This window comes from Anoplopoma fimbria, chromosome 14 (genome assembly GCF_027596085.1).
Source record: "Anoplopoma fimbria isolate UVic2021 breed Golden Eagle Sablefish chromosome 14, Afim_UVic_2022, whole genome shotgun sequence".
In the NCBI taxonomy this organism is placed as follows: domain Eukaryota; kingdom Metazoa; phylum Chordata; class Actinopteri; order Perciformes; family Anoplopomatidae; genus Anoplopoma; species Anoplopoma fimbria.
Window position 1 is genome coordinate 11,701,981 of NC_072462.1, and position 72,089 is coordinate 11,774,069.

Consider the following 72,089-nt stretch of genomic DNA (forward strand, 5'->3'; position numbering starts at 1 on the left):
CAGAATAACAAAAATGTAAGTATTATATGTCTCCTTTGTTAAGAAACTGGTTGAGTACCAGCAAGAAAGGATTTGTACTTAGGTTCTCATCCTCACTTTGTCATCTCACAATGTTTTGTATCATATCATACGACAGCCCTTCTATTCCCAGAAGACGTGAGAACAGTACTGAGATTTTTTCAATAACCAAAAACATTATTTTGGGATTGGTCTAAATTCTGGCTAAAGTAAGTTTCTGTCAACCCGTTTGAGTCCACCATTGGGTCACTTTTGTGTGTTTTGTGGTATGAAGGTTTTTCTCGTCCATCAAGTATGTGATTAGTAGTTGATTATAATTAATATTTTGAAATGCTCAATGATACTAGGTCCTGTGGGTTTTTACTGTACGATGGAACTGATACATGTTTCTGTTGCTACAACTGAGCGCACACCATTTTACTTGTGACACTCAGACACGTGGTTTTCAGGCGTATCAAATGCGAATTATCATATCTGACATGTGCTTTCTTTGACATATATTTACATATTTGCTGCCATGTGTTAATTTGACAACAAAAACAAGAGAAACAGGGACTATTTTTTGTGATCTGCAGCTGAACTTCAGCTGTTTCACCTCTTCATTGTTGTTTTCTTAGTCTCTGAAATGAGACGTCTATGACTTGAAACGTGACATTTTCAGGACTTTGACAAAAAGATTGTTGGCATGAAGGTTAAATTCACTATTTAATAATACGAGTGATAATGTTATTTTTTAACGTGAGCACATGACTTACTTAACCTAAAGTTATAAGTATGTAAATGCTTTTAATTTTGTCCTCTTTTGTCATCTTTTATTTTTTGTAATATAGAATATCAGTTGGTATCAGGTAACATTTTTCCAGAATGTACTTTTGCATTTTGAATGATATTAATGAGGCTGGCTCCATCCATATCAACATGTCTGTAGAGGTTACTCTATGAAGGGTAATATATACTAAAACCACATTGAGATATCATACGAAATATGCTGTAGTTTGACAAATGTTTTATTCATCCAATACTTGAAAGATATATATACTCTGTATTTATTTAATCATTTAGTCATTAAATTGAATGAAATTATCCATTTGACGAAGTGAATCCTGTCTTGTTTTGAGTGGATGTTAACTGTAGAATGCTGTCCTTTTATGAAAGTATATTTATGTGCTCATTACGGAATTAAGAGCATATCTATTGCCTCCAAACCTCTCACAAAATCTGTGGCTAGAAGCTAACAGTGCTAACAGCGTTAGTAGTGCAACCTACGTTAACAGTGCTGAAAGAGCAAACAGTGCTAACCTGAGGGTTAGTCCTTGTTGGGACAGCGTCATCGGTAGTAACCGTCATAAGAGCGCAGTGCAGAGGGGGGCACGCTCACATGCACTTACTAGCACTAAAAGCATGCGCAGCACGCATAAAGGCAGGAGAAGCTAGGATTACAACACAGCGAGAGGGTAAACATTACTCCTCTACATCTTTACATAGCAAATAGTTCTTTGATAATGTTCTGAATATCCAATAAAGTACATTCGAAGTTTGTTCCTTTTTAGTATTTTCATATCTACTTTCTTGTGAAGCTTCAGCCATTGTGGACTGGCCATTGTTCCAGAGGCCCATTTTTTTTCGGAAACCGCAGCAGTACGGAAAATGGCCCATTGGCCTAAAAGCCAGAAAAATAAAGGGCCACTGTTCTGAAGCCCACAGCTCCGAAAATACACCCTCAAACGCAGGCACGTGGCTAATTATTATGCAGAATGCACAACGTCGCCTTTATGGGCCGGGTTGGTTAGGATTAGGCACTGAGGACTGAGATTGTTATGGGTTCGGTTAAGAATATCTGGGTACGTACCTGTCAGGCCATATTAATTCTTATTTACTTCTCAACTTTTTGTTTGTAACAGGTCAGTGACTATGTTAACATGCACAAAATATGCTGTTATATACCAAAAAAAAAATACATCCTACTAAATTGTTGACATGGCTAACTGAAATGAATATTACAGTAATATGCCTGTTTACATGCAGCCTTGCATACTCCGATTAACGTAACCGGTGACGAACTGTTGCACCGTGCAAACATTGTCCTTGTTCTTTCTTACTTCAACGACCTTTATTAAAGGTCGGAGTTGCTCATATCCAAAATTCAGTTGATATCCAAGTCCTTCTTAAGGTTTAAAAGTAGGTGTGTTTCTCCTTCCGACCAAATATGTGGGCTTTTCTTATGGGCTTGCATCTTTACAAACTGTTGGTAGTTGGTTTGCGTATAACTACTGTACAACGCACATAGCTGACCGTAAACAGGCAAGAGGGCGTGTGTCGCAAACTGAGGTAAAAATGCTTAGTGAGACACAAATTGTGAATGTACTGTATACATGTCCAAAGATAATATCAGCATACACCACATGATCGGAATTGGAAATTCCATTCGGAATAAGACCAAAACGGAACATCCAAACGTAAAACCCATATAACCGTGACTATATAAAATTCGGAATATTCTGAATAATAGTGGAATAATATTGTACATGTAAACGTAGTCAGTGTTAAAAGGACTGGACTAAAAGGCAACAGTGTATCAATGTTTCCCTTTGTCTGGACCAAACCAGTGTGTGTGTTGTGTGTGTGTGTGTGTGTGTGTGTGTGTGTGTGTGTGTGTGTGTGTGTGTGTGTGTGTGTGTGTGTGTGTGTGTGTGTGTGTGTGTGTGTGTTCATATCTTTTGAGTACAGAGACAGATAGTGCTCTGTCTTTTTTTTTTCTTTCAACAACATTAAAGATAAGATTGTCAGTGAAAAACTTTGATCTGACAACATGAGAAAGACACACACACACACACACACACACACACACACACACACACACACACACACACACACACACACACACACACACACACACACACACACACACTATTTAGAATGTCCGCATATTACCAAAAAGTCCTTATTTCCCAAAATACTATTTTTTAAAAATACACAAATTCACTTACTTTATAAAAATGTCCTTGTTTTAAACTTAAACACCAAAGATAGAAGTACAAGAGTGTGTACACACACACACTTTTTTTCTGAAATGCAAACAGAGATGATGTCAGGTAGGAGCAGCCTGCAGGTCGATACTGTGCTGCTGTTTTTTTTAGGAGTGTGGTCAGAGGTCAGGGGTCAGGGAGCATCTTCTGAACCGTGTGGGGGTTCTGAGAGGAGGACTAGTCAAAGGGAATTTGTCAGAAATTATAAAACTAAACAAACAGTATTTTTTCAGTATTTTTTAGTTGTTTCATGGAGTTAATAAATACGTACTATATTTATGATAAGAATAAATACATACAATGCAAAATAAATAAAAGAAATATAATGCACTCAAAAAAATATATCTCTTAATCTGTTGATGATAGTGCAACAATTTATTTGAATAAAGGTAAAATACAGCATCTTGATTTTAAACTGAGAATAATGGCTTGTTAATAAATATGTGAGTGCATGTGTGTGTGTGTGTGTGTGTGTGTGTGTGTGTGTGTGTGTGTGTGTGTGTGTGTGTGTGTGTGTGTGTGTGTTTGTAATTAGCCTCTACTCACTTGCACATAAACCAATCATTCTCCTGCCCTCACAGTCCTAATCAATTACTATCTCCTACTGTTCAATCCCATAATTTCTACACCAGTAGATCTGAAATATCAATAATGATCAAAATAACATTTCAATGATCAACCAAAATTACCATACCAAGAAATATGTTGAGAAATACAATTTTAAATACTCTTATTAACATCTTAGTTTCGATAGCAATTATAGAAAATATTTTGATATTGAAATTTAAACGTGAGCATATTTTAGGAACAGAAACAACCGTCACAAGGATGTAGGTCAGCGTGTATGTAAATGAGAGAGGTCAGATGGCGTGCGCCGGGGTTGGCTGACCTCTGACCCTTTTAGCTGCTTCATGTCATCATCTGGGAACAAAAGAAAACCTGCAGGAGTCAAAGATTGGATTTGAACGGGCCTTGGTAATCTCACAGAATGGGATTATCCTTCATTTGAACAAAGCAATTTGTAAACGTTCATATATTTGATATTTTACAAGTTAGTGTTTGGTATCAGAGAGAATAATTAGAAAAAAATGTCAAATGAAAGTAAGATTTAAAAATGATATATATATATAAAAAAAATCCCCCTGTAATTAAATGAATGTGTACTAAATGTGTTAACCATTATAACCTGTCATTTTTTTTATGTAAAAAAGGGATTGTTAGATTCCAGCAGCAAATGTTTAACGATGAAACTTTATTGATCTGTGTGGGACTATAATGTCACTGCTGAAACATGAGAATTAAAGAGCACTTGAAAAAGAGTGAGAAATACTAACAGTATAAATATATATAAATTGAAATGAGATGCAACAACAAACAATTAAGAAATAAAGTTAAAAAAAATAATAAGAAAGAATGGAAGTAAATAGGTCAGTAAATATGCAAATAGGTAGAAGGTTGATATAAAAGCAAATCTGTAAGGAAATAGGAAAATCATTTTAAATTGCGTATGAATGTGAATGTTGTTGTTTCTTTTGGCTTTGTAAAGAAATACTTATTAATATACAATAAGTATGTTATGAAAAAACTGTGTACATCCAAGGCGACATACGAATGAGCTTCAATCCAAAACGCTGACCTGGGATCAGCCAGGTGGGACTTTATGAAATAAAAATAAGGGATGAAAGCCATAATACTCGCTATGAGTCTCACAGTTCTTTCTTTTTGATTAAAAACAACAAAATAAAAATATATAAAAAATGTAATGTTGTCGTCCTCTGAATAAAGATTTGGATTCAAAGTCATAGAGCAACTTATTGGGTCTAAACCCACAAAGAAGAAAAAGAGTCAAAGAAACGAGCTGAGCTCATCGTCTGAAATCACATGGTGGAGAAACATCAATATGGTGCATCTCTAACTTCACCGTGTGAATGTGTTCTGGCACATGAAACCCGCTCTGCTAATCTGCTTTCGACTCCCATTCGACAGCACGGAGACCTGAAATATTAATGCGGCTCCTCTTCTTCTTCTTCTTCTTCTTCTTCTTCTTCTTCTTCTTCTTCTTCTTCTTCTTCTTCTTCTTCTTCTCTTTGATCAGAAGTGTGAAAACTCAGAAAAAAAAACAGGCCTCGGTCTGCAGCCGTTGTGCTGATTGTCGGTGCCGTCTTAGGAAATTCAATAAATCAAATGTTATGATTAAAAGAGCAACATGCCAGAGGACATTAAATAATCATGTCGGGAGGAGGACGAGCAGCAGGAGGAAGAACCCCCCCCCCCCCCCCTCCTTTGGTCCTGTGATTAATAAGTGATGACTCTGTGCTGTGATTTGGGGAATCACTTTGTCAACAAAGACGTATATGATAAACCGCTGCTCTTTGTGGCGTTTGTCTGTGGCATAAATTTGACGTAAGAAATAATGTTGACTGAGCAAATATATATATTTTTTTATTATGGGAAAATGGCTTAATGTGTACCAGGACCGTACAAGTGCCTACTAAAGCAGAGGGGGGTGGGTCATTTTGCAGGTTAAGTTTAGGAGGTTTTTTTAAGTATTTCTTTTTTAATAATGCTGTCAGTCGGATGTGTCCTTGTGTATATTTACGCACCACTGTTTGTAATTAACAGTTTAATTTGATGTATTTTGTATTTTTTTAGGGCCTGAAATCCATAACTTCATCTGTCCCCAATGGCGACATTCTAGGTATGCTTTAAATAAATAAAAAGTTCCAGGATCAGATCTAGTGTTCTTTTGTTGTGGTGATGGAAACACTATAAATTACCAAAAGTTTTATATTGAATTTTACTTCTATTTATAGTCATATCAGATTCATTTTAAGTTCAGACCTTCATTTAACATGTATTTTTTCCTTAAAACAGAAAAAATCCAAAACAGAACATATCCCGAAAAATACCACACAGTGAAACTGAAGCTGACTTTTTTCCACCTTTAAAGCATCCAGAACTTTACAACTCCAAACTTTACAGTCACAAAGCAGGACACTCACAAAATCATCGACAGATATGAATTATAAACAATGATTTACGATGCTTTAAGCGGTAAACGCACAAAACTAAAATTTTCTATTTGTCATACTTCTTAAACTTTTTGACTCCTTCTTAGTTCATAAGGTCAAAAACAACTGAAGCTTGTGTCTGTAATTTAATTTCAGTATTATTATTTAATTATTTTGTTTTTCTTTTGCCCAAAATTCATCTTACTAAATCTTAGGATTTTTATATTTTTTGTGTGTGTTTGACATTTTCAGATTTATAAATTGCAGCAGTGAAAATTATGCTGGAAGTCCTGTATATTGTAGTTGTATGTGTTTGGTTTATTTAAGTATAAAACTAGATATTGGTATCTGCCTTTAAATGATAAAACGTAAGCTTCAGGTCAGAGGACATGATCTCTACAGCATGGACTGTCCACAATCACTAATACTGCATGCACACACACACACACACACACACACATACACACTCACACACAGTGGTCAGTGCTGTTAATGAATGTGCGCAGAGGAGAAGTAAAGCTGCCCTCAGATCAGCGAGCTGCTTCTCGGAGAGGAAAACTGAGCTCACATGGAAATGTATCACTAATATTGATCTGAATTAGCATGAGCTGCCGCTGCCTGTGGCCATGTTCTCTCTGATGTTTGCTACAACGAACACCAGTGTGTGTGTGTGTGCGCTCAAACTGTCGGCTGCTGTGTGACTGAAGTGATTTTAATGAGGGAAGACGAATAGCCCCTCTTTTATGGTGTGAATTGTAAAAAACTAAATTCTCTAATTATAAATATAATTTCAGAATATGTTCTCTTACCTCCACCTTGTCTAATTTGAAAATTACAAAAATAAAAGCTGTTGATCTCGGATGTTCAGGGGAGAAATTGATTCATAGTTATATTTGTTAATTGTTTAAACTGTGGCCTGTTAGTATCTTCTGTTTGTATCTTTCTTGCTGTTTATTTTTTTAAATTAAGAAAATAGAGGGATACCATTATAAACATTTAAATACAAGAAGTTCTAGCATTTTAAATTAATTATTCGTAGCTGCAAATTATTTATTTGAATTAAGGCCATGTCCTGTGTCATTTTTAACAATTTGGGGTCAGTTAATGTTCTACAATTTTAACTCTCAAATCGTGGGTATTGTACGCAACACATAATTGTGAGTCATTTAAAGCCAATTTTGTTTTGTGCCAAGATTCAACTATTTTACAGAAAATAAAGCTGAACAGTTGACTTCATTTACAAATTTCATTAATTTAGTTTAGTGTTAATGTCCCAAATTGTACAAAAACACAAAACTAATTTGAGCTAAGTGTTTGTTGGAAATGTATGAGCATTTATCAGTAGTATTGGTATTTCTGCAATGACTTATGGCTTAATGCTGCATGGCTTACCATCTGTATTGTGTGATTTTTTATTTTTATTTCTATCAACTATTTCTATGAGCATCTTGACAAAATGAATACTACTGGTTAATAACATTGTAGCATCATTTATATTTATGTCTTATTGCTCTGAATGGCTCGTGTGGCAACAGTAGGTGAATGGTGGATGTGGTTATTGTATTATTTTAGTCTCTTACTTTTTTAGGTTTGTGCTTCTCGACTTGTAGAACATCTTACTGAAGACTGCAGGTAAAGATTACACCGGCACATTCACAGAAATGTCACTTTGTCCTTATAGATATAGATATAATCCCTTTTTTTCTTGTTTTCTTTTTGGTATAATATCCAAGAGTAATAATGAATCCTTTAAAAGAGTCGACCCTAGATGGAACTCTTCACATTGTGAGGCATTCTGGTTGTATCACTAGTGATTTAACAATTGAATCTCATGTTCAAAAACCAACAAAAGTCAGAATTTGGAAAAGGCTGTTTTTATGCAATAAGCTGGAGTAGTGCGACAGTTGAAGAATGCACAGAGACTAAAATGACTACCTCCATAAAGGGGCCAGATGAAGGGCTGTCAGACGGTGTTCGTTTAGAGGTGGATGGACGCAGTGAGGATGGCGTGCGGCCGCATTTGAATACAGCGGGTCGACTCCGCACGCGGCCATTGTGCTCCCATTAAAAGCCGGTTTCACGGCCAACAGGAGCGCAACAATAGAGGCAGCAGGTCTGAAAGAAAAGTTTGAAAAGGCTTGAAGAGAATAAAGGAGGAAGAGAGGGAGGAGGAGAAGGAGGAGGAGGGAGGATAAGAGGGAAGTGTGCTTTTCTTTTCCCAGTTTTGTGTCAAATGGCTAAGAATAGATACAGCAGTATCATTATTATCATATTGTTACATTTGCCCAATTTACATAAGTGTGTGTGTCTCTCTCTCTCTCTCTCTCTCTCTCTCTCTCTCTCTCTCTATATATATATATATATATATATATATAGAGAGAGAGAGAGAGACACAGAGACACACTTATGTAAATTGGGCAATTGATAGATGTATATGGTTATTATATATATATATATATATATATATATATATATATATATATATATATATATATATATATATATATATATAACCATATACATCTATCAATCTCTAGACTTTCTGCTTATATCTTTACACATCTCTATATCACCTCAATAATTATATCTAAATATATACATGTTCAGGTATAACTACACATTAGTTTATGATTTAATATGACAATCTAAAAATACATATATGTGTAATCTCTTTTTATTCCATGTTATCGTCCACTAGTCCCTCCATCTTTAATAAGGTATATTTTTTATCTCTGTGTTTGTATCTCTACTGGGTTTTATCTGTATACATGTGCATTTACAAAGCTCTTATTTTATTTTGATATAATTAAATGAAATCATCTCAGTCTATATAAATCTTCTGAAAAGCTGTATCATCTTCACCTACAGTATTTCCAATAAAACCCAAATTATTATCTATCTATCTATATATATATATATATATATAAAAGATATAATAGTATTTATATTTATTTATAGTTTGTGTATTTTATGTCTATAATTCTCCATACTATTCCTATATTTCGCTGTATTATTTCAATTTAAGTTACTCCCTCAACTATATATAAGATAAGATAAGATAAGATAATCCTTTATTAGTCCCGCAGCGGGGAAATTTGTCCATATGTTTTAACATATGGACAAACATATACACATATATATGTATGTATGTGTGTGTGTGTGTGTGTGTGTATATATATATATATATATATATATATATATATATATATATATATATATATATATGAAACACCCACATGTCTTTTTTATATTTCTGTTCCATATATTTAAATGTATTATATTTAAATGTGTTTTATCACTATATATTTATGTAACTCCATAAATTAAGTAAGTTTACCAGAAGTATAAATCTTCATAACAGCTGTTTTATATTCACATACAATATCTCCAGTAGACTCCAGATTATTTCACTTCATATTTCTCTCATATTTCTTTTTTTCATTTTTCTGTATTATTTTAAATGTATTATCATACATTTCTGTAAATATAATTTTCCCAACATGTTTATACAAATCAGTTCTATTTACTGCATTCATTCCAATGCCTGTACCATCTCTGCTAATAATTCATTAATCTATTTTAGGTATATCTCTATGAAATCTCATCATGTCATTTTTTTATCTTAAAATATGTATCTCTCTGAATCTTGAATGTATATCATCTTTATATATCTATGTCCATAAATCCATATTTTACCAAAAGGTTCTAATAAATCTCTAGATGTTTTCCAAAAATTATGGATTGAACTAAACATTATATTATTACAGTATTACAGTATGATAGATTGACCTCCATTTACTGCACACATTTCTGTAAATCTGTATATGACGTGTGTATATAAGTCTCTCTCAATAGGAGCTGTTATTATAAATATAAATCTTAGAATATCACCTTAATATATCTCCATCAAACTCTAAAAGATCTCTACATCTTTATATAAATCTAGCTGTATAATTATATTTACATTGTCTACATATATCGCAATAAAACCCATTTATTCTCTCTATTTCTGCATATCTCCTCCTCTCAGCTCATCAACGTGTCATTTTTATGAAACACCAACTGTGCTGCCTTTAAACACCAAAACACTCTGAGCCGGACTCACCGGCAACCGACCACTGCAGGAGGAGGAGGAGGAGGAGGAGGAGGAAGAGTTTACAGCCGCACAGATGGACCCCCGTTCAAAAACTGCTGGGTCACTGACAGAGACAGAGAGAGAAAGAGAGAGAGAGGGAGGATGACACCGGCTATACTGAGAGAGAGAGAGAGAGAGAGAGAGAGAGAGAGAGAGAGAGAGAGAGAGAGAGAGAGTCAGTGGGACAGATGCGAGGCAAAGCGGAGCAGTGTTTGTCACTAACGCTATAGATTAGCATGTGGTCTCCAACACAAAGCTGCAGATCAATACTGCTGCTCTGTACACAGCAGATGGCCCGGGACCGAGAGAGAGAGAGAGAGAGAGAGAGAGAGAGAGAGAGAGAGAGAGAGAGAGAGAGAGAGGAAACGTCCTGATCAACCTGCAGCCCTGCAGCTTTATTCCGCTTTCAGTTTTTCTCTGTTAACGAAAAACACTTCTGCGTATTTTAAACTGTCTCACATTTTAGTTTCTCAGTGTGTCTTTAAAAAAATGTAATGAGAGAAAATCTAAATAAATTAAGCCCTCATAATAACTAATACAAATAAAAGTATTGATAATTATTAATACAACTAAATATAAAGGACAACTTTAACAATTTTGATGACAATTTTACAACTTAATTATTAGTTGCTTAAATACATTTGAAAATACTTTTTAATGGAAATTGTAACACGCTTTGTTAATTATGGTTGGGCCTTTTTAACTTGTTCTAACACAATCTAAAAGGAATTTGGCAAAAAGAAAATACAAAACATAATAATATTAGTAGTTTGTATAAAATAATACAAATAATAATGCTGCAGGTTGAAGAAGATAAATAATTAAACAATGTTACAAATGTATATAGTGCTGACAGCTGCATTATTATTTAAGATTCATAAAATGTAAAATAAAAAGTTTTAAAATGCGTCTGAAACATATATAACTATATATATATATATATATATATATATATATATAAAAAAAAAGAAGAAATACAGCAAACACAACCTGAGAAATGTCATTTGTCAGCGTTTGACACAACAGCGTGGCCTTAGCTCCCAGAGCAGATAAACAGGCTAATGATTATCTCAGCAGACAGACAGTCAGTGTGCTACTGTGACGCCACTAAGGTATGCAAACAACTCATGCCCAAACTATCCTACTACCTTCTTCAAACGTTAAAATTAAAGTGTTAATCAGGTCCAGACAGTATTCTCTCTTCAGATATATTTACTCAGTATTTTTCATGTGGTTGTGGTAAAAGCATTTCAACAAGCCAACAACACTGCAGTCTGGGCCTGCAAAACATAAAAAAACACACTAATTACATTATGCTTAGATTGCACAATGTAACACACAATATATGTGTGTTGTACTGGGTGACATGTTCCTTCCTTACACTGAACACACACACTGAATTTTTGTTTTCAATCAGTCCTGCTGACGAATATTCTGGCTCAATGTAATTAAAAAGTAATGTTTTTTCCACTTGAAATACCTTTCTCCCCCTCTTCTTGTGTGTGTGTGTGTGTGTGTGTGTGTGTGTGTGTGTGTGTGTGTGTGTGTGTGTGTGTGTGTGTGTGTGTGTGTGTGTGTGTGTGTGTGTGTGTGTGTGTGTGTAATGATTTGTGATTCACCTCAGTCGACCTGTACTAACATTGAGGACAGTTTCAGTGACTTCATGTGGAAAAGTGTTGATCGCAAGCTTGTGGCTAAGACTCATGGGAGATGTAGTTGTTAGACACTTATAAGCATTACTTTAGTTTAATCCTTGTTAAAATGACTTAAAGTTGACATTTAAGTTTAGTCCAAAAAAATATGGAACATGTTTCTGCTTTTTCTGAAGTTCTTAAACAAACCTTCCGTGTGGGGGTGGAGCTTTTAGCCGCTGACCGGCTGTGATGTCAACGTTTCGCTTACACCTCCGTATTGACCACAAACTCTAACACTTCCTTCTTCTCCGCCTCCTCTCCTCCCCCCCCCCGGCATCTGCTCCTTTACAGTCTCCCTCCCCCCAACCCCACCTCCCATGTCGGCCATTTCTTCATCCCTCCTTTCCTTCTCCTCCTCCTCCACCTCCTACAGTTCATTTCTCTGTCACCCGGATCTTCACCTACATCTTCACTCTCCAACTCCTCGTTGTTCATCCCCCCCTCCCATTTCCTCATCGTTCTTTATCTCTTCCTCATCGTCTTCTTCTCCAGGCCCTCATCCTTCTCTCACCTCTAGTCCTCATCTCCTCTGACTTCTTCTTTTCTCGTATTTGGTCCTCCCACCTCCTCTCTGTGTATTGTGGGATGTCAGGTGCAATAAGACAGACTGTCAGCAAGACGGCAACAAGTTTTAGGAGGAGACAGACACTCATACAGACGGACGGAGAGACAGACAGAGGGACAGACTGTCCATCAGCAGACCCCCTGCCCGTCTCCCTGACAGCTGATCAAAAGGAGAAAATGGGTCAAGCTTCTGTTCTTCAGTCCTTAATTACACAACAGTCTTTAAACAAAGCAACATCTGCCCAACTACCCATCCTGCTCCTCCTGCTCCTCCTCCTCCCCATCTCTTCCTTTTGCATCCCCTCCACCTTCTTTTCTGCGCTTTACATCCCCTCATCCTTCCGCTCATCACTCGGGCTCAGTGAGTTTGGTAACACTCTATTATACAGGTCCATGATTTTATAAGGATTTCCAAGTTGAAAAGAAAATGTTCTTAGAACAACTGTAAACTTTGGTTCAAAGACAGTGTTCAGTTGGTTCAATTCACATGTTGGTTCACAAGTTTTTAAGTCCGTGCACAGCAGGTCAGCTGAACATGCTGATTTTTTTATTTTACTACAGGCAAGCTAACAGTTCAATATATGTCGAGATTCCGGTAATAATTTGATATTAAAATGTATTTGGGGTTTAAAGAAGAATTTCTCCCTTTAATGACATAGTTTAATTCCTGGAAATTCTGATTATTGGAAAAATAGCAGGCCCATAAAATAAAGCATTGATTTGTAACATTCATAGAAGATTTTGCGGATGTCCATAGAATTTCAAAGAACGTTCATGTTATGTTTTTCTAACAGTGTAACATTCCGGCTGTAAAACTCTAAAAAACATCGTAACTGAAGCACTGCCAGAACATTTCATATCTACTGAGAGAGTCAAAGATTACAGATAAAGAGATTCCAAACCCGGACACCAGAGAAATGAAATGATGTCATTGTACATTTCTGAAAACTACGGTTGAATGACGATGTTTCTAAATCAAAAATACATTTTGGAAATACATTTCAAATCAGCCTCTTATCACGCTTGCAGAAACGCACAATGCATTACATTACATTACAGTCATTTAGCAGACGCTTTTATCCAAAGCGACTTACAGTCAGTAGTATATTACATATCATTCACCCTGATGAAAGGGTGCCACCATCAGACTCTAACTAACATTCATGCAACATCCAGTCCACACCGATGGCAAGCCTTCAGGAGCAACTTGGGGTTAAGTGTCTTGCCCAAGGACACATCGACTGCTGAAGCCGGGTATCGAACCACCGACCCTCTGATTGGAGAACTACCTTGCTCTCCACTACGCCACAGCCGCACCAATGCCACGTGGTTAACATTGATTAGGTTTAAGGAAACAAAACTACTTGGTCAAGGTTAGAAAAAAAAACAATGTTTTTTTTAAATAATAACATAACAAAAGGAAAAACTAACTTCATTAGTGTGAATAAAAAACAACCGCCCTCAGTAGACTTACGTAACATTACATAACCAGCGTAGGGTCAACGTGTAATTTTGGTGTCACACGAGACACAAAAAAACAGTGGTCTGCTGGGTGAAAGTCCTGTGTTTGTTTGGCCAATCCACCATCCCTCCCATTTACATGTAGTTGACTTTCTTCTTTGACTTCTTATTAAATCAGTTTACCTTTCAATAATGACTGCTCGATATATTTGCTCTGACCAAATTCAAAAATAACCCAAAACGTTAACACAGAGACAATGCCAAAAAAACTTCCTGCCGACGGGGATGGAGATTCTGTCTTTTCTGCAAAAAAATTGTCAAAATATCTTTATATTCTCTGAATGGCTGCCCACATCTCAAATGTGTTTTATTGATTCTAATATGTTTGGTGTTATGCTTATTAACAGCTGTTTCCTCATTTGGAGACGCATTCTACTGGTCAGTGTTTTTATGACGGGATTAAGGATGGGGACGCCAACCACAAAAAAAAGAGTTAAAAAAGAAAGTTAACCAAAGCCATACTGAGAGAAATACATCACAGAACACCTATCTTTTGTAACTGAAAACATAGTTTTGATTGAAAAGAATACTAAAAATAGTGGTTGATCTAGTTGTATTGTTTTATGGAAGTACTATCAACCCTGGTGTCATTGTTGTGTTTGTTTTAGTGTTTTATCATAATTTTCTATGATAGAGGAGGCAGAATTATTAGTAATTTAATGTGAAATAGGTGTCTGTGGGATTGTTTTTGTTGGTGTCTCTACACTTGTTACTTTATGATGATGGATCGGAGCCAGATAGAGAGAGACACAGACAGGGAGAGAGAGGCAGGCAGAGTTATTTAGCAGTCATTTGTCCTTGGAAGTGTAATGAATTGTAAAGTGAACCAGCTACAGGCCATAATGCTCTTTGGAGGCAGCTCCCACGCTCATCACTCCAGCCAGAGACTGTCGATAACGTCCCAACACACACCAACACATCATTTACACTCCAGCAGTCTGCACTCAACGCTGTGAGCTACACAGCTGCAAACATCTGTCCTACACCACACAGCACACCAAACTGTACTAATTTAATCTTTGTTTTTTTGTTCATATATATATGGAATTTAATGCCATGGTAGTTTACAGAAACCCTGACATGGTCATGGTCTCACATCTCCATTCTAAAAAAAAAAGGGCTCATAAACATCTGATGATGCATAATTGTTTATGGCATGTCATGTCTGTGATTTTGTTATCATGTTATATCATGTTTTATTGTTGTTGTCATGTGATGTCAGTTATGTTTTTGTCATGTCATATATGTTATGTAATGTCCCATGATGTCATCATGTCATGTTATTTTATATCAAGTCACATCACATTATGACATTTTGTTTCATGTTACACCATACATCATAAGATATCAGGTTATGTTTTATTATTTTGACTATTTGATCTCATAAGATGTATATGCAAAGGATGTTCATGTCATTTCACATCACGCTCTCTTGTCACATCATTTTGTTGTTTCATATCATGCCAGGAAATAGCTGTTATAGTCACAATGTGACTATAACAGCACATCCAGCAGACTATATATCCAGCAACACATATAGCAGCAGATTGACTCACTACTCTCTTCATCCTCATCAATGCATTCTCATAAACTGAGAAATTATGAATGTCATAAAAAAAAAGGATCAAATCATGAAATTCCCTGCAGCACAGTCTTTTTTAAAATAAATTATGCTGTCATGTCATCTTACATCATTTGCTTCCTGTCATATTGCATCATGGCAGGTTCTCTTGTTTTACTCTTATGTGAAATTCTGGGTTTTTGTTTTGGGGGGAAAGTCAAATAATTATGACTTTCAAGATCAACCAGGGTTGCAATTAGGTTTAGTTTTTTTAATGTTGTCGATATTTGGGGGAGAATCTAAACTTAAAGACAAGATGATTGACAGACATAAACATTTAGGTTTGGAGCTTTGCAAGGTATAATAAAAGGATCATTTTTCCTTTAAAAGGAAAGGTTTCATCATGTGTTTATCATGTGTTATTCCTGGTCACCTTACTCTATCTCAACAGTCAGAGGCAGCAGGTGATGAGATGAGAGCTGAGATGAGATCAAATTTTAATGATCCCTGTGGGCAAATTGCTTCTTTTCAGCAGCAGAAGAGAAAAAAATGGGATCCTCTGTTTGAATCGTGCTTCACATGTAGAATACAGTGAAGGCGACTCTCCACACAGACACTGTTTGATGTTTTATTTTATTTTTAAGATTGTCTTTACGTTCTTTAACTTTTCTTGTCTTTTTCATTCATAAGTAAACATAAATGATTTATATATTTTTTAAATAAGCAGCTTAAAATACGGTAGGATAACTTTGATATATTTTAAAGAGGACATCTTGAACTGGTTGGAGTAAATGTCTATATAAAATGTTAAGGAAAGAGTTGAGAAAACACCCTCACCTGTTCTGGAGCTCACATGAACTTCCTTTTTTGATGAGCACTTTAAGGACTAGTCATCCATGTTTTTTTGTCTTATTTTCTAAACAACTGGACATCTTGAGATGAAGATAATGTGATATGATCGAAAGCTCCAGAACAGCTACTAAATGGACCTTGTGGTGAAAATGTGAATGTGTCTTTTCTTTGTTTGAAATAAGATAAAGTTCGGTAAGCAGTATTCGGTTCTACATCAACACTATATTGTAATTTGATTTTTAATTTTACCACTATGAGATTATTCAATAGGGAGAAAAATACAAACCGTGCAGAACAGTGTACAGGATATGACACCTTGCACGCACAATAAGAGAGAAGTGGCATTAATAGCCCATTAACATCGTTCAGACTGTACAATAATGATGTTTCGTTCCAATCCTTCCCGGAGCAGCACCCCCGTCCACCCCGCCGCACACACCACCAAAGACGCCGATTGGCCAGCTGGCCCCTGGCACCACTCCCTCTTCATCTACCGGACCCTCCGATTGGTCAGCTTCTCCGTCAGTCACATGGGTGACGCCCCTCCATCCTCAGGTTGGGTTGAGCGGTCGGCTGGGGGACCGTGGACAGCTCCCGTCTGAAGAGCAGAGTAACGCAGGAGGAGGAGAGGGCTGGACATGGGGGAGCCACCGCACAGGCCCGTACGATCGAGATAAAACAATAATACACAAAGACACGGAGCTGGAGAGGCCTTAGGAGGACGGGGAAACAACCGAGGAAGTAAAGGAAAAGGGGGGAATACGGCTACTGACCCATCCCGGAGCATCAGGGAGGAGAGGAAGGAGGAGAGGAAGGAGGAGAGGAAGGAGACATCATTCCGCTCGACCCGATGGACTGAGAGGACAGATGAATGAAGACTGCCTACACTAACGCCTATCGATGCCTGGCCAAGGACCTGGACGCGTATGCCATGAACACGGACATGACGATGGACGGGCTCGGCAGCCTGCATGGCGGGGTGTCCGTGGGCTCCATGGTCCCTGACGTGGAGCTGATGAGCGGCCACAGCCCGCACCACGGCCGCGGGAGCTCGTCGGGGGCCACGGGGCGGCGGCGGCAGCCCTGCGGATCCACCAGGACCTGGCCGCCGCCGCCGCCGCCGCGTCGTCCCGCTCCGCCATGGTGTCCGGCATGGCCACCATACTGGACGGCAGCGGGGAGTACCGGCCGGAGCTGTCGCTGCCGCTGCACCACGCCATGAGCGTGCCCTGCGACACGTCCTCTCCCGGGATGGGGATGAGCGGCACCTACACCACGCTGACCCCGCTGCAGCCGCTGCCCCCCATCTCCACCGTGTCGGACAAGTTCCACCACCACCACCACCACCACCACCACCAGCGGCTCTCCGGGAACGTGAGCGGGAGCTTCACCCTGATGCGGGACGAGCGGGGGCTGCCGGGCATGAACAACCTGTACAGCCCCTACCACAAGGACCACATGTCCGGGATGGGTCAGAGCCTCTCCCCGGTGCTGGGCAACGGCCTGGGCTCCATACACAACACCCAGCAGGGTCTCCACAATTACGGCACGGCGACGCACGGGGGCCACGACAAGATGCTGAACTTCGACGCGCACCACACCGCCTCCATGCTGGCCAGAGGAGACCACCACCAGCACCGGGGCCTCGGTGGCCCGGCGGCCGGGATGATGCAGCACCTGAACGGGATGCACCACCCGGGGCACCCGGCCGTGTCCTCGGCGGGCCACCACCCCCACCCCCACCCCCACGCACACCTCCAGTCTCCATCCCACGGGCCCGTGTTGGCTTCCACCAGGGACAGACCGCCCTCCTCCTCGGGGACGCAGGGGGTGAACAGCTCGGGGCAGCTGGAGGAAATCAACACCAAGGAGGTAGCGCAGCGGATCACGGCGGAGCTGAAGAGGTACAGCATCCCCCAGGCCATCTTCGCCCAGAGGGTGCTGTGTCGCTCGCAGGGGACCCTGTCGGACCTCCTGAGGAACCCCAAACCCTGGAGTAAACTTAAGTCAGGCCGGGAGACCTTCAGGAGGATGTGGAAGTGGCTGCAGGAGCCCGAGTTCCAGAGGATGTCGGCCCTCAGACTGGCAGGTAAGAGCCCAACAAACATGCCGCCACGCTGGAGGCTTTCTGTTTGTTGTCTTTCTTTGCTTCGTGCGTCAGGACGAGAAGAGGAATTTAAATCTCCCCCATTTCAAAAACAACCCCACAAAAAAAATCCTCAATTATTTCCCACGGTGACTTTTGTTTCTCCAAATATTTCTGCTGGCTTTGTTTTGGTGTTTCCTCGCGGCTCCATTCCGATTCGGATGAAGGAAATGTGTTTAGAATCACCGGCGTTATGATTACCATTATTGATCAATAACAAAGAGGGGTCGATGGGAAATGACAAGGTCACGGGATTCCCTCCAACAGTCCCCTCTCTCTCTCTCTCTCTTTCTCTCTCTCTGACCCAGATTCTATGTTCCTGTCCCTGCATGTTAAGAGGGGAAAACACTGCACTTTTACCAAATATTCATTCAAGTATTATAGACCATACATTGTTCCCAAATGAAGGATTACAAATAAAATAGCACATCAAGAAAAACAAAGGAGATGACGGGGGGGAGAAATCATTTTAAATACATTTTTGCACAGAATGTAGGAAATAAATCATCCATTAAAGTCAACTCCAGGCTTAATTACACACGTTTGCTCTCAGTGTTATTCGGTTGCAGTAGTTATTATTTTAGGGTACAGGTGATCCTGTCATTAGACCCGCTGAAGGCTTCTTTTATTCTCTTGCGGTATTTTGCGGAGGGAGAGGTGTGAGAGAGAGAGCACTCACAGCGGGCAGAGAGAGAGAGAGAGAGAGAGAGTGTGACATAAAACATGACGGTCTGCAGCATCAGTGGGTCTGGTGCCCCCTCTAGTGAGGAACCTGCTCATCTGTCCCCCCCAACCAGCCTCTATTGTCTGCGGGGGACGGCAGCAGTAAAAGAAAAAAAAGAATCATATGGCTTTTCACGATAGGGATGAGAATGGTTTACTATTCGTCGTTCTTAGAATATTGAACATATGTTTCATGTGGGGGTTTTAGTTTCACTGCGAGATCTCATTTAATGGTATTTCACAGAGGTGTTTTTATGGCAATTTGGAAATTTTGTAAGCTGGACGTTTAGATTTCACTTTAGTTCAAGACACAAATGAGAAATAACTAGTGGTAACATTCACCTGGTTTTGGGGGGATTTCTTTATCTCATTACAGCCGATACACCGATTACTCAAAATCAGTGTGAAGAAAAGTTCAGTTACAAAATTGAATGGGTCCGTTTTCCTAATCCAGGCATTTTTCTACTGTAGCTGACTTCATCAGATTTTATTTTTTTTTCAGATATAAACGCAAATTCAAAATAAACCATATCAATTCGGTATCACATGGTAATAAAAAGGAAAGGCACATTTTGAATAAAACAGCAGGAGGGCAAAACATTTGTGTGCTGGTGTGAGTGTTTAAAAGAAAGGATTGATGGTCATTTTGCACCGGACTTAAACTGATCGTAAATAAGAGCTTTTGGAATCCAACTGGGTGTTGTTGCTTTCATGTGAAAATCTTGAAAATGTGAACTTTTTATGAGCCAAGAAGAATATTTAGGTTTGTGACATTTATTTTAAAAAGAAACCGTTTGTTTTTAAGAAGCAGGATAAGTTTTTCAACCTATAAAGAAACAGCTTTAACCTTTTAGTTTATCTATGAAAAAAAAAGAATCAATAAATTGAGACACATGGTATTCACCTTCAGTCAGCATATGTTATCTGATCCTTCTCATGAAGTTCCAAAACATCTGAATCCATAAATTGTGTGAGGCCATGTTCCAAAACAACTAATTGTACTACTCTTTAAAAGGTCGTCAACAGTAAGATTAGTAACAAAAATGCTGGAAAGACACTAATGGAAGAGCTGGATCATACTTTGAAATACCTTTACAGGCAATACAATGATTTCCCCATTTTTTTTATTGCCTCACTATCACTATTTCACTTCAGTAATTTTTCTGGTTAGTGCACTTAAGAAAAAGACAAAAAACACTTTTTAAAAGACTTATAAAGAAGTATTTAAGAACTGCATTGGCTTTTATAAAACACAGTGTTAATTCGGCCACTCTCCATATTCCTACGTTTGGCAACATTGCAAACAACATGAAGCAATCTGCATAAATATTGTGCCATTTATGAGAGCATCACAACATTCTATATGCGTCCGCAGAGTCTATTTGACTGTTGTTGTCACAGGAAACAAATATTGATACATAACCTAACAAAGTCAATCAAGCTGAACAAACATATAACTATTAAATCAAATTTAAAATGATGCAGAATGAGAAAACTGTATTATATTCACTGCTGTCCAATAAAAAAACAAAAACTTTTCATCCAAACTCAAAAATGTTGATGGGTTGAGAAAATTCCTTAAGACCTAAACCCAATTATTTATATAACAAATAAAAAAGTGTTTTTCATTTGCTGGTGTTTTACTCTAAATATATATAATGCAGTGTGGAAGTTGAATTTATTTTCAATAAGGTTATAGTATCTGAAGTGTGTTTCTGCTGTTATCACTAATGAATCCAACAATAATAAAAAAAAATATTCCAGAACTCTCTGGACTGAGTTGATACTCAGTGAATTATTATGATGAAAGCAAGTCAATTCTCATAGATTTTTATAACAGCGGAACAAAGATGTGTTATTTCTTATTTCTTATCGGGACCCGTGTGTCTGCTTTGGAATAAAAAAAACACATGGCAAAATAAAAACAAATACAAATGACAAATCTACATGATATGAAAAAATATAAAAAATTGTTATTGTTCATTTAAGGAACACAACCTAGTGGAGTTTCCTAAAATAGCCCTAAATGCCCTTACTATGCCTTAGTTCACTTGACTGAAATGATTCCTTAATAATCTTACAATGACCTCATTACTGGTGTAGTATCAGCCATTTTGCTGTAACAAGATAAAACTTTTAGCACTACAAAAGCACTAGAAACAGACCGGGGGTCAAAAAGAAAAGAAGACATCAATTTTTTTTAAATAAGTGAGACTAGATGCAGTATGTTTGAAATGTTTATAGTTGTATAAAGTTTGGTTAATAAAGTAGATATATTAAGTATTCTACTTAACATTGAATACTACATTTATTCCTTTATTACTTTTATGCAGGGACATTTCAAATATTACCCAAATTATATGTATGGTACACTTAATGAACTCATTGTACTATTAGTAATAAACATTACTAATAAACATTATCCAATAAGTGTCTGCTTTATTTTCTAATGTGAATATAAACTTTATTGAATTATGCAATTCTTATTGCATTATATAATATTCCTAAATTATTCCTTAAACAACATAAAAAAAAATCTGACAGGATCTGCATGATAACTTTTATAAACTCCTTTTGTTTCCTATCATATCTCTATTCTTACTTTATACATTGTATGTGTTTTGTGTTTTCATAGTGACCTTTATGGAGATTGTATCTTATTCTAAAGTCACATATCTGCCCTGGTTTCATCTGACGTCCTGGTGTAGTTTCTAATATTTGATGGCTGCATCATATTCCAATGTTTACTCGTAATATCTGTTATGGCTTCTTTTAAATTTGTTGTGGTTTTATATGTGGTTTGAATGTAACATGGTTTCAAGTGGCCGAACATTCTTTGCTGAATAGACTCTTGTAAAAGAATAAACACTGCTAAATGTGGTGTTTCCCACCCCCCTTTTTAGCCAATTTTTTCCCAATTAGTGGAGATCCAAACATCCCGGAATGGGCAGCTGATTCTCCAAAAATCTATTGGAAATGTGCATTTAATTAGCCTAGATTTGGTCAGTGGATTTGGTCCAGCTCTTATCCTCAATTTTTTCTGTTACCCTAAAATTTTAAATGGGTCCACATGTGGATGAAATTATATTTGCAGGATTTGTCTGTTCTTTTATTCAGGGCTCTTAGATTTTTGGGGGCTGGTATTTGATGATGTGTGTTAATGTGAAAATGACATGAGTGTTGGTGGATGGAGGGTGGAGCTGGAGGAGAGTTTCCGTGTTGCCTTGTGTGTTAGAGAACAGCCTGCTCAAACTGCTGCCTGACGGAGCTGCACTCTTCTGCTTTCCCTCTGATAATGTAAAACACTCGCTGGCTGCTGTGTGTACGATGCTGGTTTCTTTTTTCAAAAGGCCCAGCACCCACAAATCGAACCTTAAATCCTTATTAGGGTTGGGTATTGACTGACTGTTTTTAATACTGGTGCCAAAAGTTGCAGTGGGCTACCTGAGATTTGGTTGGTCAATACCAAAATGACACTTCTGTCAGTTCCTTGCATTGAGGAATAAACTTTTGTTTTTATTACAAACCCCTTTTTTTTCTTTTTAATTTAGGAAACTAGAGAATTAAAAAGCTACCTGATTGACAAGCTGTGTCTCCTTAAAAAGTTAGTCACCAACCGGGAGTCAGTGTTGTTAAGGAAAGCCTGAAGCTACAACCTAGAAGCTAACTGTGTTTAGACCAGCTTAGCTCTACGACTGGGAAATGGGGGGGGGGGGGGGGGGGGGGTAAGCTTTTTTAAGTTTTAACAAAAAATTCCAACAACTTTTGTGTATTCTGGCTGATTATCGTGATGTACCTTTGAAGTTGAAATATAAATATAAAAATAAGACATTGCGGATGGTAAGAAGCTTGTTTACTGGTAAGATACAGAAACATCCAATCAACAGCCCAGTTGCCAGGAAATAATGCTATCGTTGTACGTTTCTGCAAACCGTGGATACGTTGAATGTCAATGTCTTTTTACATTTGGCCATAGCAAGTCCACTTAGGGTGGGTGGAAATCTTGACGGATGGGTCAAACAGGACTTTCACCCAGGAGAACGCTGTTCGTGTACCATGTGAAACCAAAAGTCAACATTGATTTTATGCTTGTGACGCACGGTTGTTGCGCTTGTTACCAAACGTTAAGTAAGAAAGTCAGCTATGGGCAGTTATTGTTAATTTACGCTGGTTACTTTATCATGGTTGTTATTATTCGAACACAAACAGCCATCTTTTTTCTAACCTTAACCAACTAGTTTTGTTACATAAACCTAAGCAATTGTGTCCCAAATGTTTACCATGTGGCATTGGGATTTTTGCAAGGGTGATATCAGGCTGAGATGATTCAGGAAACAGATTTTGTGTTAAGAAAACGTTGACATTCAATGATGACTAGCTTGTTAGCTTACAAAAAAACAACATGTTCATCAGACATTTGTTTTTCCTAATTTGATTGAGCAAAGCAAGCAGTTTCCAATGCTTCCAGCCTTTGTGCTTAGCTAGGCTAAACATGTATCATGCAAACCATAAAGCTTTGGAGTTGTTGGACATCTCCATGTTTAAGATATTGCTAGTTTCTTTCTATCAGCTTGACTCTGAAACTGTAATTGGCGTCCTGTGGTTTCACAAAGAATGAGTCAATATCGTCCAGGTTTTTACTCCAGAAACACGCTAACAAATCTGGTTGTTGTGAAGATACTCCATGCAGTATCTTTCAACACATTTTAGTGGCCTTATTTTCATTTTTTTAGCCAGGTGTTACATTTTGCTCATTTCATCACACTTTAAAACGACTGTATGAACAGAGGGAGCCTCAAATCCGAGGCTCCCCTCTGTTCATACAGACCTAGATCAACAACACTACAAGCAACCAATAGAGCTGAGGTCAAAGGTCAGAGCTGCAACACTCAGACAATAGATGGAGCAAATATTCCCCTGACCCTGAGACGAGCAGAGAGGAGAGGGAGGAGCAGCATGTAGGGCGGAGAAAGAAATGAGAGAGCTGGGAGACAGGGTTATTTATGTGTTTTCTCCTGCTGTTACATTAGCCACATTCATGTTCTCTCACAACAATGAAAATATGAATGATTAGTCTTCCTCTTTTGGTTCTCTCTTTCAGTTCACTTCCTCTCCACTCCTCCCCGTCAATGTATTGTTTTTCCTCTCTAAATTAATCGCTTGGAGTAGTCCTGCTAAGAACTAAAACAATTATTTGATTAATTGATTAGCCTATTGCCAGAAAGTTGAAAGTCATTTTTAAAGTCAAAAATAAAAAACATTCTCTAGATCCAGCTTATTGAACTTAAGAAGTATTTGCTATTTGTCTTTCTATCATATGATTGTAAATTTGATTTTTTGCAACTTTAGACAATGGTCAGACAAAACAAAACAATTGAAGATGACAGATTGAGCTTTAGGAAACTGTGATTCTATTGACCAAACCATTAATCAATAATGAAAATAATCAGTAGTTGCAGGCATACCCACTCGTGATCTGTAGAATTTTTTTAAAAACACACTAAGATTTATTTCTATAGTACTTTTTAAAAGAAATATTAAGAGATGCACCGATCAGACTTTTTCAGTCCTGATATCAATACCGATACCTTTGGGAATGGGCGGATGCCGAGTACTGATCTGATACCAGTGTTTAATTAATAAGCTGTATGTCTGTATGCCTGTGTGGAAGTGACTGGGATCATTCTTTAATGTTGAGGGAAACATCAGGCTTGACTTAAACATTGCTATCCTAACTTTGTAAAACAAAATGTAAAAAAGAAATACATAAAATAATGTAAATTTTACATAACACAATTGTTGTTTATTATTTAATAAATACATTTTCCAGCAACTTTGTAAAATATGTTTAAAATGAACAAAAATTACCATTCATGTGTAAACCTTTAAAATGCAGCAACTAATTGGTCAAAACTTAAACACCAACTAAAATTCCAGAATATAATGTATATAGCATATACACATAGAACTGCTTTGAGTAGATCTGCCCCTATACCCTATCCAGCTTCATGATAAAAGTATTTAGCACAAAAGAGGAGCAGCAGGATAACTGTTAATGTGTTCCTTTAGTTAGAAGGCTGTAGCAGTGTAAAGAACTGCAGTAACATAGGCATTAAGACCAAAAATATAAACTGATTAATTTCTCAGCACTTTGAATGATATAACATGTTGGATTTCATGCTTTTTTTGTCTGAATGATATCCAAAATAAGTTTTATAGAAAGAACTACGCAAGTTGGTACTAATTATATCGAAAATAGAGAATGTTCAACTGGAACACTCCCAGTTAGTTAATCCCAAATAACTGTCGGTTTTGGAAATCCAATCCGTCATAGTATCCAGGCATTCATTAAAATTTGTTAGATTTCTGAGCTCCTAACATTTGACAGACAAGTACAGGATGGCATCGTCTGCATAAAAGCGAGGGATGAATTACTAAGTGGTGATCTGGAGTCAGCTAGGATTCTTTTTTGTGTAGAATATTATTCATGTAATTTGCATGCAAAATAGGTATACCCAACAAAGCTGGACAAAAAATGTAACTTGTGGCATCACTTTAAAAGCAGCCCAATTCTATGGGAAAAACGCAGACCTGGCAACACTGGTTTGCTAGCCGCACACGTTTGACATACATTGAATAAAACTTTTGTCAAACAATGAACCGTACAGAGATATTCTGTTGTTTATGGGACTGCGGACTGTTTTTGTCCTGTGTTTCCTTTTGTTATCCTTCTCTTTATAGAAAAAAGAGGCATATGTGCTTAATTGTTGTATCTGTTGATTACATTTACATTACATTACAGTCATTTAGCAGACGCTTTTATCCAAAGCAACTTACAATAAGTGTATTCAACATAGGTATTCAAGAGAACTACTAGTCACCAGAAGTCATAAGTGCATCTCCTTTCTTAAACAAGCATCCAAAAGTTGATAGATCGATAAAGGAAATTTTGTTCAATATGATTTTTTTCCTTTCAAATTTAGTATTAAAATGTCCTTTATTTACATAACCACAAATAATATATGTCCAAATGTATGTGGAAACTACTTTCTATATATTTTTGTGTAACTAGTCTGGGGATTCTTTTCATTGTTTGGGCTATTAACCCCTTTAGCCTGGTACCCTCTGAATAGGCTTCTGCCTCACTAATTTATTTAGTGATTGAAAAAGGTCTGTTATTGTGCGCATTGAAGGCCGTTTCCCCAACTGGAGAAACAATAAACCAATCAGAGCTTTATAGGTGGGTTTAAGAATGGTCCTCTTCCTACAAATGTTAACCAGCAACAATAGGTGCCACAAAGGACGTCAACAAGCTTCTATAAAATCCACATAACCGCACAGGTAGTTGTCGACATAGAGAAATAATGTTACATCAACATTTTTCAATCATCGTAAAAAAAACCATCAAATTAACTACTCCCAGAAATCACTTTCACAGCTACTGTGTCCACTTAAATTGTCGATGGTGAGACAAATCCATCAGCCACTGCTGATTGGTAGCGCAAAGCAAAACAATCCCTGCAGCCAGATTCCAAACTGATTAATGACACCTTCAGCTCTATCACATATTGGTGTAATGTTTGGGTGATTTCAGCCTCCTACACTTTTGAACGCTTCCTTTCAACATTTCTATGTTTTTAACTTTGAAAAGAACAACATTTCCTGCCCTAACTGGATTTTAATCGGGTACATAAGTATGTATTTTGGTGTCCCATGTTGTCAAAGTACAGTATTGCCAGAGCAGGTTTTACAAGGTTTACAATACGTATGTAAGAATTCAGAATTTTGAAGAAAAATAAATATTCTATGATGAAAGAAACACAAATCTGTCTGTCCAAATGTTTCTCCGGAGCTTTTTCTCTTTGCCTCCTTTTCCTCTTCCTCTTCATTTCGAATCTTTTTCTGTCTCTCACCATCCCTCTCCTTCCTTGGACCTGTCTCTCTCTCTATCTCTCTCTCTTTTGGGGGAAGGTATTATGTGATCGTCGGGGGAATTGAACACAAGAGCAGAGGCAGCAGCGGCCCGATGAATTATTGATGGGAATCTCGGCGTGACCCGCCTCGGTCTGCTCACTTCACTTCTTCTTCACCTCGCAGCCGGGTTAACCAGGCAAAATGGAGGGAGGGAAGGGCAGAGAGAGAGAGAGAGTGAGCGAGAGAGAGAGAGAGAGAGAGGAGGAGTCCATTGTTTGGTTGGACGATGCTGCCTGCCTGCGACTCCGAGTGAATTATGGATGACAAGACATCGATGCTCAAATCAGTGTTAGAATAGAATAGCTCATATAAAAGCTGGAGTACAAATAGGAGCCATGGTCAGCACAAACGAGAAAACATAGGGGGAAGTGCTCTAATAGTTTACATGGTAATTCAGTATAATGTACAATCCCATAGCACTTATTCCATCAGTACGTCAACAGAGTCGTGTCATACCAGCCATGTCTCCTAAAAGTTATGGTTCTATACGACAAAACTGCATTGTGAATTTGAGGAAAACCTTTTTTGTTGTGGTATAAGTTTGCTTTTGACCTATCAAAATGAGTTTCAAATGAGTCCGCCAAAGTCCACGAAGGAACCAAGCCGGGGTGGTCAAAAGACACAGAGCTTTCAGCCAGCAGACCGCTGTTAGTGTCTTGTGTGAACCGAGTACTTTTGTTACCTAAACATAACCGAGTAGTTTTGTTGCCTAACCCAAACCTTAACCTTGCATTTTTTGTTTGGGTTGGTTCAATGTCGTAGTCATTTTAAGCACAATGTTTTTTTACTGACATAACCAACAAGTTTTGTTACCATAACCTAACCAAGTAGTTTTGTAACATTAACAAAACAAAGTAGTTTTGTAACCTTAACAAAACCAAGTAGTAGTGTCCCCTGAACATATCCAAGTAGTTTTCTCACCTTAACCTTAAGTATGTTTGTAGTGTTTTTTTGTTTTGTTTCAATTTACGCTGATCAAACTGTTTAGAACCCTAATCATGGAGAAGGTATGTTTCCCTCGAAACATAATTAAGAGTGTAGTTTAGTTGTATGGGAACATGATTTTGTAGGAGACAGGGTTGGTCATGATACCCATACCTCTGCTCTCAGTGTCTCTTTTTAACACTAATACTGTTCTCATCTCCATTAATTCAAAACGCTTCTCCACTACTGTTTTTCGATCACTGTTAAGTTTCTGTAAATGGAAATCAACACTTACTACAAATAGCCCACTACAGAGGGATTGTTTACTTTGAGTAGCTTTTTGTGGTAAGAAGGAACATGTTTGTAATAGCTTTTGGACAACAGTGGGGAAATAAGATATATCAGGCTTTGGATAAACACACAATGCTAAATGAGTGATCACTTCATTGCCAGAAAACAATTTGAATATCACCAGACGTATCCTATAATGTCTTTTATGTTGCCGAGCAGAAAGAGATGAGTCCACTTAGAGTCAAATGGAGCTGAAAATCTGAATGACTGAACCTAAATATTTTCCATTTTACGCATCCTGCTGCAGGCAGACACAGTGCATTATTTATGAGCCGGACCCTACTTTATGACACAGATTACCAGCAGTTACTGCGTGTGTGTGTGTGTGTGTGTGTGTGTGTGTGTGTGTGTGTGTGTGTGTGTGTGTGTATGTGTGTGTTTGGCTTTACGGTTCCAGACTGTGGGAATACAGTTTGTGTCCGTTTTCAGGGGTTTTGTTCTGACCTCCTACATATTCACAGGCTGCTATTGATCTGTAGTAATGGATTTCAGGCTGCTGAGAGGAGACTTTTGATGTTTGTTTGTGTGTCAGCGTGAGAAGATTTGACAGATCCGGTTATTTCTGTCCTCTCCTGTCGATAGCAGTGTTAGAGGCTGGAAACAGAGACATTATAATGTGTGTTTACAGGTGCTGGGGAGTATTACTGAATATGTGGGAAAAAAACGAAAAAAACAAACTTTTGTCTCAAGTGGTGTCACTTGAGACAGTGTCAGTTGGGGCTGATGAAGAAATAAGAATTAAAATGAAAAGGAATTTTACCAGACAGACTGACAATTATCCTGTTTTATGGTTTAGGTGTTTGGAAATGTTGCTACTTTGTTTGACAATGAACGACAACATAAACGGCTCAATTTCCACCATATTAACATCTGATCTGATTGATATTTTATCTGGATCAGGTTGAAGGCATGTGTATGTCGGTGTAGATGCAGTCAGAATGTTTTATTTATTCATGTATTTGCGATCAGTATGCAATCAACTAGGTGTACATCAGCTGCCCTCTGGTGGGCCTCAGAGCGCCATCTGTTATAATGCAGAAGTACTGCCAAATGGTTTGATTAAATTCAAAATTCTATTTTTTGGGACTATACAAATACATCTTAATGTGCTCAAAAAGTCACATGCAAAAAGGACGGCAGATTACTGTACATAATGTCAATGACCGGTTATGTTTGAATATGAGATCATTGGGTAGAGACAAACGTGTTTTACCATTGTTTGCTAGCTAACGTTTCCTAGGACTCAGTGACATGAAATGGATCTGTTTTTGAAGAGAAATGCTATGTGGGAGACAACCGTGCAACAGTTAAAGCCCCAAAGAGTGTGGTGATGAAATATGACCCCGATTACATAACATTTGAATTCATAATGGCAGGCGGAGTTGGGTGAGGGTACGCAGAATATTTATTTTGGTTTTATACAGCTGAACTTGGCATAACATATTTACAGCCCAGTCTGTCTTTTCTCCTTTTTTTTGCCAGGTTATGTTTTTTTGTTTTCTTATTTATTTGGAAAAATGTTAATCTGACATTTTATTTGAACAATCAGAAGTGGGTTTTGCGTTACAAGGATGAGAAACCCCTGGTGAAGAATTACATTTATACAGTTTGCTCATCTAAGATCATCTCCTTCTGCCACCTAAAGCTTTGCGCCGAAACGATACAAGCTCTTCTTTAGCAAAGTAAAAAAAATAAAAGAGCAGAGCCCACGCAGCAGCATTACTCTGGGAGACTCTGAGGGGAATGCTACCACATGCAAGATAAGGTTAGCTGAGCTAGCATAATGCTAGCGAGCTTCTCCTCCGGCTCTGATTGCCTTTTTTTTTTTTTTTTTTACAGTATATGTAACGTTAGAAGAGTTAGCAAGTCTCAGTAAAAGCAGCCTTTTGAAGCCTTAGGCTGTCTCTGTCAGCCACATGACCCTAGCCTTGCAACTTGTACTGGTCCCTCGAGAGCAGGCTGTTTGTAGTCTCTAAACTTGGCATATTGAGATCTGAACCCCATGCAGGCAGAATCAAGAGAACTTACGTTTGAATACCAGTTGTAAATGCAAAGCCTGAAATCAGATGTCACTATCCAGATAACATATGCAGAAACAGATCGCAGGTTAATACCAGGAGGACACTAGAGGTACAAGGTTTTGACGTTGCTGGCCCGGCAACATATTGCAAGTTTTTCCATTCAGCAAAGCACCAAGCTCGAATCTGTTAACGGCAAACATCAGCCTTGTGCACTCAGACTCTTTACAAACCTTCGCTGCAGCTCCCAATAAGAAATTCAGAGGCATAGCGTAGTGATTTTTTTGTTAAGTCTGTCCAAAGCGATTAGGGTGCCCCGGCGGTGTTGGAGCAGTGGAAGTGTTGCCGGGGCAAACTGAGCGTCTCGGGGTTCAGAGGAGAAAATGGTCCTGTCGCCGCTTTATTACGGCGTTCAAATCAAACGTGACACCTGGACTCTGAGCTCGACGAGGCGGAGCTCACCGAGAATACACAACGGAACAATCGGTCAGAACTAAAACACACACACACACACACACACACACACACACACACACACACACACACACACACACACACACACACACAAGAGCAGGTATAAGAGGCAACAGGGAGGACAGGATCACAACTTTGATTCACGCTCAAAGGACCATATCAGTTTTTCACATCGTTTAGCCAAAGCATTTTGAAAGCAGTGCATTAGTGGTAATATCTCTCCATAGTGGTAATGTTAAAGACCTGTCTTTCTCTAATTAAAGACTACATTTCCCATCAGTCGTGATGTTTTGTGTTCTGCCCATGCTCCCCCCACCCTCGAAGTGAATTGCATATCAAGTAATCTTTTTCTCCCTTAAGTCTTTCTCTTCTTTAACCCAGAGCCATCATCAGACACTGTGCATGGTCAAGTTGTTGTTTTCTTATTTAAATTATTACGTTAATCTTGTGTGTAACTGTCAACTGTGTATCAATCCGCCGCTGAATATAGTAACCAAACAAATACATTTTGTAATGTTTGCTAAAAGGCTATAGTGCCCAGCTGTTTCAGGAAATTAATTGGGATAAAATGATGGCATTTTGGGCTTCAACTTTTAAACAGAGCAAGTGAGGATATCTGACTTTTCACTGGGATATTTCTTTAAATGGTGCGTTCTAAACATCAGTGTGTGTTTGCCTCAATCTAAGTTATTTAAAAAAGACCTGTGGTAAAGTGTCGGGAGGCGTTAACAAAGGAGCTAACATGGAACAGACACTAGCTGTCACGGAAAGAAAGACAATCAGTAATTGGTTGCATGTTGATTGGCTGACGAAATCCAAATTCATCATGATCATTAAACAACAACCACAGTTAAACCAGGATGTTATTGTCTCTTATGTGTACTTAAATTATTTACAATAAAGCACATAATTCATCTGTTTCACCTGCAATGAATTCACAGAGACACACACACAAAAAAAATTATATATATATACAGTTATGTATGCATTTGTATGATACTTTTTCCAGGACCATACTTGATTTGACGATGATGCCTTTCATGGCATCCTGTAAACAAAACAACATGTTCAACGATCCACTATATATTTACTCGTGGTGTCAGAGTCTCGGGTCCAATCAATATTGGAGACTCGTGGCAATTTAGGTCAGACGTGACCTAGAATGTAAGTGAACAAGAAAGTCCGGCTCTGACTTGTTTGGGTCGTGTAGAGCAGACGCTGATCATTGTTTTTACAACATGTCTCAAACATTACGTCGGATTCATTTATTGGTGTTTACGTGAGGCTTGTAGAGCCCCTTTAAACAGACTGAGCCAACCTCCCTAATCCCATTAATTCTTCTCTGTCGCTGTTTGTTTGTTTTCTCTGTTTTTAGGTCTTCTTTTTTTTTTTAGGTATGCTCTCACTCTTTCTATCTTTGCTCTCTTTGTTTCCTTCCTCTTTTTGTGCCTCCCTCCCTCGGGTTGATTGGTATTGGTGTCGCAGCGCTGCTGAAATAACTCTGTCCTGAGGCGTAATGAATGACGACAGGCGGGACGGAGCCTTCAGGCAGCGTGGCAGGGTTTACGGCGGAAGACAAACTGTGTTTTTAAAAGAAAAGGACAATAAACACAAGCTCCGGTTTGACCTTGTGCCTCACCTGAATCCTGTACTTCCATCTGAAGATGACAAACAAACAAACACATGAATAAATAATTACGTTTAATTATACTGTAGTGATTACTATACTATTATTATTACATTAATAGTTACTGCTTTTATTAAGGATTATCATTTGTATTGATATATATAATCAGTAATTATGAAACAACTCTAAAAAATATTTAAATTTGAATCTCTACATAAATAAAATAATAAAATAACTAAATTATTATTTATATTAAAAAAAAATACTAATACCTACGTAAGTGAAAAATAAATACATGTGAATTTAATATTATTAGTATTCTAATTATTAATTATCACAACAGTTGTTATTGTCAATAGAGACAATAAACAATACGATAAAATATAACTTTACAAAAGAAACATAATAATATTAAAAGAAACAAATTAAGACTTGATTTAATAAAAAAAATGATATCCTTTGAAGATGAAACTAAATTAGTAAATACATTTTGTTTTAACTCTTACCAGTACATTTTTATTATTATTATTATTTTTATTGTTATTATTATTGTTGTTGTTGCTGTCATTGTTGTTAAAAGAAGAACAAATTATTAATAATAATACTAACAAATTACATATCAAACACCATTTAAATGTTTCTCACTTTATCTAGTCTGAGATTTGTCTGTGTGCTGCTCCGGCTGACAGTCCTCTCTATGTAAATGTGCTGATGTGTATCTATAACCGATCAATACTCTGATGGACGGATACGGAGACCGAACACAAACAAGGAAGTGGACGCACATTCTGTTTGTTGTCCTTGCTGCTCCCTGTTTCTGCTGGTGTTGTTGTTGTTTTCTGTTATTTCGGTTTCTCTCTCCGTCTGGGAGTCAGTGTTTGTGTTTTTCTAAAATGTGTGTGTGTGTGTGTGTGTGTGTGTGTGTGTGTGTGTGTGTGTGTGCGTGTGTGAACGCGTGTGAAAACGGCAGTTTTGGGCTCTGCTGTGTGTGCGGATGGATGATGTGGATCGATGGCTGTAATCCCGAGCAGATTAAAAGAGCATTAATACTGGCAACGATAACGTAAACGGTACGGACCCAGATCTCCATTGATCTGCAGGAACCTGATCCAGACCAGTTCCTGGAAGAGATGGGGTTGGGGGGTGGGGTGGGGGTGTGTTGAGGAGGCCAGAGAGAGTGCTGACATTAGACAACAGAGAGAAAGAGAGGCTTACTGTATCTATATGACTCTTGATGATAATAACATTGGAATTTAAACGTGCAATATTATATGCAAATAAATAACTTATAATAAAAAGCTAGTTGAAATGTAAGAATACATTTCTCTCTACAATATCTGCACATGACAACAACGGCATGATTAGGGTTGGATTTGGATCGCAGGTTTTTAAAATGAACATGAATTCACTATTATCTATGGGATCATTTTTTCGGTTGTCAAAAACGTCAAAATGTTAAGTTCATCTGCTTGTTTTTTGTCAGTTTTCACGTGCACATTGGGCGTTCAGGACCAATTTACCAATCAGGTTATTGAGGTGCACGGCTGTAAGACAGTGTGAGCATCTATGGAAGCAAATAAGCAACAACAGCATTTGGATTTAAACGGCCACTGAATACTCAATATTGGAATTTAAACACCACTGAATTCAGAGGATTTAAGTATTTTACTTTGAAAACCGTATATCTGAGTTTCCTTGTTCTCTATTCCCGGTTCAATTGCATTCAGGCCGGACTGCCTATCCTGTCTGGGTAGCCCCGACATTGCTATGTGACATGTTTTTCCACTTGATCTATTGGATCTGAATTTGACCAATTGAATTTGAGCAACCTGAATCTATTTATTTTAAAATTTAGAATCTTGAAATTGTAGATCAGAATTTAAGAAATGTTGAAAAGAAAAAAACATTCAGCTTTTGAAATTGCAACTCAAGAAATTTCATATTTAAATTTCAAAGAGGTGAATCAAGATCAAATAAATTTGGATACAGTAAACATTTTGGTAAACATTTTGAAATGCCATGAATTGATGGATATTTTAAATTCATTTTTTTGTATTTGGTTCAGCTTTTGAAATTGCAACAAAAAAAATTAAGCAGTGAATTGATAACAAATAAATTCAGATGCATGGTTTTCAAAGTTAAAGTATATCAATTCTATGAATTCATTGGTGTTTGAATCTCAATATTAAGTATTTCGGCGACTGTTAAATTTCATATACTTTTGTCCCTCATTTGCTTCCATACGCATCGGCGTTCTCTGCGAGTCCTGTGATATGACAAGACCCATTGTCTAAACCAAAACATGAAGCACTCTCTGATGGTCAGATTGTCATTATTCACCTGCTGCAGATTTTCTGGTAAAAAGCATTAAAAACGGCCAGTGGGACGTTTATCAGACGGATGGGTTTGAAGGGGAATCCTCCTTTATTCGATTGTGCCACCTAACTGGATTCATTAAGCGGAATCTGTCTGTTATTGGATTATGTTTCATATTGGATGGACGGCATCCAATTGTAGATATTGCAGCCTTTAATGGGGACAGGTTTGGATGAACGGAGTGGGCTGAAACATGTCGGAGAAAGAGCTGAAGATAGGAATATATAATCACAGCGAATGGAGCCGAAAAAGTCAAACCCAGTAATAAACTACAAACATAAAGGAAATAAAACAACGGTGAAAAAAACTAAGCAATAAAACTGGGTGTGACAAAAAGGGTAAGAAAAAGAAAACACACTAAATATTCATCTCCAAGCTGATTTTTTTTCCCCTCCCAGAGCGGGAAACCGGGTCAACTTGTATCACTGGCCGCCGATCGTTTGGAGACAAACACAGCGGTGAGCGGTTTGCCACGATGTCCGTTTATAGCCTGCCCCACCTCCTTTTGATCAATCACCGATTACAATACAATCTATTGATCAGAGAATATTATCTTTCTGCCTGTGTTTGTTCACTGATGCTGTGTGCTGTGAGACTGAGCGGCGATGGCTTCAGGCTGCCAAAAAAACATCGCTGATAAGAAAAGGTACTGAGTGGCCAGTTAACTCATCATCTATTAGTCAGTCTGTGTGTGTGTGTGTGTGTGTGTGTGTGTGTGTGTGTGTGTGTGTGTGTGTGTGTGTGTGTGTGTGTGTGTTTGATGTCCAAACAGAGCTTCCCTCTGAAAAGCAGGTTAAAGGTTAGTGAATGTTTTCCCTGAAGAAGTTTTGAAACTTTCTCTCCAGAGATGACACTCATCAACATTTTATCATGCTTTTATGTATCTGTGCAAACAGGAAGCATCATTTTGTCATGAAGTCAGTGGCTGGATCTGAAATGACTAGTTTATTTGCTACACTGTGCTCTGTCCCTCCGCCATTTTATTCTAAACATGCGATAACTTATATACCGTCTGCTTTCCATTCACATATTTTTATGTGCATTTCGTTTTTACGCCCGCTTGAAGTGGTTTTGCTGTTTCTGGATAAAGAATCAAATTGTCTTTGTCTCTGGACAGCATGAAACATGGCAAACACTCGCTGACATTGAAGAACAATTCTAACTTTTTAAATTGAAACAAATTCCTGGAGACTCTTTTTTTCTCATAGATGGGTTAGATGGCCAAGGCTACTTGTTTTTTTTTTTGGTTTGCAAGCTCTACTTCTTCTAATTCTTTTACTGGCGGATTACAGCCATGTGTAAAATATATGGCTGTAATCGTAACGTAGTTTGTCACGTTTTCTTTTTTGCGACATTTTAAAAGTTGGCTTAAATTTGCTTGTCAATAGAATGGAACCAAGGATACTGACATATTATCAATTTATAAGTTGTTGAACATGTTAGAAAATAAAAGCATTTATTTGCCGTCGTGTTTTTGTCCACCTGAAGGAAGAAAGTCCACCATTGACTGTCTTTTAGCTCTGTTTTTGGTCTCCACCAAGCCAAAATATATGGCTCTTCAGCAGCTAAATGCTCCGCCATGTTCCCCTGCTAGTCTCTAACTGTGTCTGTCTGCTGTTTGGTGCTGAGCCGATCATGTGCAGTAGGATTTTTAGGGATTGTTTTCTGAAAACAATGCTGATGAGAGCAGATGGAGTGAACCAGAACAGTTAACTTTATAGAGATGAGGGAGGGCAGGTGGATGCCAAAATTTCACTGGGTTTGTCACAATGAGAAACCTCTTTCTCATACCAGTAGTTATGTGATCCATGTTAATCTCAAGAAAAATGATTGTAGCAAATTCTTGGTGTAAAACAAGGGCACTGCATGGTGTTCGTTGCATCTGTGTTAATGTGTGGACTCTCATATGTGTTTTTTTTGTAAGGCAATACATCTGAGGGGTCACATGATGATTAAAGGAGTGGAAATAAAAGAATAAGCCTGTTAAACAAAATGTACCTTGATTCTCTTTCTCTTTTTTGAGGGCAGTTTTCTTTTTGATCGTGGATACCATTTCCTGTTTGGGCCCCTAAAACCCTCAAGGTGAAAGGAACGCCAAGTCGTGTCCACACCAAATTTTATTGTAGAGGTCACAAGCCAATAAGGTTGGACGCAGCAGCTCCGAAGGCTTGATCAAGGCCTTCTCCAAGTCCAGTTCAGACATTAATCCCATAGATGTCATCAAAATGGGCAGACCAAATAATTTATCGATTAACAACGCAAATAAGAGCAAGAACGCATTTTCGTAACTCGCACACTGCTTTCATTTTATGACATTAGTATTGCTGTTGTTTTTTTATTGTTGTATAAATGGCTGTTTGTTTAGCCACCATACAAATTGCTGAATAGTAGATAAAAAATTAAAGAGAAACTGAGCTGAATGAGACAAAATGGAAAACCAGAGAAGAAGACAGAGAAAGAAAGATGTGGATGACATCAAACTCCTCTGAGGCCATTTCCTCATCAGCTCAATGACATCACTGAGCTACCAGAACCTGTGATTGGTCAACCCGTTTCTCCTGGTAAACAACTGGAGATACATTACAGTGTGTGTGTGTGTGTGTGTGCGTTTAAGCGGTCAGCGAGACCTTTGTCCGGTGATGTCACCACAGACTGTGTGGACATACAGATTATTCACTGATAAACCATCTCTCTGGACACACACACACACACACACACACACACACACACACACACACACACACACACACACACACACACTGAATACTCGCTCGCTCTCTCCCCCTTTGTCCCTCAGTACAATCAGTCATAGAAACAGATCTATGGATTTGTCTGTATTTGTCATGTGGTGCAGGATGTACACAAGTTGACGAAACAAAAACCCTTAATGTTAAACTTAAAACCCTTCATATTTGAACTTGCATGATGATGGAATAATTAACTCACAATCCACTATCTTCTGTTACATTAATCATTGAAAGGTTTAACCCCTGGGTTTAACAGATAAGGCTGGTGTAATTCTTCTTTTTTTATATTGTGAACAAGACCAAAACCAACAAGTCCATCTCTCAATACTTTCTGACTTCCATTGGCTCCTACTGAATATGTAAATATATAAAACAGCTCTGAGTACATAGTTCCATTTTTGAAAAAGGCTCAGTGATTTCCAAAAACAGCTGGTCACTGTAGTTTTTAATCATACGTCACTCAAGCAGGACGATACATTGTCTGTTTGTTGGGGACTATTTTCAGCGGCGGATTAATACACATTCGGCGCTCTGGGAATATTTGTGACAGGGGCCGGCATATGTTGCACTAAGTCAAAGTAAACTCCAGTGTGTGTGTTCATAGTGATGAAGAAACATGTCACCCAGTGAATCAGTGTGGCTCACTGTTAGTTATGGAGCTCTACGGCACAGAGGCAAGAAGAAAGACACATAACACCGGACATACCCATATAAAGAAATACTGGTTGATTGATTGATTAAGCAATTAACAGAAATGACTGTAAAGTAACAAGAATACAAGCCAGCCAGTCATGGTAGTGGCTCAGCGAGGCTGTTGCTAGGAATAGTGCTGCTTTTAGAGACAATTCTAACTTTCCCATGCTAACATGCTCACAATGAAAAGGCTAACATCATGCTGATGTTAAGCAAGTATAAAGTTTGCTATATTCCCCATCATAGTTAAGTATATTTAAGGGTAACCCTTATTTCCCATGTTTTCTGTCTAACTGACTAAGTCACTACAGTCCAGTATTAATGGAGCTCTCAGCAGCCAGAAGCCGGTAAACAGGCTGCAATTCCGCTTGGTCGATGTACGTTTGTGCCACCGACAGGCCCAGATTGCTATTATAAGTGTCTGACAAAATTATGGAAAGAACCCTACAGAGAAACAAAACCTGTTTCTTGCTTTTGTGTCTTACCGAGTATCACACAAGTAGAAGTCTCTTTTTCGATATCTGCGAAAGGGGACTTGTTGACTTGTTGGTGTTGTCAAAATTTGTTGCGTTGGTGAACAGAAAGCGTAGCGTAGGGTTATCTTAAAATATATTCAATGTAATAGCTGAATATTTATTTTCCACAATGTGGATGCGTCGCAAGATTTCAGAACGAGACTTCTCCTTGAGCAACACTTGGTCTAACACAAGAAAAAACCGACCAGATAATGTGTAGTGTTAGTGGCTGCCATCTTTAGCGTTCTCCCTCAATACTAAATTGTTATCCCTGTTAGTCACTTGGACCATGGATATTTATCCGCTCTGGAAAATACCGAAGTTCCCCCTTTAAGCTCTGCTAATCAATACTAAACAGAAAGTACAGCTGAGGGTGATGGGAATGCCATTAATTTTTTTTAAACAATTTGTCCTTAGGGGAACATGAATGAATAATATCGTAATCTGTCCAGTAGTTGTTGAGACGTTTACTTAACTTTGGAATCTAGAAATAAAGGCGACAGGAATTTACCACTGTTTTTTGAATATCTCAGAGTCTAAAAAGGTCATTGGTTGTTTAGAAAAAAACAAAAAAGATTCAATAAGAAGATAGACATCAGTGCTGGTTTACATCACAGCTGATAGAAAGGAATCTTTCAGATTCATTCATGCTCTCAGTTATTCTGTTGTGTGCTTGTGTGTGTGTGTGTGTGTGTGTGTGTGTGTGTGTGTGTGTGTGTGTGTGTGTGTGTGTGTCAGGGAACCAGAGACAGAGAGAGTGTCTTTAGTCTGTTGTTCCATTTCCGGTTATCGTCTAAACACGGAGGCATCGGGGTGGTGCATTAAGCACAACCACACACACACACACACACACACACACACACACACACACACACACACACACACACACACACACACACACACACACACACACACACACACACACACACACACACACACACACACACCACACACACACACTAGCTTATAGTGTAGTGCTGATTGCAACGATGCTGTGTCTCTACTCTCTATATACATCTGTGTGTGCGAGTTTAAGTGCTGAGATATGAAGCCTCAAGTGTGTTTGCCAGGCTGCCATGTCGAGCCTAAGCATCTCAAGTCTGCACACTGTAAAGTACTGCAGTATTCCTATTGCTAGGATGGATATGTTTTTTTACATCCTTGTTTTCATAGTGTCCCCCTAGACAGTGATAGTGGAATTATGTAAAGCTTGGAATCATCAGTAAAGCTTTCCCCATAGTTGAGAAATGAGGTAAGTAGAATCTGTGATATTGAAACTTGTCATAAAGGACCTTAAAACTAAACCTTGCATTTTTTCAATTCAATTCAATTCAGTTTATTTTGTATAGCCCAGAATCACAAATTACAAATTTGCCTCAGAGGGCTTTACAATCTGTACACATGAGACATCCTCTGTCCTTCCCTCACATCAGCACAGGAAAAACTCCCCTAAAAACCCCTTTAACAGGGAGAAAAAAGGAAGAAACCTATGGGAGAACGACAGAGGAGGGATCCTTCTCCCAGGATGGACAGAATGCAATAGATGTCATGTGTACAGAATGAGCAGCATAACAGAGATACAACACATTCAATGTATATGACATAAATGATTCATATAATAAGACTACTTATAATAACAGCAGCAATTATTACAGTAGAATCTTTGTGATGCTTTGTTTCAATTCAACGTACACCACAGTTAAAAAGGCGTCCGTAATCCGGAGAAAATACATCTACCTCAAATGTAATTGAGAGTGCAGTTTAGTTGTAGGGGGAAATAGTAATGTAGCACTCAGGGTTGCTTTGGGAAGCGGAAGTCTTCGGAGTAAATTACTGTGCTCGTGGTTGGTCCTTTGATGGTCCTACTGGTCCCCATCCTCGTATCCAGATTATCTTTTGGCTGTTTTGGCTACTGAGAACATGGTTTTTCCTGCACAACATGCTTAAAATGGCTCATATAATTCAAAATTTGATTTACTTCCCAAGACTGAGGCCTTGCTGATTACTGTCCCACCCAACATCCTGTTGTCCAAAAGAATGACATCACATGAGGAAGTAATGATACCATTTCCTCTATAGCATCGATTATTAAACGATGCGCCTTATTTCTTTACTGTAAACTCAGATAACTCCCATTAATAATGTCATATAATTATTGTTGGATTATATTAATTTTTTTAACTCATAAGTAAAAACCCTTAAAACTGCCCAAATAACAAAAAATATGTATAATAATGTATACCAGAAGAGTGGCTCAAGTTTTTTATTTAATAGGCAGAAAATTCTGGAATGGCTATAGTGCTATTTGGTGAAATTATACCCATTTCAAAGCTCAACTGTGCAGATAATCTACTAAAATCCATCAAAATATGTTGTTATTCATTAGTTCATCCAATGATCAACCACGAATTTGGTGATTAACAACTGAATTTGCAAAGTGTGTTTTTGTTTTCCTTCCATCAAAATTTGCTATGTAAAGATGCACTTCGCTCATACGGCATCCCTAGTGATGGTGTCGTTTCGGAAGTGTAACGCCCAACTTCCGGCTCCCTCTCAGGTAAACACTGTTAACTCCTGTCAGAACTGTTGCCGTTGTTTGCACTACTAGCTCTATTCGCACCGTTAGCTTCTAGCCTCCGTCTCAGCTGTCGCCATGTGAATTACTCACAATGGATATGTCCTGAATTTCGAATATAACATACCTTGAACTCTCCTTTGGTATATTTTGTAGTACAGCTGACCATCCTTGATCATGCTGTGACCGATTGTCAAAACCACAGTTCGAAGCTTGAGGCTCTAGGTAGAAATAAATGACAGTTAACGTTCATGATTATTTCGGGGGGGAAAAAAGTCACCGGTGACATCACAACGACATCACACAGTTGATGTCGCACAGCTGTAATCAAGTCACAGCTGATTATTGACTTCATCAAAACATAGCTCAGTTCTGCCGGCACATGACGGAGTGTCGAAATGTGGCGCCACACACAAGCAGTGAAGTGTACGTTGAAGGGCGACTTTACTACTTACCCTGCACTTATATGCCCTCTGTGTAATGGATACCAAGGCTTAAGTGGTAATGGTGCAATAAAAAAACAAAAGATAGAGAGAGAGAGAGAGAAAGAGAGAGGGAAGAGGAGAGACATGGAGAAAGGACAATGAGGGAGGGAAGGGAGAGATGGAAAGGTAGGAGGGGCGGGAAGATGAAGGAGAGGAAGGAGACACGGAGGCAAGGAGACAGGGAGGAAGAAAAGGGAAGCTTCAGAAGAAAGAGTTTTGGGAGCAAGACAGGAAAGGCAATGGAGAAGAGAGTTAAAGAGAGATAATGGAGATGAAAGAGGGACAATGAAAGAGAAAACAAGACGATGCAAAAGATAGATTACAGATGAGTAAGGAACACAGGCAAGAAAAAAAAAATTGAAGAGAGACGAAGGCGTCAAGAGAGGAAACGATTGTGATGGCGGAAATAGTAATAGGCGAGACAGCATTAAGATAATAAATGACACACAAAGAAAGTGAGAGACGCAAAGAGAGACATAAGAGTCGGTGGATGAATTGAGAGACAGAGCTCTCCAGCTGATGGCGGCCCTTTGTGCCATAAATCCTTTTTTTTCCTTACAGAATGAGGCCTGTCTGTCTGAGTCTGTAGCGCCCCGACAGACATCTAGGTTTATATTCAGCCATATTGATCCTCTCTGCTCTCTCCCCTTTTAATCTCTCGTTTCTTCTCAGCCTCTACCTCTTCATCTCCATCTCTCTCTTTTACTTCTGTCTGCGTCTGGCCATCGAAATGCTAAATGAGAAAAAATGTCCAACAGCCCGAGAAAGGAAACCTTCCTGTTAGCTCAGAGTGCATAGTTAGCTGTTAGCATCTGGGGATCTTGTCCGAGCCCTGTTTTTTTAATAAAGTAGTGGTTAGTTTAGTACAGAGCCTGGTGAGGAGGAAACACAGACACCTGTCAATGTTACTGTGAGTGTATGGCTGTTAAATGAACATTATGAATGTTTGTCAGACTCTATGATTTGATGACCAGGTCAGGTTTGAACGTGTGACTTGGTGACAGCTGTTTGTCGGCTATACGTATTAATTAAACCGCTCATCTAGTAGCATTTATTCTACTTAAGCCATGTGCCATTGTTTTGTTGTTATTGGATGTATTGTTTTTGCTTCATACCATGTGATCATGGTCCTTAGCCACTTATATAAATGAAAAAAGAAAAAGAGGTCCACACTGATGGCTTCACGTCATTTTCTCGCAATTTTTCTGAGAAATAAACAAGGGTGAGTCTCTTTCCATGATCCTGTGTAGCTGGTATACAATCTGCATTATACTTATTAAATACTTCTAAGGTATTCATTTCTATAAACAGATTCTGCATTCATATGCGGATCGCGTTTCAGTGGTATTCGGTTGAATGCAGGTAATCAGTCGATATGGAGAGCAAAAGAGGAGCAGCATGAATTTCATAGCATTTAGCATATTACTTTATTTACTTTTTTTGCTAATGTTAATGCTGCTTGTTGATGGTTTGGGACACTCGCAGTTCATATCTGACTTCTTGCAATACGTAAAGTCCGGGTTAGCGCTGTCATTGCTTGTAGCTGCCGTTTCTTACTTGATTTCAATGTGTCATGGTGGTTCGCTACCATGTCAAAGTGTGACGTGTGGATTCAAAAAAAGGTCTTTATTTAGGTCACTTTTTTCTGTGAGAAGCTCCTCATTTTCCATTGCATACTGCATTGTGGGAAAGAGTGTCCATCGGCAACACGCGCATGGCGCTGTGCAGACGGAGGCTGTCATGGTGAAGCTGCCAGGCTGTGATCTATCTTTGTGGTCAGGATGAAAACAGTCTCTAATGACTCTGCCAAGCTCCTCTTTCTACTCTCTCTCCCTGTAAAATGAAACCAAAGCTTGCTGGCTCACTCACTTCCTCTCTTTAAACTTTTACTTTTAATAAACTTAAGTTCTTTATCACGCTTCATGAATAAAATGCAATACAAAATTTATTACATTTTAAAAGGAATCTAATAAGCAATTAAATTTCAGTAAACAATATATTTCTAATTAAACAAGGATTAATTAAAATATCATAAACACAGGAAAAAGCATTCTTAAAAGTGTGTGTCTTATAATATGTAATAAGTGTCTCCTATATTTATTGTATCATATTTACTTATTTATTTATTATATTCTTTATCTTTTAGCTATAAGAAATTCATCAATTTATCTCACAAATTATAGCAATCAAGTTGACGATAGGAACAATTTGGACATATGTAGCTATACAGTTGGGTACCGTCTGAGTAGCTATGGAAATTGATGTTGCGTTGTCTCGTAAAAGGCTGAAAATAATTGTACCCAAGATGGAGCCCTGAGGGACACACTTAAATCTATTTAATCTAAGAAGTGGTGGCCCATGGCAACTATCAATTTACAATAAACTATATAGGATTAGAGAATGTGATAGGGAGGGAGTCCATGCAAGAGTTGAATTTACATTCTCATCATTGCTTTCTCATCTCCATTCTCCTCATCTTCCATTCCTCTGCTGTTATACATATTTTCCTCTCCATTTCTACTTTCCCTGCCTAACCTCTCTGCTCTGCTTGTTCTCTCTGTTTTTTACATATTCACTTGAAATGGCTGCTTCAATAAAACTTCACCTTGATGTTTCTATTGATGTTTAGCTGCCCTTGACTCTGAAAACCTCTGTCCAATACACTTGTGTGTTTGCTGTGAGTGTGGCTAAGCACTTGACTGAACCACATTCAAGTGAACAGAGAAAAGGTTTTATGGTGGAATAATTCCTCTCAGCCGCCATATTGGTAGGCTTGACCCCTTGGTAAGCAGTGGGTGTTCATAGCTGATTGTGTTTTTAAAATGGAAATCTCAATTGATGAAATTGGATGCAGTTGATATCTGTGTGTGTCTTAAAATAGTATAAGTTCACCACTCATTTAGCCTGGTCCAACACATATGAACCGGCGCCCGCATCTCAGATTTTGTCTGAAATTTTAAAATGTCTTCTGTTGCTCTTATTAATGGCCAAATGCTACATCCATGTCATGTTGGCGTAACTTAGTTACAACCATAAACTGTATATAAGAAGTGTACGTAGATATCGGGACGTCACACATTGGTTTGTGGACAGACGATTTCACTGTCGCCATATTGGAAACGGCCGTCGCCATGTTTTGTTGAGGCCAATGAACGGAAGTTACCATATTTGGAATGTGGATGAGTGATCTAAAGATGTCGTATGAGTCTCTGGTAGCGAGAGCGACCTGTCAATCACAGTACGCCCGCCCTAAAGCTTACCCTGCTTTATGATCTATTTCACTCAAAATGTGACCATCATTTACTTAATGAACATCATGCTGTATTGGAGAAGACTTGAAACTACAGATTGAGCCCATAAACTCATGTTTATAATGTTTACTGAGGTAATACATCAAGTGAGAAGTAGAGTCATTTTCTCATAGACTTCTATACAATAAGACTTCTTATTGCAACCGGAGGAGTCGCCCCCTACTGGTCAGTGTAGAGCTTGTTAGTCCTAGTGTTATATGTACTAGTTTGGGATATGGCCATTTGGAGCAAGTGGCCCTTTGGAATGGGCCAATTGCCAACTTTATCACTGCACATTCTTGGGTCCCCAGCAACACACCCGCCAAGTGTGAAGCAGATCGGATGACTGTACTCGAGGTACGCAAAGGACACACATACAGACAGACAGGGATTCCTTGCTTGCTTTATAGTTGCATGATAAAGATAAATGTATTATCCAATGTTGTTATTGTCAAGGCCAGCATCCTCAGTGCAGGGATATACTACACAAGGGATGTGCTAGTCATGAAGGGGGCTTTTCTTCTACATAACTGCAACCCCACAAACTCATGTGGTTTGCTGTTATAATGCTTTACGGAACCCTAACCCTAACCCTTGGAAGTAACATTAGCCTTCCCTGTATGTAGCAAGCTAGTTAGCCTGACATTCTAACGATTGCAGCCTATGTTAGAGCAAATAAACACAGTAAGCTATGATTGGACAACCGCTGTTTGAGCAAACAGGAAGCTGAAAACTAAACACAAATTTGTATCGTTGGTGCCTATAATTTACAACACTTTCTCTTGAACAACTCTGCAAGCATACCGCCATCTTCAATGTAATGGCAATGAACATGACCACGGGGGGATGATTGCGATGCTGATGTGACAGTGATAATGGTAATGGAGATTATTGTGATGCAACAAGCACTATTGGGATGGTGGGGATGATTATGTTTTGAAATAACTGTGGTTATAAGAATAACGACTGTGATGAGACTGATTCTTGTCAAGTGCAAAGAATGATTTTGACTGGTGGATACTTTGGATGATGGATGATGATGATGATGATGATGATGATGATGATGATGATGAGAGTAACTTTGGCGGTAAAGAGTGACGCAATGATTAGTAGAAGAAAATAATACCAATGATGTTGAAGGAATAGTAAAACATTTTGAGAACTGTGGGGTTCTTTTGCTTTCTGAGAGTGAAAAGATGGATAGCAAGCGTTATACCAGTATTGACCATGTTAGTGGTATTTATAAATGAAATATTGATATCATGTTGATAATACATATGTGATAATACTGCATAAATAATCCAGCGTCTCTTAAATCCTTTTATACATATACAGTTAGGATTACAGACATTCTCCACCTCTCCTACACACTCATTTTCCAAAAAGAGACATAATGCATATAAATGAAAATTAAAGATGAATTTGGCTTGTAACATTATTTTAATTTTTATTATATATATTGTTATTATCACTATTATCACTATTATTATTATTATTATTATATTAAATATTATTTGGAATTAAAATAGTGTTTAATATTTATTTATTATATGATTGTGATAACATTGTCATTGGGAATTCTTTTAGACATGAAAATTGTGCTAAGAAAATTGGATATTGTTAAAGGCCTACTTAGCATTTAAATCAGGAACTATGTGATGATTATGAATTGGCCTTGCGGTTGGATACCAAGCCCTGGCTTAGAGTAAGATAAAAAATGACTTAGATGACTAAAATCATGATAAACCGTGTGCTGAAGAAGCCCATTTGAGAATCGTGATATGGTTGAGATGGTAACTGATGATGATGATGATGAGGATGATGTGATATTAAGGGATTAACTATGACGACTGTGATTGTAGTTTTAATGACGGTGATCGCGTTGAATGAAAGAGACGAGGGAGGCTGTGACAGCTGAGTCACACTGAGAGAAAAAAATAGAAAGAGACGCCGGAGAGGTTCTGGTATTTTCTGCTGATCCCATTTGCAAGATGGAGACGCATTTAGCAACATGTCTAGAGAGAGAGAGAGAGAGAGAGAGAGAGAGAGCTGATGAGAGACAGAGGAACCCTGCCTTATTGATCCTATTGACTCAACCCTTTACCTTGAAAGAATAGCCGCCCCTCCCCCCTCCTTACTCTCGCCTCTCCTCAAACCGGTAAACTCCTTTTGAATAATATAATTGAGTATTTGATCCTCACTGTAACCTCGACCAGGGAGAGGGGTAAAAAAAAAAATCCTGATTGAATCACTCAAGCGTGCTCTTTGCACATTGACGGCACACTGTGTTTGTGGGTGGGTGATTTTGATTGCTCCCTTTTTTAAAACGTAAACGCGTCTGCACTTTTTTTTTTAGTCTGGGGTGAACTGCTGCAGAGCTGCTTTCCATCGAGCTACAGTAAGCATAAAAGGTGGAGACAGAGAGAGGGAAAGGTGTACACTGGAAATCTATTTACAGTATTTGAAACCGGATTTCATTGGATATTTTTTTACCTATATGTATTTTTTTTTTGAGGAGATTCTTCGCATTTAAGATTTTGTTTTCCCTCTAGCAATGCAGCAAATTTTGGGGGGGAATCAAACCAGTACTGCCTCCCTATATTTTCAATCTTAATTTTTGCCAATTGCATGTTTGATATTATCCAGCAAAATGTTATACAGTGACTGAACGACTTGAATTAGTACCAACTTAATGTCTTGTTATTTTGCGCTTCTGCACAGTCAAATATCTCAACTAAACAACTGTCATATCCCAATAAAGCTGTTCCAGAACATTTACGCTACGGACATATGTAAACAACATCATGACATCACCGAAACACACAGATAAAGCCAGCAATGTTACGTTTGCACAGAAGAGCATCAGGGCCACATGGGAAAAATTGGATTTGAGTTTAAAGCTTATTCTAACTGCAACATCTTGAGTTAAACCTTGCTCTCTTGACTTTGTCAAACAAAATGTAACAAATAAAAACAAAGATATGAATGTACTGAAATGTCATTTATTAAAATTATGGTATCCGATACCAGCTATTTGAGTCAGTAGAGGACCGATATCAGATATCAGTATCTGGACTTGTGCATCTTTATTCAGTGCTTAAAGACATTTTCACATGTGGCCCTAATGATCTTCCATACCTGGGGGAAACTTTTAAATTACTAAATGAATAATTTCAAACTATGTCCAGCCATGTAAATTAAAACTGGGCTTAATTTGGTTGAAAATAAAATGTGTTTTTTTTTTTTTTGTCTTTGAGTAAAGTATGGTTTGAAATGTTTTTGAAACTAAAGTGCCGATAAAATACCCAGGTTTTATTAGTGTTTAAACTTTTGTTTTTCTACCAACGTTTTTTTCTCATTTACCAAAGAAGCTGTTGTGTAATATTCATATAAAAGTACAAAATGTGACCGGCCGCTGGGAAATGTGAAATGAAATGTAAATCAAAGTAAAAAACAACGCTGGGGCATCCACAGTCAGCTCAGAACTGTTCCACCATTGTGTTTCATATGCATGCATGAAATATGCATGGAAGTAATACTGAAAATAAAAACCTGTATACTCTTTTCTGTCAGGTGGAAGTACCTCCAGTTACTCACAGCTACCAGAGCTTCACGATGATCAACACAAGTCCAGTCAGGAAATGCCAGGTGCAAAACAAACACTACAAAAGTGCACAAAAAAAATAATATCAATATGTCTTAATTATAGAATTGCAACTCTTGGACACTATTTTGGGGGTATTTTTGTATGTATAAATTCACTATTTAGCCCATTTTTATGCCTAGAATACTTCGACATAGTTGGACCTGAATCATTATCATTATTAGTATTATAAGTAGTAGCAGTAGTAGTATAAGTACTAGTAGTAGTAAATCACTTCTAAAAACATTTTTATAAGAAGGTTTTGGGGAATAATTTATATGTCTCTTCTGTTTTTACCATTCCACTCCATTTCATGCTTTCATCTACTTTTAACCTTTTTTTTGTATCCTCCTTGTGTTTTTTATGATCTTTTAAATGATTTATTTTTGTTCAGTCTTATTTGCTTATAGAATTATCCTTATTATATTATAAAAAGGTGAAGACAGGATTTTCCTGCTATCCTTAGAAAATAAATAGTTCCTAGGACAGAAATGTGAAAAAACTTTAAATTTCACAATAAAAGCCGGATGGATTGTTTTGGCACAACCTGGCACAGTGTTATATAACTACTCATGATATAAAAAATGTATTAGATGCTAGCATAAAGAGTTCTACAAAGACCATGATAATCACATAGCAGGTGTAGAAGGTTTGCTACTAGCAGTAGAAAAAGTAGTAGTGAAAATAGCACTGATCATGTTTGTCCTTAATTAAATAATGGTTTTAAAACAGTTAAAGAGGTAATATTTGGGGTTCTAGAAAAAAGAAGAGGTTGACAGACACATGTGGGATACCAGTCATTATCAGTTCAGCTACTAGAAACGCACTCTGTCTCACAGTCGGATGTTTAATCACAAAGATCACCCAGTACATAATCAGGTCCAACGTCCAAGATCCTTTCTAGTTTAGTCTTTGAATAAACAAGAACAAAACTGTAACACAGATTTTGGGCTGATGGCGACGTGCTTCTATACACTATAGAATATGTCCTTTCTAGATCAATTTTAATAATAACTTTAAACAGCACTTTTAAATCCAGTAATTCTAATAATAATAATAATAATTAAGTGCTCTAAAATAGAATCAGGAATGCCGAGAGATTAAAAAGATAATATGAAAATCAAGGAAGTTTAATAAAGACAGGTTGACAATAAATGGTGGCACCAGCAAAACATGTACATCGACAGGAAGAGTGTTTTATAACGGATCCTGACGCTATCTATTATTGCTACATTCAATTTGGCCTTACATTCACAATGTGTGGCCATTTCCCGTCTGATGATTCTAAGCAGATGTGTCTCTTTTGATCTCTGTCTCTCTCTCACACACACACAGTCATGTTTCCATTACTTTAGAGAACATAACATTGACTTATGCTTTAAACCCAGTTTGTTTGTGGACCCTCATATGCAGAGATCAATACTACCACCTGTCAGTGACAAACTGTATTACAACTCTTGACAGTGTGGCTTAAACATGAATTCTTCACAACATTTCACCTATTTACCCAGAGAGCAGAAGAAGGAGAGAGGCCCCCTGTATAATGAACAACAGGGACATTTTCATTTGAGTCATTCCAGCCCAGCACCTAGCCACAATGCTAAACGAAATACTAAAGGTTGTGTTTTAGATTCCGGTGGATATCATACTGACGTCAAAGACACCAAACTCATCAGGGTGAATTTTTTTACACATGTAGAATATGTGAAGCCATGAAAATAATAAAAACATGTTTGAATGTTTCACTCAGTGAGATGTGCGTATTGATCATGAAGGCTATAAAGACACTCAACCAATAACCACGAGACAGAGAGCAGTGGAGAAACAAAACGCCGGCCATCCTTCTTTGCATCCGTCGTCAGGTTGCTAAACGCTGTGATAAGAAGCTGTGTGTGTTAGTGTGTTAGTGTGTTTAAAGTGAGGATAGTTTCCTCTTACGCAATAGTAGATACTTAACCTGATTCGTGCTGACTTCATTCAGAGAGGTAATCAAATCGAACGCACCCAGATCTCCTCCTCAGTGACTGACTGAGATACACCGGCGAACACATTATAAAGGTGTTTTCTTACTATTATTGCAATTATATTATATTATTATAGTATAGTGTTGGGGATATCTGTTCTGTTTTGTTTTCCTTCAAGCTCAAGATCATAGAAAAGTCTAAATTAATTCATAGCTTAAATTACCCGCCATATACTGCCGTATACTAAACAAATAAAGTCCCTTGACTTTGTAAAAGTATTTCAATATTTATGTAGAATTAATTGGCAGTAATTGGCACTAAAAATCGAATATTGAAAAACATTCAAAGGATGAGGAGCAGTACAGAATTTATACTAATTGATACAAATGTTCTTTTCAGTTTTACTCCTATTAGAAATACCACAGACACATTTATCTTATTTTCATTACTCGTCTAATTTTTATTGTTTTTCAGTTAGGCATTCAGATTTATTTTCTCATGTTGTTGTAAAGTACTTTCAATTTTAGCTTACATATTTTACTTAATTATCTTACTCTTGTTGCCATTCTATTTTGCACTGGTGTTGGTATTACTTCTTGTACACCTTATTTCTCCATTGTGTTTTTTATTCTGATATAGATGTGATTTTTGAGCAATCTCTGGCATAAGAATGTCCTTGGGGATTGAAAAAACAAGTTCTATCTTATCTTATGTCAAAGAGCCAGTCAGTTGAATAAAACCTGTCTACATAAAAAAAGGAAAATAACAAGGTAATATCTAGGCGTGTGCTGAATAGTTTGAAGTTTCATTCAGAACGTTGACATCTAATTCTAAATCGACATTCTACCGCTGCGCATCTTTTTTCCATTGTTTTTTTTTCAATCTATTTTTTGATTAAAGCTGGTATTTCTGCACAGTTGAAAATAAAGATCAGGCTACACTAATATAATAAATGGTATACTGTTTGTAGAATTAGATTACAGTTGTGACTGCATAGGATTGTAATGCAAACACGTTCAATAGCTCCACAGCATTGGAAAGTCCAAAAGTCTAAATCTATTGGAGAAAAAAAACATAAATGTTATAATTTCCAAAATTCACAATTTAGCCTTTCAAAAACATAATTTCACAGTGTCAAGTTTGCTCTCCTACTTGACAGATGATGGTGAACATCATGAAATATGACGATTTTTGAATTTAACTTTGTATCAATTCAGAACTTCCCCACAGAAACCGAAAACAAAATATGCCACGGCAAGCCAGATAAAAAAAAAAAAAAACACTGGCTTACCTGCAACTTCTTCTCCTACACAAGTCTCCTGGGCTTCGAGTTGAAAAGGTTGATGATGACGTCATAATCCTGAAGTGTCGATTAGTTCTCTTCCAAACGTCAAAAGGAGCTGGTTCCTCTGATAGATCTGCAGGTGCATTCCAACGTTAGCAAGACTAGCGTGGGTTTAGCCCAGCTGCTTCTCCTTCAATTCATTACATATTTTTTTTTGTGTGTTCTTAAAAAAAAGCCGATAAAAGAAAGTTGTTAAGCCATAGCTCCAGCTGCTAGCTACACGAAACCGCCTTTTGATAGCACGCAATGGGGCACGCAATGGGGCGTAACGTAATTCTTTACCTGAATGTGAGTGCAGCATAATCCCGAACTCCTGTACACCACTTTTCAAAAGTCCCAGAAAAAAATGTAAGATCTAAGACAGTCCTAAAATATTGGTAAACACGCACAACTCTCTACATAACCCCCAAATCTACAGTGCCTAAACTCAAATGTGTGATGTCATCGAGTATAAAGTGTGGAACTGTTCCATAGATGTTCTATGATACTGAGAGCAGCGAGGGGAAAGTTTGGGGACATTTTCTGTTTCACAACTGACAATAGAATAGTATAAAGCTAATTTGAGTCCATCCATTATCCTTACACCGCTTATCATGGTCACGGTCAAGGGGGTGGGGGCTTGAGTCGAATCGAGCTGACATTGGGCAAAGGCAGGGTACACCGAGGACAGGTCGGCAGATTAACGCAGGGCCGACATATATAGACAGACAACCATACACGCTCAAATCCACACCTACAGGAAATTTAAAATCATCAATTAACCTAAGCTGCATGTCTTTGGACTGTGGGAGGAAGCCGGAGAACCCGGAGAGAACCCACACTGACACAAGGAGAACATGAAAATTCCACACAGAAGGCCTGTGCAGCCCAGGAATCCTCCCTCTTGATGTGTGGCAACCATTCTCCCATTCATTGTCTATAGAGCAGCTCCAGACTTTGTACTTGATGACATCACAAGTTTGAGACCTACTTTGAGGGAGAGTAGGTCATGTTCACAAATATTGACTGAACTTCCCTAGGCCATGGAAATAACATATTGCCCCCCTTTAAATTTCGACTCACCTTTCCAAAGTGTGAGCGTAAAGGAGCTGTATTTAACATTCCCTTCATTTAATACAGCAGTGAACAACTTTGCGATGTTACAGCTGATAGCGCCAAAGGTAGCGACCACCCTCCGGTTCTCCCTCAAGCAAACACTCATAGCTCGGTCAGCATTTTTTCGCCGTAGTTTAGTATCGGGAATCATTGGAGCTTCATGAACCCACAGAGAGAAAATCTAATTTGGGTTATTGCGGGGGGTAACCGGGATTTGACTGCTCTGAGGTTGCCAAATAAGATTTGCACATGCATAACTAAAATCCTGATGACACTATTACTGTATAATTAAACGAAAGTCTGTATAAAAAAAAATTAAATGATATCTTTATTTGTCCTCAGTCAAAAAATAGTAGTCCACATTTTGTTTGAACTTGGTATTGGTGCCCAGTGTCAGATCAAGAGCAGTAATAGTATTATACTTTCTACAGAATTGGATTCAAGCGTCAGCTGAAACCAATTCAGTTGCCACTTGAAATCCAAACATTTCCAATAACTATTGTATATTGTATTGTAAAGTCTAAAAGTTTATGTCAAGGAAACGGACAAGTCATATTCATTAAAGAAAGTTGGTTTAATAAAAACAGACAAAAATAGATAAAACGCTTTATCACCTTATTGAAATTCAGGATTTTTTTTGCTGATTTATGAAAAAAATGTGTGGGGGTAGGGGTGGCTTCAAGAAAAATAAGTTGGGAACCACTGCTTTATTGGACAGCCGCAGCAGAGAGACGGCTGGAGACAAGGAAAGAGTAGTGGGGGAACAACATACAACAGAGTCCATGGTGTGCACCTTAACTAGGGGCCAGGAGCAGAGCGCCCCTCTTTCTGATTGACTTCATAGTACTTATCCTACGAAATCACACCACACCCACACTGCACCAGTTGTTTTTTTTGTAGTCAAAGCGGACACACAGTTTTAGGCAGTTTAGGCAGTCTCGGTCCAGTTGTTTAGGCCGCACCAGAGTTGGACTGAAAGCTTCACAGCACCAGCCCATAGAACATATGTATAAAGGGGACGCAGTCACCCTGACGTCACCCATTTGTTTTTGGACTGCTGTTTTTAACCCTTGAGTTTGGCGATTTTGCCTTACCAATCTTGGATTAAGGCAGTCGCCATGTTGTTGTTTTTTGCAACCGTTTAACGGAAGTTACCATTTTTGGAAAACAGTAGTGAGAGCAGTTGAAATGAACCAGACAGATTAAGGGTGAAAACATGCTTAATAACTAAACATCCACCATTAAACTTCACCGCTACATCTCAAGCTTTCACCTTGCATTCAACTTCTCATATGATTCTGTTGTGTCCTTATGAGTGGAACGCCTGAGCTGTATTGGTTGAATGTAGTAATGACACAGTGGAAGTGGTTCAAATACTACAAACAACACTAACACTTTAATTTTCTGTCTCTTCCTCCTATCACCCCACCACCTCACCTCTGCTCTCCTATCTCATCGTCTTCTTTCCCCCCTCTCCTCCCCTCAACCCTCTCCCCTCCCTCCCCCTGCAGCGTGCAAACGAAAGGAGCAGGACACGGCGAAGGACCGCAACAACACGCCGAAGAAATCGCGGCTGGTCTTCACCGACCTGCAGCGGCGCACCCTGCTGGCCATCTTCAAGGAGAACAAGCGACCGTCCAAGGAGATGCAGCTCACCATCTCGCAGCAGCTGGGCCTTGAACTCACCACCGTCAGCAACTTCTTCATGAACGCCCGCCGCCGGAGCCTGGACAAATGGACAGACGACGGAGGCAGCCCCGGCGCCCAGTCCTCGGCGTCCAGCACTTGTACCAAAGCGTGATAGTAGATGGCGAGGAGGGGGAGGGGAGTGCGGGGAGGGATGGGTCTCGGGTGGGGAGGGGCGACGGAGAAACGGGGAGAAACGGGGAGGGACGGAGGGGTTGAGGGGCGCGGGTCAAAGTTTCGTCCGGTCGAAGCGAGGAGGAAAAACCAAACTTTTTACGTATTTTTTATTTGTTTGTTCGTTCTGCTTTCGTCAAAGGGTGACAAACTGAGAGAGGGGCTGCTCACTGCGACGAATTGTTTGTAGCCTAACCGCCTTTTTGCAAAAACCATCTTGAAACCATAACGAAGCCAAAGGGTAAACTCACCTGTAAAACATAGAAACCTCACCGGGGGAAAAAACAAACAAACTCTTAAATCAAAGACTTTCACTGCTGATGTCTCCTTTAGGACAATAAGCTGACACACTAGCCCAAATACCAAAGACTAGAAGACGATGTTTGTTTTCTAATATGCAATATATAAGCTAGGAGCCAACCGACCAAACAACAAACCAATGCGAGCTTTATGAAAAAATCTCTAAGGACTTGTATTCGACCTTTAAATGTCCCAAAGAGGCAATCATGCTTCTGTTTTGGGCTGAGTTGAAGACTTTCACGTTGAGAAGTCTGGTTTCAGAGATCGCACAGTCAAATTCTGAAAATTGTAGCTGAATCTAGATTTAAAACAAAAGGAGGTCAGTTTGTGAAGTTGGACTGTGGATTTTTTTTATTTTTTATTAACCAAACCAAAGATATTTAAGTTGACATTTCCTCGTTCATAAGAAACCATAAGCCGTTTGATTATCAAGTCAAACATTCATGATTTATTCATCTAAATCAGTGGGTTCAGCTGGTCAGTTTATGTATTAGTCAATTAATGGCTGAGTGATGGAGGAAAAAACTGTCCAACAACTGTGTTCATTTGGCTGTGCAGTCCCTGTTTTCCCCCTGAGATCAGAATTGAAGAGTTTGCTTCCAAAATGTTCTCTATCCATTTTTAAAATGAAAATACGTACCTAAAGTGGATATCTGGAATATATATATATATATATATATATATATATATATATATATATATATATATATGATCCAGGTCATGGATGGATTATTATTTTCTTAAATTCTGACGACATAACCAACTTTTTTTTGTTTTTTGTTTACAAAATGATGAGATTTCTGTCATTTTTTTGGGACAAAACTCTTCAATTTTACCAAAAAAGAGCAACATGTATTAATTGGACTCTTTGAGGGGGGGCAGTGAAGATTATTAAAGTTAGGAAATGGCAAAATATGCAAGCACAAACACACAGATGCACGACCGTTCACCGACACACAAGCTTTCTCTCTCAGCATACTAAGCATTAAGTTGGGTATTAGTGTATAATATATGAATATATACAACGTATGTGAGCACAATCTTGAAGCACATTTTCTTTTGCAATAGAACCGGGGCTCTCTGCCAAGCCGAGTGGTCTTCACATCTTAGAAAACTCAGGATACCATTTCTTTCTAAACAGTGGCTGAAATCCATTCGGCATTCTGTCCTTACACACTGTAACGGACAAACACATGCGTAGACACACTGTTGCAGACAAGCAGATACACCTGCTTTACACAAACACACATGACTTTGAAGAGTCATTTCTGGAATGTTCCCCCGGAATCCCCACCTTGACATAAACGTTGTCAGCTAAACCAAAGCAAACCAAAGTTTACCCTGGCTTCACCCACCCATCATTTGTGTTACCATGGTAACTCATCCATCAGTGCAGCAGTTTCCAGATTAGCATCTTAGCAACAAAAAGAACAAAGACACCCATCAAAAAAAAAAAAAAAAACCCGTGAAAATGGTGCTTTTCCGAATCGTCGAAGACGTCCCTGTAATTTTCAACAATTTGAGCCAAATCTGTGGACCAAAACCTGGTAAATTAGATTTGCGTTTAGAAGGCATATTCTTTTATTGCACAAACTCCAACATGCATCTTCTCTACAGCTATAGCTCTCTTTCAGAGACAAAAAGTAATGACATCCAGCCTGGATTTACACAAACACAAAGGCTTTACTTGTGACTTCTCCCTGTTTAGATATGTGTAAAATCAAATGGGGAAAGTCCCTATTCGCATATAAATGCAAATGTTTGGACACAGAACAACAAAACGAAAAGTAATCAATCCCTAACAAAGCATTAAAGCTTTAAGTTAAACATAATACATGTATAACCATGAGAGTGCTGAGGGTCAAGAGCTACTAGGCTTTCAATAAATCAGCAGGAGCGACAACACACGGTTGCACATGTATTGGTTTCATGAGTCATTTCTGACAAATATTTATGAAATGAGCATGGACAGCACTAAAAACAAGAGGTGTGATTGTCTGATTGTCTATTTTTCGGAGAGTTATAGAAACGGACGCTAAATTTGCCAAGAGCATTGCAATTTGACCTTTTGGTGTAAATCCACCTGTAGTGTATCTAAGATGCTTTCTGGAAGCCTCCAGCTGCCATCACAAATACCCCCCAAAAAACCCTGCAAACTCTTATCGCATCAAGTGACTAATACAACAGCAGAACCAGTTAACCGTCTGAACCTGCGGAAGACGAACTGTCCAGGCGAATCAGGGCCTTTGTAATAGTTAAAGAGGACAATCTAAAGACGATGCCTGGCAGGTCCGTCTCTTCCAGAAGGTCAGCGGGCTGGAAGATCGGTATTATCGCTGCAAACTCTAATAAAGTCATATATTCAGACTTCAAACTGTGTTCATTCACCAAGATGAGAAGATGTAACTTTTCCGCTTGTAAAATGAACTTGTTTCATTGTTGATAGCGGTGAAATTAACCAACAAACCATCCCACCCAAAAAAACAGTTTGAAGACAAACTTGAGATCAAACTCCAGATGGAACTTGTTTGCAGCGTAGTAGAGTTGGATGCTTGGAACAAAGGACAGATGGTCTGAGAGACAGAGACAATATTCCACTGCCTGTCTCTCTGTCTGTCTTAGTGTCCGTACAAACATCAAGCATCCATCGCTACCGAATCCCACAACACCCATTGATTTTACTTTGATCCGTCACACTGTACAGCCTTGACACATGATGTAAATACTAACGCACCCAAAAAACCTCAACCGCCACCACCTCCTACTCCAGTTCAACAGCCTTACCATCCACAATCACCTCATCAATCATCTTTCACTCAAGCTATCGAACCAAAAATAGAAACAAAACCAAAGGAAAGGCGTCAGTCAGCAGCCCCTGCTCCTTAGAAAACCCCAGGCTGAGTCCCGGCCTGGTTAGAGGAAAGCCAAAGGCTTTAAGAACGATTTAAAATGAAAAAAAATGGACACTTGAGACTTTTTCTATTTATTGACAAATCGAAACCAAAGAAAACCTTTTTCTGCACCTAACTGTTCCAACAAATGGAAAAACTGAAGATGGAAGAGAATTATTACCAAAAAAAACAAAACACAAAAAACACAAAAAAAAAAGAGTGGTGGCGACGTCCAGAATGGAGGACGTCGACAACGACGAGAAGAAGGATAGGAGAAAGGATGACATCACGGGTTCGGAGAAGTAGCTTTGTTCTGTTGCGTCAGGCCATCTTTAAGGGGAAGCAAGTTGGGGACTGAAAAGGGTAAAACCACACGGGAAGGAGGGAAGGAACCGACGGAAGACGCCGTCGACAATTTTCTTCCCACCGACCCCCAAAAAACGGCAGAACATTAATGTGTCTCTCACGGTTGAAGAGTGTCTTTAACGTGTGCCTATGCAGTTTTTCAAAGTAAAAAAATGGTTAAAAGAACAACAGAAACCTCATCAGCTAACAAACCAAAGATTCACCGTTAACTCCAGTCGCAAATATTCCTCCCCCCGAAAAGGAAAAATATGGACTTCTCCCACACTAATTATTACTTTACTACATCTGTTGCACCCAAAATGGTCTGGGTTAGCATGTAGGCTAATCAAGCTTGTCTGTTCTTTTCTTTCAGGCCTGTCACAGTTTAGCGTCCTTCTATGCTTGTTAAAGTTGAGAAAATTAGCCAGGATGCTCAATCACAGTTTCTTTCAGGGTAGCTAGCATTCTTATTTTTTTCACGACAGACATTTATATGGGTCTGTACGGTATTGTATCTTACAAAGCTGAAATGAAAAATATCTGGTATTTTGATTGGTCATTCCTCCAGCATGGCACATGAAGCCATTATAGTAATAAATACCTTACACCCATAACCATGACCGAACGTTACCACAAACTCCTCATGCTCGTACGAATAGAAACAGTTTTGGTAGTTTCTAAGATGGCTGCTGTTGCTGTTTGTGTGTTCTTGTTTTTTTCCCCACCACAAGTCATTACCTGCTCCACAGGACAAAGTCTACCTCCTACAATCTCCAGCAGTAGAAACAAAAGCTGCCAGACAACAGCACAGGGACGGTTTATCCCCCCCCCCCCCCCCTGCTTTACGTCCATGCGGTTATGACACGAGCAGCTCGGCGCATCAGCATCGAGAGAAAATAACATCAACTAGTTGTTGACTGTTACTCAAAAGCTTCCATCTTCCATTTTGCTTCCGCCCAGTCTGGGGATTCAAATAGGCCACTTTTTTACGTTGAGCTGGCTGTTGTCCGGCACACTTCCTACTGCGGAGAGAGTGACAATGTTATGCTATGTGAAACGTACAGTACATACCAAAGATTTTCTGCTGTACAAACAGTAGCACACACAGATACCTTTTTCTTTTCTCCATACTCAATTTAAGAGTCCAGGACAGATCCTGGATCTGCAATTGAGATCAATCAATGTCATTCACAGTGTTGTTAAACTCACCGCCTCTGAGTTTTTTTTCCTTTTCAACCCAAGTCTAGTAGGAACCAGCTGAAGCAGATGGACTCAAGTTTGTTTCAAGAAAAAAATTGGGCCGTTCACCAATTATGACCCCAATCATTTGATCTACAAATAAAAATACAGAGTGAAAAGAGAAACAGACTACCTTGAGTTGTAGATAGGGAAACAACCAACTGAATTCCAATTTAAAGCTTCAAAATCAATGATGTGGCACCAGACCCAATAGACCGAGGACAATCCAGGGGACAACATACTGCTTAGTTGAGTTTTAGCTCATGGACAAAAGCACTTCTGGCTTGGGTGGAAAAGTTTTTTAAAAAGTGGAGAGGAAATTGTAGAAATATCATTACACCACAATTAGTTATAGCCCACAGTGCCATGCTGGAGGAGGAGCCTCAGAGAAAGTGATGATTGGACATGCTAACTGTCCATTGCTACGTTAGCTTGCTCTTTAGGGGGGAGGAACTATGCTGCTGCTCCATGTATACAACGACAATAAACGAAACAAAACCAAAAAACACTACACCCGCTGAGAGAAACTGCTAAAATATCGGTCAAATAGCTTTATCCTTAGTTTTCTCTCTCTCTGTTTCTGTATGTAAAGCTTCTAGTCCAAAGAAATCCTCCGCCCACCTGACCCTCCCATCCTGCTGACCACGCCCAACGGAGGGGCGTGGCATGTGGCTCAGGGGGGTGGCGGTCATTTTCCATTCCCACTTGCAGTTCTGTCTGGATGTAACACAGGCTAAAGCTGCCAAACCAAAAAAATAAGAAAAATGGGTATGAAACCAAAAAACTGTCCCAAAGAGGTTTTCATTGTTTGTTTATTTTTAAGTACTTAAGAATTATTTGCCAATACTTATATGTCTACCACTACTACTATGTTCCTTCCTAGGTTTTTTGCAATATGTGATTTTTTTTAATTTAATGTAATTTATGTTTCTTTTCAACTGTGAATTAATTTAAGCGAACATATTTGTTGCCAAAACTCCCTCAGAACCCTTTTTCCCTTGATGATTAGCTTTGCCAAAGTTTACATTGTATGTTCCCTTTTCTTTCTGTTCAATGCTGTATTTATTTATGAGGTGTTTTAGAACACACTAGTTTTGTACTTAATAATTTAATGTTATTTAATTAGATGTAATTGGGTTTTTTTATGGATATTTATGAGTATTTAAGAATGTTAGTTGCATCAAAGATGCAGTGCTTATGCCAGGCCTGTTAATTTATTCTTAGTAAGCTTTACTTTAAAAAGCAAATGAAATGTTGTTTTATGAATGTTTAGACTTAATTACAGAACATTGTAGGAATGTCAGATTAGACTTGCGTACTTCTGAATGTCAACACTTGCTCTCACTTTTTAAACAATCTAGTTTTTTATTTTTGTCCTGGTCATGATTTTTTTCTTTTACGAAAATGAAAACAATCTCTTAATGACAAATAATAGCCTACCAAATAATGAGCACTGCATCTGTTTTTCTTTCCACCTTGGGATTGTTATGGCTAATATATTGGTTATTTTGCTTTTCATTTATTTGCCTCCTGCTGACCATTGTTGAACAAGCAATGAATTTCAGACTGATGTTCTAATGACACTTGATCAGGTGAAGTAAGGGCCACGCGTTGACATAGACTGACTCACCAAAGATAACTGGAATCCTTGAGAGGCCAATAAACAGTGTGTGTTTACATCCACGCAGCTCTACCCTGGTTAAGGTCTTATTCCTACATCGACTTAGTTGATCCAATACAGTATACACATGTTCAAAAGCGCCAAGTTATGCCACAGAAATAAAGATTACTGCATTTTAGAATCAAACTTATTTTAGATCCATGCCATGTCTCAAACTCCTGCATAACTAAATGAAACAATACCAAAAATACTGTTATATAGTCCATGGAGGGTCAAAGAGGACATGGGTGAACGATGAATAAGCCATTTTTAGGCGACTTAAATTTTAAAACACACTGTGAAAGTTCTGAGACGAAAACACAGACAACCCCCAGACTGGACAATGGCGTGGTATTGACCTGTCAATCAGAAGGTAGCCCCGCCCTAAAGCATACTCTACTTTATGGTCTATTTGACTCTAAATGGACGATAATTTACTAAATGAACATCATGCTGTATTGAAAAAGACTGAGACCATAAAGTCTTGTTTATGATTGACTGAGGTCATTTTCTCATAGACTATGCAATCAGACTTCTTTTTACATCCAGAGGAGTCGCCCCCTAATGGTCATTAGAGAGATTGAATTATAAATTACAAGTACTCCCACTTTATTACACTATCTATCTATCCTGGTTTTATTTTATTGCGTTCATTGCAAAATAAGTTTGTACTCAAGCTAAAACAGCATTTTAAATTGCTCTTTAGTGTCTGGTGTACACTTTGGGATTATGTTAAGCCTCACAAGTGAATAGTAATAGTAAGAATGTCCTCTCCAATTGTAAGAACACTGCTCATTTTTTTCTAAAATTCTCTGTGTCGGTATAAGAGCTTATCCAGGTTACTGTAAACAGAATGTGATGTAAACACACACCACCTCTACAGGAAAAATACCTGCTGTGTTTCCCAATTTGTTCCCCGAACATCTGTGTGTGTGTGTGACTGCGTGAATGCAAACACACTGACTTGTTTCACTTGTTAAGGAAAGAAAAACTGAGGAGTCCCTTAAAGCTATAGCTGCTTCCAAGACTGACTTTGTTTGTGTGTAAAAAGAAAAAAAACTTTCTATTTCAATAGTGAGAACCAGAGAGGCTACCTCACTGACTTTCCATTTGTCCTTTTAATCGTGTTGATGAAACCAAAGAAACCAAAGAATTTTTTGTCCTCTTCAGTGCGGTCTGCGCTCAGCTCCGTGCGTTTTAGGCTCTCACTTCTTAATGGTGAAGCCTCACGTCCTCCTCTTTTCTACGTTCTTCTTTTTTCTCTTTTCCCTCCTTTTCTCTTGGCCTTGCATTGTCTGGTCCCTTCAAAAAGAGTACGTGTTTTCCTACCTCCTCCACAGTTATAAGGCCTTGGTATGCTTCAAACAAACAAGGTAGCACGAAAGAAAAAAAGCATTCATTGCTGTTTCTAATGGCCACAATATGGCAAGAAAAGCCTGCTGTCATGGAGGATCGTAGCACCCTATCCAGCCGTCACAGACGGGGTTCAAGATGTCATTACACCATCTGATAAGCGCTTTGTTTGAAGCATAATGACATCCTAAGACTTTGTTAAAATGAGAAAAAACAAACAAAAATGCTATTTGCACTGAAACATAAAAGCTGTACTCTCATGAAGTTTGAGAAGATCTCTTGGTGTTTTGTTCCAGTTTCCCCGTTTCTTCATAAACAGCAAGCTTTCTCTCGGCTTTATTCCCAAGAACATGCTCCTCTTTTTTTTCCTGTTTGTGCTCAACCACCAGTGATCCAACGCTGCTCTGACCCCCTGAGTTTACGAATTAACTTTTCTGTTTGATCTGTAGCCTGACAAACTACTTTGTGGTCCGTATAATTGTCTGTAAAGTCAAATCAAATCTAAGAGGAAGTGTAATTGCCCTCTGGTTGCCGCAAATCACTCTCCTGCCTTCTCAAAAAGAGCCTAAAAATCATGTCAAACTATTGGCCGAATAGTAAATTTGACCTGAAGATGGCGCTGCATTAGAAGTCACAGGTTTACCAAAGTTTTTACAATTTATCCTGTTGGCGACCGTGAATATGTGTACCAAATTCCACAGCAATCAATTAGAATTTTTTTTTTTATATTTAAGGAGTTTGGACCATAACCAACCGATCTGTGAGCGTTGCTGAAAATACAAATATGACTTTGATACTGTACATCATTGCAAAGGTTCACCAGCACAGTAAAAAACAGGGAGGTTGTTTCAGTGCAAATCATCAGCATCAAACCAAAAAATGCAAAAAACAATATAAAAACAAACCCTGAGATAGATGATAATACTAAAAAATACTCCATGGACCTTAAACTGATCACACACGCCTGGCTGGAAATGATTCAAAGATTGGCGATTCAATCGTACTAAAAGGGGAAGCCAAATGGCACAGCAACAAATCCGTGGCTTGCTGTGGTTAAAGTGGATGGTTGAACCAGTATTCAGACTCTTACTTTTTACAAACCCGGGCCAAAACAAAGATGTAGAGAGCGCTTTTGTTGCAAAGTATGAGATAACCTTGGAATGAGTGCCTTGCCTGAACCAAAGCGATGTCTAGACCTCTCTGTTCTCTGCTCTCTGGTACTTTGACATGCAATAAATGCAAAGAAATACAGAGTGATAAGGCTTCCCGTTCTGTTTCGAATCTTCTCTTTCATTAACCCTTGTCTTTTCCTTTCTCTCTTTTTATTTCTGAGCTGGGTTTAGATCTTTTTTTTTTTTTTTTTGCAGCTCGTCATCTTCTCACAGCTGTCTAAAGAAATCCAATCTGATTTCCATTGTGTTTTTATGCAGATCTGAGATGAGAAGATACAGCTACATTGGCTAATTTCTTTTTATAAAATATTTACTGTGCGATCATCCATGATCTTGCCATATTTTGTTTTCTCATTATCACAGACTGATCTTTTCAACTCAATATAATATAAAATAGTATTACAAAAACATATGTAATGTCTTGAAAATGATACCTAATTATGACAATAAAAAACTATTTTATGATCTCAACATAAGTATACTTTCTTAAGATCATAGGATAGTCAAAACAAAAGTTGTTCTTCCGGGATCCTGAATAAGCTGATGAATGATCTCAGACTCGCCCCATCATCGTCTTTTCGCACAACCATTAAAAACCAACCGCATTTAAAAGAAAATAGCTCTTAGAACCCAGCTTCTTCCCTCCTTCTTCTCTTTCTTCAAACGGTCGTAAAGCTTTAAATGGTGAAAAAAACACGGAGGGAAACTTGCACGAGTTGTGCGCAGACCGCGCTCTCTTTACCAAACTGTTGCAGATATACCTCATAGACACTAGTGTTAGGATGATGTTATAATAGCGTATGTCATAAATTATTCACTTGCTCTTCTTTTTTTTTTTAATGGTGACTGTAACTTTAAAAATGAAACAAATGTGGGGAAAAAAAGCTTTACACATTTTTAATTTTTTGTTTGTAATCGTTAAAAAGGTGCGCTAAAACCAAAAATGAAAAATGCTTGTCTTCTTCTATGCTCTCTTTCTTGTTGATGTATTACTGTTTTTTTCTCTCCGTCCCATCTGCCGAGGATTGAGGGATTTATAATTTTTTTTTTTTTTTTTTTTTGGGGGGGGGGGGTCTCTGGTTAAGGGTTCATTGTCCCCTCATGTGGAAATTTTCGGGATTGGGAACAATGTTGGAACGTCGCCCAGAATAATACCGGCTTCTTTGATCCATCGGTTTCATTTGATATCCAGCCACTCTTCAGTTGATTTTCATGCATCACTTTTTATTATTTTTTTAAATTCTTGTTTTAGTGTCCTTCGTCTGCTGTGCTAAGGCTAGCATTCACCATTACATTACCCATACAGCTGTGCTATAGCCCAGATTTTATGCATGAGTATATTTACGATTAGCTAGCCGTGTAATGCATTGTGATACTTATTATTAACCTGATTATCATCATCCTCTCATTTCTTTTCCCACTCTGTATGCTTTACACACACATAGAACTTCGGGCTGCATCTTGCATTAGTGTGACGTTTGACCCGCTGATATAAAACTTGCAAACTATTTCTTTCTAAATAGAGGGACGAGGCGTCGGCGTCTACACAGAAAGTCATTGTCACCGCGAGCTACCGACAGTTTACGTTTAAATCTGGAAAGCAGCCTTTGCTGTCATGATGACAGTTAAATACAACGTGATGCAGAGGAAGCACAAGCGCAAGTGCTCGGCAGCCGCAGCTACTTTGATTTATCTTGGCCTGTCCAAGCTTTAGCCAGGTTCTCTCCTGTACATACTGGCTCCCAAACAAAGGAGAAAAACTTTTTGAGGGATTTTATTAAATCATGTTCCTATATCTGATATTTCCAGTGGCTTAGTAAAATATTAGCTATCGATTATGAAACAACTGTCCAGTTAAAATATACACTATGCCCTAATACAATAGATCCTTAGGTGAATGAGAGGGTAGCTGTCGCTAGTAGATTTCTATTTTAAATTGGACAGATAAATGAAACGCAGATAAATGCATTTAAGGCTGAAATAAGTCAATAACAATTAGCTTGATCTTTGAACGAGAGTGAGAGAACAAATGGCCCAATGAACAAAATGAGAAATCCACAGTTTCAAAGCGACAGGAATGTCAAACAATAAATATCAACTCAACGAGTTTGAAAGGCCAAAATAAATGTTTTGTGTATGTGCTCAAGTTCATGCTGTGTTAGTTAAGAGTAAACCAAAGTACAATTTAGAGCCCTTCCAATCCTGCTTGTCTTTACATGTTGTTGTTTTTTGGATTGGAATATATTTTCAAAAGAAAAGAAATGGGCTAACAAATTGCATAATTTGGTAAGGGTTTTTTGTTTTGGACGGTGAAGTTTAGATGCAATATTTCCAGATGAGTTTTTGCACAAAGATTAATGTGCTAAATGCTTCCCTGTAAAGCAATTCCTGTACAATATCATCAATATCATGTTTCGTGACTTTGGAGGCTCGTTACTGAACAAATCAGATTAAATCAAATGAATATGAAGTTACAATTACAGTTAGAACAAAACAAACGTTTTGATTCCAGCATCAGCATCACCAACAGTGAGGTGTCAAAGGTCAAAGTGGCAGATCCATCAGTTTTTGAACAAAATTACAATCCCTGCACTTATTAAGTTACTGTAGGCATCTAAAACGCTACCCCTCAGCTAAACATGTATGGAACTGTATCGGATTAATCATTCAAGCAGTTTCCTCCCCAAACATAAAGCTTGACCTTTCTGTTTACTGATCCTTTCTTCTCCTTTACTTTTCTTTACTTTTTTTTTTTACCATTTTCTTTCATGGTTGTTATACAATAATCAAAAATCCAATGATGCATTTTTATTTTTGACATTTAGTTCGAATAGAAAAAGAGACATGACTGAAAACTTGTGGTGTGGAATAAAACGATGATCAAACATGAAGGAGGTATTGGGAGAATTACTGTTGTTCCACTCTATGTATAAAAGAAGAAAAAAAAATCAATAAAGAAATCACAATGGTCTTATCCATGTACAACTCATCCTCCTGTTATTTTTTCTCTACTAGAAATACCCCGATGGGGAAACACAATCGGGGGTTCATACACTTAGATTTCACATTTGGGGATTTTAATGGAGAATAACAAAGTACAACATTTTTTTAAGGAATTTCTGAAATTAAGACTGAAATTTAAATTATATCCAATTGAAAAATGTAGGGAAAGATCGTGAATTGGTTTACTACAGAAAAAGTCTGCAGAGACTTGAGACATAACGTGTTTATTAACATTTATCAGAACAATTTCCCTAACCTAAGTCAGGTGAAGTGGTATAAAGAGCAACAAAGTCCACTTATAGAGGAGGACCAGTCGGATGGACGGGTCAAACAAACACAGGACTTTCACCCAGGAGGACAGTATTTGTTTCCAGTGTGAAATCAAAGGTTGGCTTATTCAAGTTACATAAGGTTCTTAACTTACATAACTTAGGCAGGTAACTGAAGTAATGTGACAAACAAAACTTTTTAAACCAAAACCACAGCCTTTTACTAAACCTAACCAAGTAGACGCCATTGGGTTCCCAGTGTGAGAACAGGTTGGGGTGTCAGGAAAATAACTTCTGTCTCGGGTGTCTAGATACTGCTCTTGATTGCCCGACGTACACTCTGACCACCCGCTTATTTGTAAAAAAGTGTCTGACTTTGACTCCAGAGAAGACAGTTCACACACTGTCTCCGACCCAACAATCGATGTTGGTTTGTTTGAACCATTTTTACTTTATTTATTTCCGACTACTTGTCGTCCCGGGGTTGTTGCCGTTGGTGCAATTGCGTTTAAGTGGTTTGAGCTCAGTTAAGATGATCTTTTTGTTCCTCTTGTTTAGTTGGAACTTAAACATGGTCAAATGAAGTGAAAAACACAGATAGACAAAGGCAACATACTTTACTCTAAGTATTTGCTTCTCCTTGATATTTCTCTACACTTGCTGCAGCAAACTAATTTCCCTGCAGAGATGTTTAAAGTTTATTTTATGAGTCCGCTCAGTCTCTCCTCTCACCCGGTCATTTTCCCTCTCTTCTTTTCAACCACTCCATCCATCAATCCATGTAGTCTGTCCTGTCTCTGTCTTTAATGACTCTATCACCCTCTGTCTCTTTCTACATTTCTTGCCCCCGTCATTCTTTTTCTTCTCTCTCTCTCTGTGTAATCATCCCAGCATCCATCTCCTCTCATCAATCCACCTCCTCACTTCTCTCCTTTAACCTCCCCTCTCCCTTTTTTAATCACTCCGTCCCATCCTCCTGCTCCTCTTCCTCGCTCCGTTGCCAGGGAAACAGCGGCCCATTCTGTAGCTGTTAATCTGGTGACATTGTCTTTCTATTACCCGTGGGTCAGATGCCTGATAAGGAGGACAAAGGGTGGGAAACCAAAGGGCGACTCAGTTTAAACGTTTGTAAAATGTTGGTTTTCATTAACACAAGGGAGTTCTGCAGGGGGAAAAAAAATGTTAATGTGGTAAACAGATATTGTTCCTCACTGCTCTGAGTGCACACATACAAACTCTGCAGGGTTATGAACGAGCTAATCCAGTACAGCAGACCTGCAATAAATCCTGTCGTTGTAAAGCTCATAATGCTCAATGTTTTTTTGACCCCATCTGATAAGAGTTGATTCAATCTTCTGCTCATTTTGGCGGCTGTTGTTGTTGTGTGTATGTCACGTTTGCCTTTAAAGATCCTGGAACGGTTCGTGCCAGGTCCACGAGCACCGACTCAAATACTGGAGACGTGGAACCATTCACTGGAAATTGAGCCTTGAAAATAATGCTGGCTCTGGTCACCACTGCTATCAAAACCCTTGCTTCCTTGAATACTGCAAAATACGACCGGATGCAGTTGGATAACATCCAGGTATTTTTGGCATACTGCATTTGATATACTATGTATAGGGACGTATTTAATATATTAAATATAATATAATATTTAGCACTGCTTTACATACCAGCAGACTAATTGCACACCACTTGAAAACTGCGTTCATAAGTAAGAGAAAATTCTAAATGCAAGAAAATTGGTGGAAGCGTGTTTTTACAGGTGATTCTTGCATTAAGCCCAATGTGTTACATAACATTGTGCTACGTTACGTTAGGCTACATTACGTTGGGCTATGTTTTATTGCGCTACGTTATGTTACGTTACGTTACGCTACGTTACGTTACAGTGTGTTACATTGCATTGTTGTGCATTGAATTGTGTTATGTTATATGCACCTTTGTGCTGTGATTGGCCTCACAGCACCCGCGCTTACCTACCTTTTTCTTAGTCATGTCTAATGACTAACACAGAGAAACTCATGATAGCAAAGCCAACAACAAGCCAAAGAGACAAAGTTAAAAGCAGTGAAAATCACCAATTCCAGAGTGAATGGACCGGAAAGTATTTATTTACTTTATGTCCACAAAGACAAAGTGAAAGAACAGGAGTGTGAGTGTCTAGTTACAGCCCTATTCCATATAGTAATACATCCGTTAACAGACATTAACTATTGACTAAGTATTCCGCATGGCCCACAAAACCCCCAGGGATGTTCCTATTTGGTCCACTATTTAATTTGTAGCCCTGCTGTAACCTATTTTGCTAAAGTTAGCTATCAAACTATCCTCTAATATGTCAACCTATAATCAAAACAACTCTAGAGGAGTCTCACTTTGTCAGATGTTTTGAGTATTTAGATTTTTGTATTCATAGTTGTAAAAGTGCATCTTTCTGCTTTCTTGTTCTATGCATGTTGATATGTTTGATACCACACCCCCTGATTCCTCCCTCCCGCCCTTCCATTCTTGTGAAACGTTTCTCTCCAGCTCCCTCCTATTTTTTTGTTGTTGTTGCTGAGTTGGCATGTTTGCCCTGATCTTTCCTTTACTTTCTCTTTCCACTCCTGAATTGTTTTTCACATTCAACAGTTTAATTATTGTCCATTCATCCTTCTTTCTCTCCCTCCTCATCCATCATCTCTCCTCCAATCCTTTTTTCTTCCCCTGCAGTTTTTCATTTAACATTTTCTGTGCTTGGTCTCCTCTCTGTTTGTCAGCCTCCTCGATTCCTTCCTTTGTCTCCACCCTTTTTTCTCTCACCGTCTTTCATACCTCCCAGTGTACCTCTAATGCTTTCCTTTAGTTTTCTCCTTCTGTCTTCTCTGCCCTCTTGGCTTCAATTCTTCTTCCTCTCTGTTCCCCCATTTTATTTTCTTCTAATTTCTCCTTTACTTTAGCCCTCGCTCCCTCTCTCTCTCATTCTGTGTAGAAATCAATGGTTGTTCTCTCAATAGGAGGTCACAGGGGTTGCAGTCGCTGGCGTCCCGGCTTTTCAATTACCAGCAGCCTGCAGTCACCACAACACAGCCACCCACACACACATACATACACCTCGTCCTGAACAGCCCTTCCCCCATTGAGCTGACCGGCCACCAGACATAGAGGACGGAGTAAAGATTTGGATGTTGAAAAGAGAGGCAGAGAGAGAGGGTTGGAAGTCAGAAGTCAGAACGAAGGGCAGTGGAGAGAAAAAAGTAGGAATACAGAAGAGGTGGAGGAGAATGACGAGAAAAAGGTGAATTTGTCCAGTTTCTCTCTCAGCCAATCATCGCAAGAGTTCTTTTCAGTTTAATGCAATGTGTGATTGGCCCACTATCACAGCAGCCAACAGTGAGATGGCTGCTTGCACAGAGCTATGAAAGTGGCGGCTTGCAGCAAACGGCGTTAACAACAGCAACAGTGCTCAAAGAGCTAGCAGTGAAACCTGGGGGAACCAGAGGACGGGCGCTGTGCTCTGGGACCGCTGGGTCTGGGGCCAGTGGGTCTGGGGCCAGTGGGTCTGGGGCCGGTGGACGGCGTTATCAGCATTAACCGCTGTATGAGTGCTGTGCAGTGCTGCGACAATTAGCTACCAAGCAGGACACACACACCTCTCATTAATATGATGGGTTTTCTATTGGTATTGGTATAACGTAAGGGTGCTGGTATTGGTACTGGCATCGTTATTTTTTAAATGACTCCCCAGCCCTAAAGTCACAGCACAAGTACCGTCCCAATTCAAAGTTTGCATTCAGCCACTACGGTCCAACATTCCGAGAAGCAGTCTTTGGTAGTTGACCGGTGACAACGGTGTTTGTTGACTTAAATAATCCATCAAGAAGCCCTTAAATCGCACCAGAACAAAGAGACTAAAACCTGATAATTGACATGAGGACCAGGGGTGGAGCCAGACTTTGTAAACATTCCAATTTATCCAATCCAATCCAATCCAATTTCATCTCCAACTGTCTTCATCATTCTGACACCATGACACAACAAATGTTGAGGATGACTAATTTTCACTCCTGCCAATGACGCAAACATTGTCTGAGGTTACTATTTTGTCTATGACTTATTATAGTATTAGAAACATTTTTCTGCATTAATTTGCTGTTCCAGTCGAGAAACTGAGGGAAATGACACACATGTTCAAAGTGGTTGAAAAAGCCAGTAAATTCAGCTTTGATTTAAGATTGTACATGTACAAAAAATGTACATGTGTGTGATTGGGGAAGAGCACAAAGACAGGAGACCAGAGGAGGGGTGAGGAAATGTGAGTACAGGAGGGAGTGAACAAAAGGGATGAGGAAAAAAGAGTATGGAGGGATGAAAGGAAAGAAGGTGAGAGGAGAAAATAAGGGGAAGAGACGAGGGGAAGTCGGAGGAAATGAGAGAGGGGAGGAAAGAAGGAGAGAATGAAAAGAAGAGACTAGAGGAGGAGAGACAAGGGATTGTGAGAGAAGATCTGATGGGAGATCTGGAGGAGGAGACAAAAAGACGAGAGGTAAGAGAGGAGAGAAGGATACAAGAGGAAAGGGAAGAGATGAAAGAAGAAAAAAAGGTCAGGAAGCTGGACGAGAGGAAAGAGAAGGTGAGGGGGAAAAAAGAAGGAATTAAAATGAA

At 38.6% G+C, this 72,089-nt stretch overlaps 1 protein-coding gene across 1 annotated transcript; it reads left to right on the forward strand.

Moving 5' to 3' along the window:
* The first annotated feature begins 16,998 nt into the window (after positions 1–16,998).
* On the forward strand, positions 16,999–55,148 carry LOC129102670 (one cut domain family member 2-like). The gene is given in 4 exon segments (XM_054612914.1): positions 16,999–17,472; positions 17,475–18,092; positions 18,144–18,471; positions 54,859–55,148. Coding segments are annotated over 4 exon segments (1,455 nt in total). The 5' UTR covers positions 16,999–17,253.
* The last annotated feature ends 16,941 nt before the right edge of the window (positions 55,149–72,089 follow it).